Source organism: Buteo buteo, chromosome 8, assembly GCF_964188355.1.
Source record: "Buteo buteo chromosome 8, bButBut1.hap1.1, whole genome shotgun sequence".
Classification (NCBI taxonomy): Eukaryota; Metazoa; Chordata; class Aves; order Accipitriformes; family Accipitridae; genus Buteo; species Buteo buteo.
Genome location: NC_134178.1, coordinates 6965032 through 7037120, shown reverse-complemented (window position 1 = coordinate 7037120; position 72089 = coordinate 6965032).

Genomic DNA, 72089 nt, shown 5'->3' with positions numbered 1-72089 from the left:
TGAACACTGAATTTCTTTGTTCTGTAACTTTTATTTTTAAATCCAGACTTCTTCAGGAGCACTGCAGTCTCCGTTGTACTCGGTATACACATAACCAAGGCTGCTGATAGTATTGATTAGTTTTCCAGTTCATCAGCCAGATCAGAACACTGAGGGGGGGGGAAAAGTCTTCAGACGAAACTATTTTTTCATTCCCTTAATTTGATGATGAAACTTTTAATGTAAAATGAACTATGTTATTTTCAGGCATGCTCAAAAGGCAGTAGAAGTCAGGGGCTGGATAGTCAAGCACTGCCAATGATAGAGCTAAATCATGTTCCTATATCAAGTGGCTTAAGAACGAGGAGACCGTGATTATGGCAGCTGACTTTCCTTCTTCACCTAATGTATGGGCTACATGCTGTCCCACACTGCTGCCCATCTGCCGGAAGGAGGTGACTGTAGTCATTCGGCAACCTCTTGAAAGGACTTGAAAGAAGGAGAAAGGTGAGGAGAAAAACCCTTAAGAGGTATATGACCTCAGTCTTCAGTATGGTTGCTGAGAGCTGGGAACCAAGAGATATTTAGGGCAAAAGCCATCATACTTTGTGGGTGAGACTGTACCTAAAATCCACAACTACTGCCTTTAAAGTAAAAAACAGTGTAGACACAACTAAAACAACAGCTTTAGCAAATTTATTTACATATATGAAAACAACGTATTATTACATAATTGTGTAGTGTATATATAATACATATTACATAATATGATATATTGTATTATCGCATAATTGTTATATATTATAATTATATACTAACATATTTCTATAATATAATTTATAGAACATTGTATGATCATATAATATAATTATATATTATTATACATACATGAAGAAAAAACAAAGCAAAGATAGTCCTTTTTTGTAAGTTTAGATTACCCTGAAACCAGCTGGAGAAGAGTTCAGCTTTTACAAATCCCTTCAGATGAAGGAGTATGGAAGAGGTAGCGATGCCAAATCAATTCTATTACTGGTTTCTGGAAGTTTTGTCCTAGTCAGTTTCCACACTTCGACCTGTTATTTTAATCCTGAAACATGTTAGGGTAGTATAAGTCCTGTCAGCTTTCCTTAGTCTTCAGAAAGAAAATTTCTCTCTTGTGGGGCATCAAGTCTTCTAAAAATCCTAATAATGAGGGGAAAAACCTCTCTTCCCAAGAGTCTGTGGCAAAAGAAAGTCAGTGAACATCCATCTAAGGACTCTGTGAGAAGTAAAGGTATCCTCCAACCTTCCTCATTATTTTCACCTTCTGTTGCCTGCTGCTGCCTCCCTGCACCCCTCAAAGAGCCCCTGAGAGCGCAGAGAATTTATTGTGCAAAACAGGTTTCAAACCCAACAGATCAGGTTATACCATTTAGATACGGTACACTTAAAGTACAGCTTTCAGAAATAAGAAAAAAAGTTTCTCAGTGTCGTGGACTTTCCAAATGCTGATTCTCTTACCAATGCTACTTGACGCTGACAATTTTCTTCAAACTCACAGCGGTTTGGACTGCTTACAGCCAGTTTCCTACATGTGAAACACCTACTAGTTCCTCAAGACTTAGGAGATTGTGCGGGACGTAGCTGAAAGTCAGCGTGGAGCTAAATCTTTCCCCTGCAGGCAGCTAATCAAAGGAGACCACTGGAGAACCTTCAAGGGAAGCAGGTCGTGTTTTCCCCCTGTTCTCCTGTCAGGAGAGCGACTGGTGAAGCGAGGGGCACTGGAGCGGGGTGCAGGTCGCGGGTCCCCGGGGACTACGGGTCCTCCTCACATCACTACCAGCTCCTCCACGTTCTCTCCTTACCCTGCAGGTCCCTGGCAGTCCCTGCTGTCTTCAGCACGGCGACCCTGCCAGCATGTAGTGTCTTTTTTTCTGGAGGTGCATAGAAACCTTGGAGCCCAGTTAATTCTGTTTCAAAAAATATTTGTGAGGGTAGAGAGGAGACAGCTCTCCCCACGCCACAGAAAGTATTTACTGCTCACTTTACGCAGGTTTCTATTTCCTTGCTTACAAGAAGTGGAAGTGAGATAAATTAAGACAGCTCATAAACTCATTCTGACCTGAAGTCAACAGGGAAAGGATTGGCCTTTCAATGCCTGGTCTGAACTTCAGTGATTTTTTTTTTTTTTTTTTTTTTTTGAGGTGAATGTAATCTGATTTTAACGTGCCCTTCTTCATTATAATGCCAGATGGTGCTTAGGTGTAGCAGATGAAGTCAGATTACCCATGTCACCCTTCCATTTTAGCTTGGCATGAATATATCGAACACCAGTTCTTGATAATGCTCAGCTGCTGGATTAAAGATGCCTTTGACATTTACTTTCTCTCAGCAGCCTGAAGAGCCAGCAAAATCATGCCAGACAAATAACTGACAGTTATTCACCATATCATCAGTTGAGTCATTTTTGTGCCATGACTCCTTCTGACCTCATACAGTAAGTGAAGCTGGTATTTGTATTACTTGAAGAGAAGCTTCTAGGGAACACCTTGAATGTTCCCAGACTGGCACAATTTAGTACATCGCTGTTGTTATCAGCCCATTCCATGACTGTGCTTTGGAGATCAATGTTCCTGAGCTACCCAGGAGGTATAAAATCAAGTTTATATGGAGCTAGTCTGCAACTAGCCACAAGTAAGAAATAATATCTTCAGGAGTAGGTCAAAATTTTTAGAGGGTGTAGAGGATTAAACACAGTCAGGATCCCAAGGGAATGCAAGGATCTATAAAATATCAGATTCTTAAAGGGTTTCATCCACTGCCATCTGCAGTAAAAAAAAACACATCTCCAACTTGCATCACTTTCTTTTCTGTTAAAAAAAAAGGAAAAAAAGACTAATTTTCAACCCCTTCTTGGGGGACCAAGGTCCATCTTGCCCTGGTATTGCCACACTTCTCTAGCTGCATCAGCAAACTGCGCAACCCAGTAAGATTGGATTTATAGAACCAAACCTAGCGGGTTTACTTTCAGAGTGAGGGGTTTACTTCAGAGTCGCTCTGGTGTCCTCCCATGGACTGAAACCATATTACCAGTTGGACCACATTAGGTACACCTTCAGGGGACAATTTCTGGTTTAGTGCCATCCAAAAGGAACCCCGGCAGCGGGCTCTGACACCCCTGCCCACTGAAACCAACCTGCAGTAGGTGGGGATGACGCACTTTAAAAGTCCTCTCCGGATCCAAAAAAGGTGACAGCAGATGCCAACACGGAGAAGGACCACAGCAGAGTCACCTTCTTCGGTCACGCACGGGGTGGGTGGTGGTGCTGGTCCCTCCTTTCACCCCCAGGGACCCACAGTCAGGGCAGGTGGGGTCTTTTGCAGTCTGTCTATCTGATCTCTCATGTGCTTGCTTTGAAGGATCCCGAGGCACTTAAAAATGAAAGGCTGTAAGTCGCTGATTTTTTTGTCCAGTGATGAGTCTATACTCTGTCCAAATAATTTTGCCCTAAAGTTGTAACTGGAGTACAATGTTCTTGCCTTCTTATCTTTGGTTGCTGCACAGCACTGCAGTGAAATGTAAACACTTGCTGCATTTTTTTACCAAGCGCAAAACAAATTTTACCAAGACTGTTTTTAAATGTGGAAAGTACTTTAGGGGTTTTCAGGGGAGACGCAGTCAGGCCACGCTATGATGCCTTAGTTGAGCAATACATGGCTTGACTGTTGAATCCAGATCTCTTGCTATATTTATGTTTTCTGTGGAGACTATTTTTTGCTACACATATGTTCCGTGCCATGATGTTGCATTCTGAAATAATTATTTAGTAGAAAGTTAAAAATATACCCGCATAGTATAATGATTTAGGAGGGGTTGAACACTATAAATCTTCCTACGGAAGCTTCTGGGGCAACCCAAAGATTGCCTTTGAGACCATATTTCCTTCCAGATTGCAAACCTGTCCTAGACCTGCCTAGAGAGTAACACTAAAAGCTGCTTCCACTCCCCACCTCCAGATGTATCTGAAGCCAGGGAGCAAAGTAAGAGCAATTAAAGCAAATGTTTTCTCTCAAAACATATGCTAATGTAAGATTACCCAGGAAATTGGATGATCTTGGCAGAGGGTCAAGTATTGTTTTGGGCAAAGCAGTGTGAGACGCCTGAGGCTGAGAAAAACTGGAGGAAAATTGGCCCTGAAAGAAGTCTAAAGAAGGGGCTTTGGGGTCACAACAGGGACTAGGAGACAGAGCTGCGAGAATCACCTAAACTGGCACAAGGTGCTTAGTTTGAAAGGGCCAGTCTACTGTCACTATAATGGTAAGCTATAAACTCAGTTAATATGATCAGTTTTCTGTCAGAATTATAAAATTCCTCTAACTAGTCAAAGTCATAGTTTTTTAACTTAGGAGTGACACTTTTCTTACTATATTGCACTGCTTCCTACTACAGATAACAAATCATTTTGTTGAATGGCGTTTTGTGGAAAAAAACAAGTATCTTTCCAATTTTCATTCCCAGATTTTTGTGGATAAACTGTAACCCAAACCATTTGTTATAAAATCCCTGTGATTTACACAAGACTCATTTGTTACTTTGACTAAGGTGAAGCTGTCTTATGATTTTCATTTAGAATTTTAATCTGACTTCATTTGAACAAATTTTTAAGGTACCACATTAAAGATTTTAATACAAAACATACCTGCATATATATCAGAAATCAAGTTATGTAATTTGCAATCTATTAGGCAATCCAATGTTATCAATATCTGCACGTATTTATGTATATGCATTCACCTATATATAGGAGTAATTACTAAAAAATAAGGGGAGGGTATATATTATCAGCATCATTTTATGGAAAATAACTTAGAGTTACATTGAAGGAATATTTAGTTGTTACCTTCCTTTTATGGTTGATAACATTATAACATGAAAGGGAACCTAAGATCTCTTTCAAAGTAACATTACAAGCAATAACACTGCATGACAATACTGGTGGTTTTAGCAGTAAATCTGTATGAAAACACAACTTTTTACTGCCCTGTTACAGATACTCTACCTAAGCTCCTCTCCAACAACCCCTGATAAGCCAACAAATTATATCACTATTTTATCACATAAATTCTTATTCGGCTCATCTACCCAATACTTTATATTACATTGTGCTTGCCAGTAGTGCATTAAGTGATGTGTTTCCAGGTTTCCCACACACTGCTCACATTTTCATCATCCTATTTCTCATGTCTCCTCAGACTATGCAAAGAATACCTTGTTTTTGTAAGTAGGTACTTTTCAGTGTACTTGATGCTCTCTTTATATATATGTCAAGCAATATCACAAACCTTTACTCACCACTACTTTGATTTTACAGTTCCTGCAGGAATCCATTTGGCAGTCTCAGACTCTACTCCCCACCTTAAGATCAACTCTGGCATATTATTTAATAATAAAATGTTCAGCTGTGCCAGTATAAGGCTATTAAAGGGACTGTACATCTTGGACTTTTGGATGTATCCTAGACCCCTGTATATTTAAAGACTAGCTAGTCCTAGTTAATGAGTAGCTAATTAGGACAGGTTTTGTATATTCATGTTCATGCAATTTCTTAATGCACTCATGGTCAAGTTTATCATTGAAAAGTGATAATGAAATGCATGAATAAAGCCAATTGTGTTTGTTAGGATAGCAAGGTGCTTTGTAACCGCACCAGCATTTGGTATTAGTGAGAAATCTTACATAATTTTTCTAACTGCAGAAAAAATTGACTAAATGTGGCATGTATTTTCAAACAAGAAGCCCTATGGATTCTCTACAGTGTTTCCCTTGAGCTATCAATCTTTTTCCTTGTGTCCAGCCTCGGCAACCTGGTTTTCATTCATGAACTCATCATACAGAGAAATAGGTCTTCTTGGTAACAGTGGGATGATTTTACACAGTGATGCATTTTTTCTAACTAGGCTCCCACAGTGGCATCAGTTCTTCCCCTTTCCAGAGGAAATACTTTTATACCCCATACAGTAAGGCTAGCACTGGAGGCATGGCTGGCTGTGACTGCTGCTTTTGTATATTCCTGAAAAAACATTCCGATAAGTTACGCCTCAATTTTTTTCTCTATATCAGATAACACTAGGTGACCCTGAAATAGTGTTTTTAAATGTTGCAGAAATGTCCAACAGTATAAAAAATATCCACTGCTATTCAGGAAATTATCTACATCATTACTTTTGCTTTCCAAAGCTAAGTCTGAACACAAGCTGCTCTCAGCCTAAAAGAATCAGAGGAACTTAAAGTTGGCCTTGCAAATATGTTCATCAGTATTATTTCACCTAAAAATTGTAGCTGGATATTGTTGTTGGCTAGAACTGACATAATTCGGGTAAGTAGAGCAAGTATTGCTGCATATTTGTGAAGAACTAGCGGGTATGACTTCCTCGATGTGAATGTGCAGTGCTCATGGGTCTCTTTGCCAATCCAGAAGACCGAGTTGCGCCCTTGAATCTTTTCCTTTTGAAATGGCCAGAAAGTTTTGATACCTGAGCTCCAGGAGGGCAGATGAGCTATTATTGAGTAGCTCTGGGTAAGATGTGTGCATGGTGTTTGGTATGGCCCATACCATGGGTGTGGGGGAGTGTGTTTCACCCTTCTTCTCGCTAGGTTTCACTCTCTACCATATTGCTTTCTCTTTATTTTTTCATTTGGTATTGGAAGCCAAGGAGAGTTGTGTGGGTAATGAGGAAGAAGAAGCTGTTGGTAGGATAGTCGGTTGGGCTGTTCAAAGGCAGGCGTCAGTAATAACGGCTCATTTTTAGGAGTGATAAAATGCTTCATTTCAGCCTTTTGTAAAAACACTTTTTACTGTTGGTTTTTAATAGCTTATTCTGTTTACCTTTTAACAGTTAACTTCTACGGGTTATACAACTCCAAAACAAATGTTTTCTTTCTTTTCTAGGTTATTGAACTATTTTGATGAGCAAATACTTTTCAAAGATTTTAAATATTCTTCTTAATTTGTAAGAAAAAAAAATTGAGAAAGTGTGTTATGACTGGCCTTGAATTATCTTTTAAACTATTTACATGGTGGTTTCACTTCCCTATTTGCTTAGCTTATTTTTTAATAAATCGAGTTAAATGACTGATTTTTAGCACATGTGGCTTGAATCTGAAGCTAATCACTTGACCTTCTATGCAGGAATTATAATTTAATTATTCTTTCAATTCTTTTTTAATTTATTGTCTGCATTTACACTACAGCTTTTTACAGATGTTATTGCCTTGAATTAGAATAACTAAAGCTGCCGCCTCTGATCTGCCAGCCTGGGTGAGAATAAGAATGCACTAGTTTGCTAAATGCATTTTCATCTCACCCGTTCATGCATAGTTTAGAATCCATCATAAAGCTACACTCATTTAAATTCCTTACAATCCAGAAAATGTATTTCCTCCTCTATCAGGGTTATGAAGAGAGGTGTAATCTATAAATCAACTTCGGGGGTTTTTTTGTATTTGAGGATTTTCTGGTCTCTCCCTCTGAGGATTAAAAATCATGTCTCAAGGCAGGCCATTAAGTATCATCTATCTATCTGAGAGATTTGTAGGTGCAAGAAAAATGGTGGTTAGACTTGATCAAGGAAAGAACTACAGAAAGAAGAAACTCAAATTCTCTATTATTTCAGCTCTGCTGGAAGTTAGGCACTGCTGTAGTTTGCATTTAAACTTCAATACGTTGCATTTCACTATATGAATCATAACATCTAGTATATTTTTTATGATAAATTGGGAAGAAGAGCATGACATTGTGCTTTCACAATTTGCAAATTGTTTCTCTCTCTTTTTTGACTGGCTTAAAGTAGAAGATGGGAAGCAAAGCTTCTCTAGGTTAGCAGGGTTTTGTTGGCAAGGCAGACCTAATAATAGAATTAAGGTTGTCAAAACTAGCATTTGTAGTTGTTAACAAGAAGTACTTGATGTGAGAACTAATAGTACCTAAGCAAACACTTTCTAAACTTCAGTAGGGGTGAATAGGAAATGATAAACTCAGGGGAAGATAACAACATAGAAAGACAAATTAGGATTTGGTTTTTGTCAATAAAGTCTCAGTGATTTATCAGAATTATTAAATATTTATCTCCACTCTTTGTTATATACCTGAGAATAAAAGACAACAATGGGACTTCTGTTTTCTACTGCACAATCTTTGGAAGCAGGGATGATGGAAAGTAAAAGACTGGATCCAGAATCTATGCAGTCAAAGTGACAACTCAGAGTCACAGCTGACGCAGAAATGCAAGTAGGTTTTGAAAATTGTTTTTATTTAACAAACTAAAGGCAGACACAGTGCATGAAACAAGTAGTATACATAGTGAATTATTATTTTACAAAATTCTGCTTTATTAAGGTGCACATACAGTTAATATTAAGTCTCCATATTAAAAGGAATTCTCACAGCACTGCTAAATACCAGCAGTACTATCAGGAATTGTGGTTGTGTACCAAGTGTCGTTATGAAGTCAATATTAGCTCCTTTCCTGATACCCAAAATAGCTGACAGCTTCTGACATTCTAGTCTCTGCAGAATAACAAATATGGGGGTTTCCATATACAACGATCTTAGTACTGTCCTAATTGCATTTTAGCCATATCAACATAAAAAGTATGATTTTATTATGAGTTCACTGTGCAGCTTTTTAGAGTCATGGATAATGAGCTGAAGAACCAGCCTCTGGGCACAAAGTGAGGCTTAGTGGTCTGTTTGACATGAGAATTTGGAGAAGCTGTCAGAGCCAGAGTACTGCTGAGTTGGACCCTTGGTCTTCTCTGGCAAGCCTGTTTCTACGCAGGGCACCGTGCAGAGCCGGCTGTGGCTCTGAGACCTGCAACAACTCCCCAGGCTTCAGTTGAGTGGGCATCCCCAGAATGTGGGAAGAAGAGAGAAGCTGCCGTGGGGACATCTGGATGTGGGGAGCAGATATGTCTTAGACATAGGCTCTGTGACTCCTTCCACTCTTAAGTTAGCTTTCAGCAGCTCCAACCTGTGCTGGCCCGCAAGCAAGCAGAGTGATGACAGTGTGCGCTTCGGACAACAGCGCGATACTTTGCCCTTCTTGGAAGGCACTAAATCACCAAGTATCTTCCAAAGGACATGCAAGTGGTGAGCTGCCAACTGGCTGGGAACCACTGCTGCAGGAAAGGAAACATTACAAGGAAGTGTGCTTTCTTGCTTTATATTAATTGAAAAATTGAGGGCTAATTTAGTTTCAAGGAAACCGTCTCCTTAACAAATCAAATTTGGATTTCCCTTTACTAGGGAGATAGAAGAAGAATTTGCCTATTGCATACTGCCCTCTCAGTATAGTGCCAGGTTATCCCTCTTGGGTTCTTTCAGAAACAATAATCAGCAAGATCAGACTTTGGGTGGAAAAAGAAATACAGGTCTTCCTGGAAGGCACGGTAAGAAGTGCTTAAGTAGCCACATGGCACATGGAACTGACTTCTTTCTGTCTTTTTCTTTCCTTCACAGATGTACAGCAGAGTATGGAAAGCAAACAAATAATTAAACTGCATTGATTCTGTGAACTTCTGCCTGTTAGTGTGTCTGTTTATTGGCTCAGTTCATTAAACCGCAGGCTTAATATCATCTAGATTAGAATCAGAATTAGGCATGACACCTCTTAAAGTTAACAAAAAGTTTCATATCCGTTCTTGTTATATGATTCACAATCAGAGGTAGTTATCTACTAACACATACTTTGTCCTGACATATGTCAGCTTGGGTGTTTTTAATTATGTTTATTTTGCTGTCATCATTTTTGGAATAGATTAGGTTGCAGACTTATTACGTTGACATACAATAACTTGTATGAATATATTAATTTGATACTGCTCCAATTTTGCTTTGTCGTTCTTTCTTAATAATAGAGGAAATTCATTATAATGAAGAATTTTAATGTTTATGTCAGTCCCTGATCATCATTTATGTATTCAAACTCTTAATAGGCCAGCTTGGAGTTTGATGCTTAGGGTGTAGAGGGAGAAGAGGTTTCCAGTCCAGAGTCATCAGAACTACGTAAGATTGCTAACACCACAGTTTCTTATGTTGACTAATATTATCCAACTTGTATTTGCTAGTAGGACTTGTAGACTTACTCTGCCTTAATCCGTTAACTCTTGCAATGTCTTGGGGAAAGAGAGTGCCTTTTTGTTCTAGGACTGTACAGTGGTTTAGTGCAATGAGGTCCTGATCTATGAGAAGGTCTGCTAGGCACAGAGGAGCAGCAATGGGCAGAAATACTGTTCTTCAGCCTACGAATCGTGTATTAGGGACAGGGAGAGACTGCATGAGGGACCAACCATGAGAAGCACTTTGTCCTATAAGGAGTTACTCTAGGACTATCTAGTCAATCCTTTCCGCTGTACAATCTGCCTTTCCTCTCCTGTTTCTGAATAGCACATTTCCAGTCTCACTTTCAGTCTTGCACTTGTGCTTAGCCTTGGATGTCCCTCCGCCTAGATGGCTAGAGCATGCAAACAAGCCATTTACACTTGCAGACAGGCCCAGAAGCAGTGCTACCTGTGAGTCACATTTATGAGTCTGTCAGAGTCTCGCTGTTAGAGAAATCCTTTTCTCAGCTTGGCCTCCTTTTTATATGAATTTAAATGAAGGCAGAGAAGTTGCTAGGATGCTAACTCTTCTGTTATACTGTGCTGTAGGAGTATCATATAACGCAAGGCAATAGTCAGATTTTCCTTTATTAGATATGACTGACCAGACCCATTAAAACTTAATGGGAATCAGATTGTTGGATAGTCTTATCCAGGATGTGCAATGGTTCTCCAGAGCATTATAAATTACTTTAAATCCTGGATTCTTCCAAGTTCAGCAGTCTTTCTGCAGGACACCATAATGATTGAAATCGATGGAGGTGCTCATCCTAATGGCTTCCTAATCAAATTGGAAAAGACTATTTTCAAGGATGGAAGATCATCTCTGAAACTTGCTTCCTTCCCTTTGGACAATCACTGTCAAAAATAGTTGGCTTTCTGGTTGCTCAGCAAATTTCATTTGTTGTCCCAAACTTCTTTAATGCCAATGGAATTGGTGAATTGATTGGAGTGAATATCTTATGATTAGTGTACCAGGATTATTTAATATCATATATATATATATTTACATTTATGTATGTGTGTGTGTATTTGTCCTCCTCTCAGTAGGTTTTATAAAAATGTATACCTTGATTTTACGTCTCAGGAGCCTTTGGTTAGATATATCTTTACCTCACCTGGAATTAAGAAAAATAAATCTTCTCTGGATAAACTGTACTTCTGAAGCTGAGATTATATTGCTACTTGAAAAATGTTATTTTTCATAGAAGAACAACTGAAGAGGCTTATTAGAACTTGAAGTCAGTTAATAAAAGACAGAAAATGTTAGACTTGCCTTCCTGTTTTGATTGCTTTCTCAAGTCAGTGAGTCTGCTCTTTCTCAGCATTGCAGTAATGCCCTTCAGCTAATCCCACCACAGTCATTAGGTAGTTTTTTGACTCTCCTGTGCTTCAGTCTCTCTCTTCAACACCTATGCTGTGGGACCAAAAGAATTGCCACAGGTTTGGGCGACAAGATATATAGTACTGCTGGCACGGCAGTCTTCCTAAACCTGTTGTTGCTTTACAACAGGGAAGTAGAAGCAAAGTGACAGCGCCCAGCCACTGCAGCCAGCACGGCCGAGCAGTTAGAGATGATAGAACCCTGTGTCCCTGACTCACCAGTGATGACCAGTGATGGACTGTAGAGACCCAGGAGGTCCTCCCTTCCTTCACCAGCTCTGAACGGGGAGCACGCTCGCTCAGCGCTGAGTTAGAAGTAGGATTTCATAAGAAAGTAGAACAGACTGTAGCCATCAAGCATAGTGCTCTGAAAAATGAACTGATCGGCTGCCTGCTTGCATGTGACTGGACCCTTTTACCCTCCCTCTTCTTCTTGTTCCTATGCTTGTTCCTTCCTGAACTGCCTTGATCCTAATCATTCCTTGCTGTGCGAAAAAATTGGTGTTTTCTGTTCTTCACTGGTCTGATTGCTTGGGTTCCTCCACCTGTCAATGATCCTCTGCCCACTGCTGATTAGCACTTTGATTGGCCTTTAATCAGATAAACCAACAGAGTTAGCCTCCAACCATGAAGGATTTTCTCTGTCTATGGCTATTCCCTGGAATAACTTATTTGAGAGGCTAGAAAAACAATGAAACTGCACAAAAAGGCCTGGAGTGAGGCACAAGGTCTAGACACACTTAAACAAAGAACTGGGCAAATGTGTTTGTGCGTAGAGGAACACATGTGGATGGAGGAGTACCTATTCCAGAGAAAATACTTTCACTTCAGGGACATGTAATGTGAGAGGGGCTGTGGCTTGTCCTTACATAATTCTGAGTGATTAGCAAGTGAAAACTCATTCTCAGACACCCACAAAGGGCTTGATATAGCTTTTCCCTCATCCTTGACATTGGATCAAGGATGCACAAGCATCTTACTGAACTCAGAAAGGAGCAAAACTTCAGTGGTGAACAAAGATTGCACTTGCTGGAGATAGGTAAACTGCCAAAAGACTGCAGTCCCAAATGCTGATCTTAAAAGAGAGAGAAGAGTCTGCACTTCAGAAAGGTGGGACTGTACCCTGTTGACATTTGGGAAGAAAAGTATGTAGGTTCCCAAACCATAACCATTTGCAAGATGTTTTCTTTTCAGCATTATTTGTATTACCATTTTCAAATACGATTTTGGATGGCACGAAGAGGAAAGGAAGATACAAAGCTAGGAAGACAGTGGCTAGGCAGAAAAGCAGTGCATGTGCAATAGCCTGGGAAGTATACATGTTTTCTTGGCTGTCTGGTTTCTAACAGATTGGTGGTTTGCTCTTGGCTTCTATTTTTTTACTGCACTGTAAATCTGCTAAACTACTATGTGTTGCAGAAGTTTAAGCACCTATGAATTTGCACAATTTGGAATGGAATTTGAAATGCGGGGGGGGGATGGGTTCATGTATAAAAGGCAGTCGTTTATTTATGGAGACCCGTAATAATGCACTGTAGGTTACTGACGTACAGTAGGATGAACAACAGTAATAATAATGATAACATAAACTTCTAAATTGCTGTTAGGGAGTAAGGCTTGGGGAGGCTGGTAGCAAAGGTACAAGCATTTTCCTGTAATTGCTCTATAGTTGTGTAAGTTAGAGTCTTTTCTTCTTTTTTTCTCGTTGGGTTTGTTTGGGGTTTTTTTGTTCTTAGTGAGTAATCCCAGTTCATGGAAGGCAGCTCTCCTGGTAGGTAACATTCCTGTTGCTTATGCAACAAATTTGAAAAATGTTTTGTGTCTGTGTGTGTGTGTACATACATATACACACGTGCATAGTTTTAGCTGCTCTTATTTGGAAAAACCTAAAAAGCCTTTTTTGTGTTGAGAAAATTGAACATAAGACTTAAAATGCATGCAAGCTTGTACTGTCACTACATAGACTTCCTTGTTTATGAAATGGGATTGTCAGAACTCAGGAAAAACTTGTGCTTCTCCCTGATGCTGTGAATCAAGCAAACTGAATCAAGGAAATGCTGGATTTCTTCAAGCATCTTGTAAATAAGAATTGCTGGCAATAAAAAGCTCAGCATTTTGTAAGCGTCTCACCTATGCACCTACCCTCCTAGTACACCTTGACCATTTACCTCATGGCTCTTTTGTTGCTCCTTCTTTTTCTCCTCTTTCCCTAGATCGCTTTCGTTTGTCTCTTTTGTGTACAGTTGGCATTATTTTCTCTTCCAATCTGTGCTCTGTGCCAGCTCTGTCTTCCCAGGAGACCTCTCAGAGGGCGATTGCCTGTTCTGCTCATGACGATGTTTGCTGAGGTGGATGGAGATGTGGATGAGCTGATAGTTCTGCATCTGGAAAATATATGCAAGGCCACGAACAGTCCACATATCCCTCTCCACGAGTCAGCAACAGAAATGGCTGTATGAATCACATATTACTCAATAGCCTCTTAAGCATTAGAGAAGGCATAATCTCCTACTAGTTTCCAGGGAACTGTACTGAAGAGCATTTCATTGTACCCTGAAGGGTCAACTGAGAAACAGTTTGTAAAATTATGTAGCGTGCCAGGCCTTTAATCTCTGTGCGGCTGACCTATATGTTCGCATACCACTATTCAATTTATCCTTGTCAATTGCCTGGTGCTAAGACTAATTTCCCAGATCACTATTTCTTCAAATTTACTAACATTTTTAATACTAAATATTTTAAATATCCAGAGCTTAGCACAATACTGACTTTTCCCTTTCCATACTTAGTGCATCTTAATGCATTACCTGACTTCTGAGATGTCCAAAATTGACAGAGTTTAAATGCAAGAAAAATGCAGTAAAAACTACTGCAAATAATTTTTACAGGCACATATAATTCAGGGGGCTTCTGCTTATTATAATATCCTTTTTCAATCAAAACTACAGCTTTTCTATATGTGGTAAACCACTGTGTAGTGTGGATAACCTTGACAAATTATTGGAATATTAAGGTGAGTTCTAAAGAGTTTACATTCCTAATTGTTCAGACTGTAAAAATGTACAGTGAAATATTTTGTGCTTCGATAAAAATGCCCCGGTGCTATTCCTTTCTTTCAGTGGATGCATTTTCTGCTGCTGTGCCTCAAACCCGTGTTCTCAGGTGATTCTCTAGTTAATGCAGAACAAAGGCTCTGTCTCATTGTCTGTCGCTGCAGAGCCTCCTGATGACTCTTTGGAGGTCCGATTTGGCAGACGTCCCTGGCGTATCGCTGCAGGTCACAGCCGGGGTGCCAGGCTGGCGTGACAGCAAGCACAGGGTGCTGGGTGCCAGGGTGCACAGCCAACATGGGTGCCACCTCCCCCCTCAACCCCTGGGCTCTGCTTCCAGGTATCCCTGCCAGCCTGTGGGGCCAGCCCAGACCATTGCCACCTCCAACACGTCTTGACTGTGGCGTATCTCACGTGCCTTTTAAAAATGTCCACAGCTGCAGCCCCTGCGGGACCGGGATCAAGAAGCACCCGCCTTTATACCAGTGGCCGTGCAGTCAAGCTGTGGGTCTATCAACCTGGCACCCGCAACGCTGAGAGGTCTCACTGCAAGGACGCGAGATGCACAGCTTGTATACAAGTACGTGTACATGTATAGCCCCCGAGCAGTGCTCCTTGAAGCCTTCCAGCTCCTTGCTGCTGCAGCTGATCTATGCCCCCCATGCAGTGAGACGTGAGCCGATGGACTAGCGGTCCATGTCAGACAGCACCGGTGCTGCTGACGTGAGGAGATCATGGAGTACAAACAAGCACCCGAGTTAGATGAAGCTCCGAGGGTGCTTCCTGGGCTAATGTCAAACTCCAGCAGAGATGCTACGAAACAGAACAGAGGTCTAGAAACCCTTTCAAAAGTCTCTGAAAAGCATCTGTGAAATAGTGATCACTGTGACAAATCAGTGTTATGTTGTTGCCCCCATGAGGACTAGGATTTTACCCACAGAAGAGACAAATTTTTAGAATACTAAATATTTGGAGGCTTGTAACAAGCTATGGTAAAGCAATGAGAACTATGAATATGCCATACCTACACTGAAGACAGCTTCATTAACAAGTAGAAGGCCAGCAAGCCAGATAAGTTAAGGTGAATTAAAGAAAGAATGTTAATGGAATGGCAAATTATTTTAAAGCACGTAATGATTTCATATAACAATACACAGGATAAAATACCCCTTTACCATAGATAAATATCCAAAGACCTTACGGAAAGCTGCCATTTATTGTCTCTGGTTTTCTACTTCTTAGTTGTGCATAGGCACAGGTAATATCTAGTCAGCTGAATTAGAACTTGTGAAAACTGGGTGTATCTCATTGGCATCTGAAAAGCTGCAGCATATGCTATTATTAGCCCTGATACCATAAGCCCTGATCCCAGCCCAGTATAATACAGAGAACTAGAAGAGATAGTTCAAGTTGCCAAAAGCTGATGCTCTAAGGATAGTAAGAACTGTAATATATGTGCAGAGTGTTACTGTGCAACTGCCAGTGTGAATTCTGTATTTTTAAATTGTGATGGGAAGAAGGAAAAAACAGTGATTTAGCTGTAACCAAAAAAACCCAAACAAAGAAGGAAAGAGAGAGGATAAAGGAGAAAAGAATATGAAGAGATTGATGGAGGAAATGTGTTAGGGCTGACATGAGAAAACAGAAGGAATGGCTGGAGCTAGCAGCTAAGTGGAAAAACAAACAGCATTCAGAGTAAATACTACAGAAAACAGCTTTGTATCATCATCAGTGTTGAAGGTCAAAGCCTAAAATGTTTCTGCAGCTGTTCTTGCCAATATAAGTCTCTGACTGCCTCTATTCAAAATAAATCCCAGATACTATTTAAGTGATAGCTGGCATATACATTTTGGAATTTGGGGAATGCTAAGCTTTCTTCGGACATCATCTACTGAGGTGATTTATCACAGAAGTGAGCTTTCAGTGACTCACCTGGTGGGAATATAATCTTATTTTTCTGTAGTAGTAATGGCAGAATGATTAAATAACAACTAGATTAAAGTAATGCTTATGTTTCCTTATTACATTTCCTACGTGTATTTTTATTTATTATTTCTATTTTGTTGTGATGCTCTCCAAAAAAGAAAAATACTTATGAACATTCTAAAGACTCATTTTTCGAAGGGAGTAGGCAGTAAGGAGCCTCTGTCCAACAAGCCTTCAGCTGGGGGGTCTGACAGACATATGGCAGCAAGTTGTGTCTGTTAAAGTAAATCTAATTTAGCAAATGTCCACATTGCAGTCACTTCCCCTCTGCTCTCAGTGCCTGGGCTTGACGGTTTAAAGCAAAATCATATATGCATAAATGAGTTGTCATCTCCATGCCCATAGGACAGACAGTAACTACCGACTGAGATCGTCAAACCAGATGGCTGGAGAATCCCTCAGCTGACAGGCGAGAAGAAGCACTGATTGTGTCTTGACGTTCAGACAATGTGTCTTGGCCAGCTTCACGGTCTGCAGTAATTCAGTGTCGAGCCTTGCAATAGAAATGGCATGCTGGCGGCATTGCACAGTACCATTGGTTTGTCATGCCATGATCCTGTGGTCCAATGATGATCTCCAAGACCTTCCTTTCCTCTCCCCTACCTACAGAAAAGCTCAGAAATGGGAAAGGAAGAATCTTATCTGCTTTGTACTTTCCTTCCTCATACTATGGAAATCAGGACTGAGTCTTCCGTTCCTGCTTGACCCTATGGAAAACCTCCATGAAGGCATCCATGTGCTCAGCCCTTTCCCCGCAGTCTTGAGAAAGCCCAACCGCGCACAAAGCATTACTCTGCAGGCACTTTCAGCATCTCCCTTCAGCTCTTAGATGTCATCAGCAAATCTCAGCTGGGAGCCAGACTGCCCGAAGGCAGCAGGCAGGCAGGCCCTGCAGGATTGGCAAACCTGCAGCAGGACTCACCATGATTTAGAGACGCAACTTGAGGAAACCTACTTGCGTACTTACTGCATGCGGCTGAGAGCATCTCTCGAGTCTCCTGAAGGCAGGGAGGGAGACTATCTCATGCAGGGACTATTTCAGCAAAGCCATTTTTATCATACCGTCATATTTCCTGTCTCACTGGAATTATAAAATTGCTGCAGATCCAGAAACTTGGGAGCCCTACTGACGGGCTTTTCTTTGCTGACTGATACATAGGAAGAGCTCCTTTACTCTGCTTTACTCTGTTCTCACTTGTTTCCAAACAACTGTGAAAACTTTGCAGCTTCCAACCTTTCAGAGGGATTTTTTTGTGTGCAACTTTTGCTTCATTGATGGGGAAAAGCAGGAAAAAGAAAAGTCTTTTAACAATCAGAAAAAGCTTTTCGAACAAAGCCATTCTCACAAGCCTGTGAGTTGGCAAGGTCTTATTTATCTTACCTTGAGACAGGAGATGCAGGCTGTTCAATTTAAAACAGGAGAAAAGCAATCAGCCACTCCTATAAATTCCTGTAAATAAACAGCTTCACAAATTTAATTTCAAAAAGTCAAATTCTTATAGCTTCATCCTCCTTCAGTTTTGCTCCAGTACTAACCTTTACAGAGCAAAGCAAACAATTGGACTCCACTGACCGTAGCTCATTAGTTTCAAGCAAGGCCTAGTAGGGCTGTGGTTTATGTAGTACGTCTGTGGTTTATGTTCTGGACCTACAGGTCGTCTATGGATTTATTCTCGGCTGCTGAGGTTGTGTCCTAACAACTCCTGCTTCAGAGACACTTTCTCAGATATCTGTTCTTAGTTGGTCTGTTTTCTTTTCAATTGGTGTGTAGCTTCACTTGGTCTAGAGATGAAAATACTCAGTTTATCACCTCCAATGCCATATGCTTTTTTTCACATATAAGAATAAATACAAAATGCCTGCCCTAACAGAAAGGTAACATAGAGCATCTTAATTACAGGGAGAATTGCTAGATGATGAAGAAAGTTTTTTTACTTTTTGCTTGCTGGTGGATGCAGAACTTGCAAAACCATTCTGTTCCAGCAAGGTGAGAGTCAACCCTGCCCCCCTTTTTTTTTTCGTATTTGATTGAGTGATAGATAAAATATTTGAGGTCTTTTGACTTTCATACAAACCACCTGCTTTGACTGTGATTGTCCCTCAAGTGCAGAACTTAGGGAGGTCCAGAGACTCCGGCAATCATTTAACAAGTCATTGAGTATCCCCAGCTACAAATACGACTCTTTTGCTTCATTGCTCTTCGCTAAAGTGTGTGTATTCATATTCAGTTTACAACAGTCACTCAGATATCATAATGGCAGATAAGCTAGCTGTCAAAATAACAGAATTTGTAAAGTATAAATTAGAATCAGACACATAACTTTTTGCCTGTGTGTTGTATGAAATCTCTGACCACGTCATTTAAGAGGAGCAGAGAAAATGAGTTTCTTAGAATCCTTTAAGAAACACAACCTAGAAAAGCTGAAGGTCCCCTTAGAAGACTGCTCAAGAAAATGAGCTACCAATTTGCTTGCAGGTGATCCTAACAGCAGATCTGACAATGTGTTTGTTTGGCTGCTGTGACATATGTTAAGCTTCAGTGCATCCCCCTAAAGGTTAGAACATGAATGACTTTAAATAAGGGAGGTGCATTATGCTTTGACTACTTACCCCCGCAGCCTGCATAGGCAAAGAGGAGAAAGAAAGGCAGAGCTTTGAGAAGGAGCTATCATCTGGTGAAAAGGGAGACTTTAATGTGGAGTGGTTATTATTCAGCTATGGTTTTCTAATCAATAACTGTGGCACATTTCCTTGCACTCAATTATGTGATTAGGTTACTGTCATTTAAAAAACAGATAAAATCTTTTGTATGTAAAAGGCCATCGAAAAATACGCATCTAATACTGTTAAATACTTCTTAAATGTGTACAGTACAATTTTACAGGATATATTTCATAGGGGTTTCTAAGAATATTTTTTCAGCTCTTTCTCTGAAGTGGAGAACCTTGAAGCTGAATCAGATTATTTTCTCTCCCTGTACTAAGGAAAGTAAAACATTTTTTCTTCCCACTGTACGAATGTAATTCAGGAATCTTGCTACTGTTCCTACCTATTACTAGGATTAACTAGCATTTACGTAGTGCTCAGAACAGAGAGAGGCAAAGAAATTATTTTGCCAAAGCTACTGAGCAAGATCAGGAGGAGACTTTACATTTCCTGACTCAGTGTCATGCTGCTTACATTAAATCTCACTGTTTCTCAACAGCCTGTCACCTTTGCATTTGTTATACAGAATGTTGAGAGCTGATAAAATAACTGACTACCATCTCATGTTACATTTAGAGAAAACTCATGAAGTTTTTCTTTATTTTTTGAGGCAGAAGCTTTGAAAAGAAGCACAGACATTAATCCGAATAACCCAGATCTGATTATGCCCATGGCAAGGAAGTTTCTTCATCCGTCCTTTTGCAATGCACCTCGATTTGGCTCTAAACATCTCTCAACGTACCTGTGCACTCTCCTTACTCAGGTGCCTTGTAGGTTTCAGCAGTTTGTAAACCATTCCCAAAACTGCTTCCAAATTCTTAAAACTTTGAGATATAAAATATGGGCCTCACATTTTGCACTTTGCTTACTGTACAATAACAAGTGAAACAGTATTTGGTATTTCTGAGATTTCTGTAATTTCTATATGACTTTGGTCCTTAGGATAATTTTTTTTTGAAAGAAGCAAGTCCTCTACAAAGCATAGTGGGTAGCTGGCCAAAAATAACCATAAATGCTTTCCTAGCAGTGTGAAACGTCTGAAATGAAAGACAGATGTGGTATAGTGCCCAGGAAAGGAAAAGAGTCTTGACATGACGGCTCCTGCAGAAATACAGCAGACATATAAATCATTGGAGTAATGCACTGCGCGGCTATAAAGTTTACAGGAAGGCAGATTAAGCCATAGAGATATAGGGTTAGCTTAGAAAATTTGATGAAGACGGTTGCCAGAAGCTAAGGTGGACACATCTAAGGTGGAAAGGACTAGGAAGTAAAATCTGCATCAGTACAACTCAAGCTGCAGAAGTATTTGTGGTGTTATACTTCATGATCTGGAAAAGGGGCTGAGTGAAAAATGTTGATAGAGAGTAGAGGCTAACAAAGGAAAAATACAAGTCATATTTATGTGGCCAAGATTTACAGAATAATTTAATTGAAGTTTTAAAGCATCACTGCTGAATCACTGGTTTCAATGGGATGGCAAAACTTCTATTTGTTGAAGATTGAAAAATTGTCAACTTTTGCTTTTGGTTAATAGCAAACTTATCAACTAACCAGGGGTGGCACGTTAGATTACAGCCTCTATAAATTATTTGTGAACAGAAGCAAGTAACATATTCTTACACCTGAGCTAGTCACTATTAACATCTGTGAAATTTAGTTCCTCAGTTCATATCATCTCACCAATTCAAACATGAAGTGAAATTAGAAATAAAAAGACAGGCTTTTATCATTCAGGCATTTATCTTTTGAAAACATACACAATAATGATGTTAATGGGGGTTGCAGTACTTTAATGTTTAAAAGCCTCATGTACTGACACTGGAAATGTTCTGTACATAAAAGGAACACCCAGAAAAATCCAATTTACTGCGTCAAGACATGTCCATTTTTCTCTTATTTTGTATTACCAATAGGCTTATACAGAAAAGGGTTTTGGTTCACTGTTGCATTGAAAAGTTTCTGTGCTCAGTTTTGTCATTCTCATTTAAGCTTGCAATATGGGAACAATAGCAAAATTCATATTAATACTTTCCTAAACCACCCTCCCCCCCTTTCTTTTGGTAATAAAACACTTCAGTTAATGTAAATTTCTGGGTCTGGATAACCTATGCTTTCTCATCGCAGAAGTTCAGTTTTTCAATGGAAAGGAAAAACAGTAATTTTTTTTTACATTGACTCTACATAACTGACAAGAAATGAGTCAAAGAATGGATGAAAACTAATCAGGCTTATACCTCAGAATAATCCTGGCTGAGAAAAGTCTTCTTCATTAATTATACCTGGTCTTGCTTCTGTGAAGTTTTAATGAAAAGAAAAAGGTGGCTAAAACTCTGAAGGTTTTTGTTTAAATCTGAATCTCTGTTATTTTCATTTTATTTATGCTTCTGGCCTTAATAGGGAAGCCACTGATGATCTGAAAGCAAATATACGACTATGCCTACATTAGCAAGCAGGTTAGCTCAGTAGGAGCATAGCATTAGATCAAAGCAGTTGATGCTGGAGCCCCAAGATTATATGCAATTTGCACATTTTACTTTAGGCTACATTTAGCCTGGTCTGCAGAATTGAATGTCCTCACCGTGTATGTGATTTGAAACTGCCCTGAGCTCATATCACTGGTTAAAACCCATTAGGGTTTGTAGTGCATTAGATCTGCACCTGAATCAGGGATTCCTGTTTAATTTCATCTGAAAGAAATCTAGTTCTCATGTGTCAAAATTGCTCTGCAAAATGGTCCAAAATGCTAATGCAGACAGCCTGTGCCAGCCAACAATATGTATACTTTTTTCCTATCTTTCTGCAAGTATCATGTTAACTGGAAAACTTCACAAGCTTCTAGTTTAAAATTACAAAACCAAAGATATTTCAAATTATGTCCTTTTCTGAATACATCTTGAACTAGCAGTATTATGCATAGATATTCTATGCATAAATCATAGACCAAAATCATATTGCCTCAATATCATAACTGAAGAGTGGATTCATTTAGTACATAACAACACATAGTGCAGGGGCTGGTATTAACAATCAGTGCAATAGAGCTCCAGAAATTCACTTTAAATGCACATAGAGCAAGTTATTTAAGGAGTGACTGAGAGAATTTTGAATGCAGTGTGAGACTGCATATTGTAATTTTCCATAGAAGTGATTCAGTTCTTGATATTATAGCAGTCTAAATATTTTCGTTATTGTGCTGACTTTTTTTTGTTCAAATAGTGGATATTCTTTTACATCTCTAAAAAGATTTAGCAGACCATAGTAAGAGGTGACCACTTCTATTTGTGTGCCTATTTCTGCTAATATATTCCTAAATTCTCCAGGCCTGGCATCATCAGTATCAACCTTTTAAATCTGTGTCATGTATGCTTGTGCCTTTAAATATGTCTTCCTTCACTGAAGGCTGATACGTATTTTTACAAAAACAGCACAGATACATGCTACGTAACTAAACAGCCATTTTCTATTTTATGTGAAGAAGACAGATACACTGCAAGGTTTTGCGTCGCATCAGTTCTCATTTAAGTAAACAGGAGTTACAGGCTTCAGCATTTCACAGAATCAAGGCAACCCTTTTAGAAAGTGCTTCCCTTAATGGTTTATGTAGTTCCTAGTTTCACACTATGGTGTCTATTTTTTGGCATATTTAAGCCAAACACATGTAAGCATCTGCAGGTGTCCCTTATTTTTTGAGTCAAGCTCTTTCTGTACACCCTGAAGGATATCATGAAGCCTGTTGTTTTGCATTTCCATTTTAAGTGCTTATTTAAAAAAAAAAAACAAACGCTAATCTAGTGACCACATAAATGACCCCTGTGATAAGAACTGTTTACCAAATTAAAACATAGTTCACTTCTGTTAGGACATGCTATGCATTTCAAAAAAGTAGTATTCACTTAAGAAATACCAGCACAGTTTAGGGTATAGGATGCATCCGTGTTGCCTGTAAGATGTAGCAATTGAACTGGGACACAAAGCACATGTGCCCAGCAAGGGTTATTTTTAATAGATAAAGCTTGTCTTTTCAAATCAATAGACACTTCTGCAGGTTTTCATTCTAGACTACAGCTTTTTCCATATGCCGTTAACTGTAACCAATAAATCTAAACATATATTTACTCTACATGCTCTACCACAGTGTTTTTAGGAGAACACATGAGTTCTAACAGGTATACGAATAGGCAATAAACCAGGACCCTTTTGGAAACAAATCATTTTTCCTTTTCTTAAAAAATACTACATGCTGCCAAGATACATGAAGAAATAGGGGATCAATATAAGGTATTAATCTTTTCAGAATTACAATTATACACCATCCTTTAAGCACATGTCTAGAGCTAGTGAATTATTGTATTTGAAGTCAAACTGCAGATTAAACTCGGAGAATGCAGAGGGAGGCAGCCAAAGAGGGGGAGAGAAATGAATCTGTATAAGGGGGAGGGGAGTGACATTTTGATTTGACACATTAGCGTCTTTATATTACTGTTCTGCCAGTAAAGAGCCTCTCTGGAGGTGTATGAAAGATTTTGCACTTAAAACTAAACTGGCAAAATAATCTTCTTTGCTGTGTAGATTAATGTTAGGAAATTTTGCTTTGCTTGTCTAGGGCAGTTCTGATTCTCTCTGCATACATTTAAAACATCTTTTTATTTTTCCCATCTTCCCCAGGTTTGGGTTCCTAAAATGTGCTAGTCACTATGGGAGGGAGAAAAACAGTCACAGCTTTGTACCTCATTTTTTCTCTAATTGAAGTACCATCCACACTTGTCACAACCTCAGAACAGAAGGCGCGGGGAGGTAGAGGAGCCTTCAGGTGGCAAGCAGGCACATGAAAATGAAATAAATCAAAGTTCCAAAGACACAAGTGAGAACGAACTATTATTTAAAAGACTTGTTTTCTCACAGCTGTATTCCTATCCAGCCCCAGACTCACCTTCTTCTCCCAATCTATATATCTACTTATCATTATCTTGGCAACATTTTCATCATACATTACACCATGACTTGGGTCTTTTCCTGCCATAATTTGCTCTTTCATTGCCCCTCAGATCCTGTGTCTAAACATCCCAGCTTTCATTGGGCACTGGCTCCTGCCTTAGAGTATTTTATGATTATCCATTGAACTCTAGACCCAGATCCCGTTGGTGATATTCCTATTTCTTCAGAGATCAAATTTAAAATCAATCTTCCTTCCACTCCCCGCTTGCTCAGTTTCCCAGTTGTGGTTGCAATTGTGATGGCAAGTGTTGGTTGTCCTTCAGTCCAACAGTGAAAAAGGCATAAGAATGGAGGTCTATCTTAACACTCTGCACTCTTTTGACTTTGCCACTTCCTCCTCTACAATTTGAACATATGATTCTGAGGAACCAGAAGAGAAGCTGAAAAAAAATCAGATTGCAGAAAGTATTTTCTGGATCAAGAAACACCAGTCTGTTTGCACAACTAGTTACTGCTGTGAAGAATATAAAACCCTACTACAGGCAGATTTACTACTTTAAAGACAAGTGCAAGTCAACACAAGGTTAAATCCCTTTCATGTCTTTGCTTCCCTTTTCTTAGAATTAGACACTAGAATTCTCTACGAGGGTTATTTTCTTAATTTGTTTGTGTAAAATGCAAGTCAGAACCTCTTTAATCTTGATAAATTCTCAGCCTTGATGACTTGCAGCAGCAATGAGTTCCATAGTCTGTTGAAAAATACCCTGAGCAGAAATTTCCACTTATCAATTTATAATCTGCCATTTCTCATTTTCCTTGCATTTGCATCCTTCCACCCTGAAGCAGGAATAAAGTTAATTTAAAATTGTTTAAAGTATATGAAGAATCTAAATTTTTTTTTCCCCAGTGTATATATTCTGTTCTTCAACAGTATTGAGTCTAATAATGGCCTCTGTGAGCTCAGTGTCTGGTCTCCCTGAAGTTCCTCACAGTCCTCTCTGCAATTCTGTAACCTACATAACTTCTACAACCCGCTTACTTTGCTACTCCAAATCACGACTATGCCAGAAAACATTGATCTCAGGATAGGATTTTGAGGCTCTCTGTGTTTTCCCAAAGCAGAAACTGACAGTTTAATTCTAGTCTTTCTCTTCCCTTAGACAATTTTGATCGCCAGTAATGCTTTAGTTCACAAATATTTACTTGCCTTACTAATTTCCTGTGCGGGACCTTGTCAGGGGACTGAATAAACTGCCTGCTATCTATTACTTCAGTGACACTCGCTGACTTTTAGCACATCAGTGAGACTCTTCCGAAAACTTGGCAGGCTAGGCTTTATCGCATCCTGGTCTTTCAGGTGTTTATTGTTTTACTTTCCTGATACAAATGCAATGTTTATTCATCTGTAACTTCTTGCATCACTTCTGGAGCCTTTTTAATTAGAGACATAAAATTTGCCACCCTCTAAGTTACTGATATACTAGGCATTTTTAATTAAAGCCTGTGCATTTTGCTAGCTGCTCTGTCCCCTCAAACTTAAGCTTCTTCTGAATTCTGTGGTGTCTATCATTTAGGCCTGTTGACTTGAAGCTTTTCAATTATCAGTTTCTTTCAACATCTTTTCTTATGATAACTCAATCATTAAGAACTCCTCATCATTGACAGGCAAAGCAAGCCCGACACAGAAAATGCCACTCATTCTCTACAGCAGAGACTGATGCAAAGGAAGAACTCTGTTAGAACTATATCTGCATCGTCTTTAATTGCTCTTTTTATTTCCGAGGACCTGTGCTTAACCGAACCAGCAACTGTGAATTTGCAGTTTCACACATGTCCATATACTGAAACTGGGCCTATAAAGTCCATTCACCTTGGGTCTTTTCTCTAGTGATGCCCATGCAAAAAATATATTGGTTAGCATAGTCCCCTCTCAACCTCTTGAGTCTGTCAGTTTTTAACCTCAGGTTTTCCTCCCAGATGAGCTACAAAACTAGCAGTGATGCATGAATTGCCACAATCTCTGATGCATTCTTTGAGAAAAACTATACATATTTAACTAAACTGTGATTGCTCTTATATGTTATATTATAAACATAACAGAAAAATGTGGCATGAATATAAAACATGTTTTAAACATATTTCAGGGAAAGGGAAAGCATATTGGTAATACTATGCATGAAAAACAAATGTTAATCTTTACTGAATTAAAATTCTACCACCCATAAATAATTTTTTTTTTCTAATGAGAGAATGACAGAATTTTCTAGTCTCATGAATGTAACTTAATAGCTGGCCAAAGGGGAACTGAGCTCTCTCTCTCTCAAAAAAAAAAAAAAAATTCCACTGCCAGAGTTTTGAATTCCAGACCCTTAATACAGAGTCTGATTTCTAATTTTAGGACCAAGAGCTCCCACTAAACTCTTCCTAGGATTGGCCTAATGTTAATATTTACAGGAAAGGAAAAGGCCTATTAGTACATTGTCTAGTAATGTGCAGCAGAAACTCTTGATGGAATGTCACCATCTGTGTCTGTGCCTAAAATGGAGCTTACATTTGAAGACGTGATTTAAATTATTCTTTTACCGATTAAAGTACCAGAGTGCCAAAGTGATGACAAGCTTTTCCCTGTCATCTTCTTAAAATTATGACAGAGTCTTTTTCATTTTTTTTCCATGCTCTTTCTAGAAGTTCATAGGAAGTAAATTTTCAAAGTAGTGACATTAATGGGACTCATGCAGTTAAATCCCTGTGCATCACTTTGAAAATTTACTTGCTAGGGTACTAATGAAAATTTAGGTCCTTGAATATTTATGATCCTCTATGGTATATCATCAATGTAGCTCTTATTTAAAAAAAATACGTGGAAAATCTGCCATATATGCATAGTTTGCTGGCATTCATGTAACTGCAATCAAACTGTACTGTCCAATAATATCAGATTAATTTCCATTGTTCCATTCATTTGCTGTTTGACACACACACACACACCCCCTTGATAATTGCAGATTTTCAGCTGTATTTCACTTCCACTGTTTAATCTCCCACTTAGAAGGACTGTGAGATAAAGACCAAGAGCATGGAGAATGAAAGCACTTTAATTGGAAAAGTGTATTTGAAATGCTGGAAGTTGTTGGTTTTCCTGGGAGCTGCATAGCTACTACCTTCTTCAGTTGGCTTTGAAAATTTCCATCAGCTACTTGCTGGCAGGGGACCTCCTAGATGGGTGTTGAGAGTGGGAAGGGAGGGACAGGGATGGGTGGTGTGAAACTCTGGTGAAAGATTGTTTTCACCCTGAAATATGCCACAGACAGCTACAAATCTGTGATTACTTCTGGACCTACCTAACATTCGTAGCTCTGGATGGGCCCTAATAAATACTCAGATTCTCCAGAAGGACTATTACAGTGTCTTCCTGCTGCTGACTATTAATCAAACACTATTAGAAAAGAAAATTCAGATTCACTTGGACATGAATTATCCACACTGTCCTTGGCTGCCCTTTCCATGTGCCACATCTCTGCAAACAACCTCAGGCTCTTGCCTCGTGGTTTTCGTCTGCTGGGACAGGGGTCCTGCCCCATCCATACGTGACAGAGGAAGATGCTCTAAGGGCTGGTTTCTGGGATTATCTCCCCAACACTCCTCCACAGGAGACTGTTAGTTTGTGTCTCAGGTTCCTGCTCTTTCTTCTGTGCACTTCTCAAAGCACAATGCGAAGTTTCTGTGTTTTGCTAAACCAACTCCTGCTGCCCTAGAAATCACAAGTCAGGGTACTTCTACATCAATGTCATCGTGTAGGCAGTTAAAAGTTGCCGTGTCTTCTTGTTGACCTAATTAGTTATTTATTGCTTCTGTGTCTGAAAGACTTTTAGGGCAATCTAGTCCTTGGAAAATGAAATGTTTTTATAAAATGATACCAGCTGAATAGCGGCACCAAAATAAAGTAATGACAGAGCATTTGTTAATCTAAGGATTCAGTGGAGGAAGGACCAGGAGAATAGCGAGCTATGGCAGCCTGACAGCTTGAATTGTGCCCGTAGCACACTTTAAGTCTTCATTGTCTTTATCCTTTGAGAATATAATTAGATCTACCTATTAAAATGATATCTAATAAAATTGGGGTTTTAATACTAATTATATAAAAGAATGAAGAAATAGGATGTGACTAAGCAACATTGATTTCTGTCTTGTTACTGAATGACTTATCTCCCTGGAAAAGCATAGTTTTAACAATGCTGAAATTCATTACTACTGATATAGAAAGGACCTGAGAGGGACAAGAGTAAGTTTAAAAAGGGGGGGAGGGAAGGAGAGAGAAAGAGAATCCAAGGAGCACAGTTAGTAAGTCCTTTTTTAAAACATTAAGCTAAGACCTGCCTATTTTTAAAATTACCAGAGCACTTTTTCTTTTCTAAAAAAGAAACCCAAATCAAGACTGCAACCCTTGATCCATTCCATTGATGTTTGTCCGATTTATACAACTGCAGTGTACAATAGTCCTTGTTCTTTTAAAGACTAGATATCTCTTTCTCAAGATATGCATGTGTGTATGTATATCTGATTTTATCCAAAGTTTGTTTTCTTCTTGCTTTTGTTAGAAAATGGCATATTTCAGCTATCTTTTACTGCCTCAAGATTGTTGAAGAAGTTTGTATGTCAAAAGTATAGTAGTTCTTGTAATAATTTCCTGTTACTCCTGAAAACATAATAATCTGATTTCATGCTTTGCTTTAAAGATCCAACATATATCTATTATGTGCTAGCTAAAAGGGAGCAAATATTTTGTGTATGTGTGCATGTAAGAAAAAGATAAACAGAAAGAAAAAACTCTGGTATGTGTTGCAGTTCCTTGTCATGAAAGCAAAAATGGCAAAAATAGGAGCATTGTTGCTACGCATCTCATGGTCCTTGCTCATGTCCCCATGGTAACTAGTGGAAGTCATTCGCATTCTGCAGAAGCATCAGGCAGATGCACGCGTGCAGCAGTTCAGAGGGCTAGATGGTCCAAAGGAGATGGTAAATATGGCCAGTTTCGAAAGGACTCTAAAAGGTCACACTCAGGAAGTTAATAGAAGTCCTATTAATATGTAAACCATGCCAAAACAACATTTTTATTTTAAGGATAGTTTGAACCCGCAGTAAGGGGCAAAGCTCGGAAGGTTTGTGGTGGTGTAACATACAGTTCATGACACAGGTCCTCAAATGCTACCGATAAGTAAAACTCCTGTGAAAGCAGAGATGCTGATTTTATTCAACTTCAGGTTTGGTCCTCATTTTTACTGCATAAAACTGCATTAAAAAGTTTAATGCTTTTGCTCACTATTGCATGCCTGCTCTCTTCCTCCCCTAAATGTCCTCCTCTCTGTCTTAAAGATTTACAAGATTTATAGATATATTTATTTATAAAAGGCCTGCTTTCGCAGGAAATGTCACTAGTCACTTTTATCTATATGTGCAATGGTATCTCTTAACAGTCCCACATGGAAAAAAATTACAATGAAACACAAAGAAAATGAAACAAAGCAAATAATAAAAAAGTACTAAGACGAAATTAACAATTCTGCGTTTTGAGGAATTCTGACCTACATTCCACATGCTTTATATGCAGTAGCTTAGATGAGTCCTGAGAAAAGACTGAACGTTTTATATTTCTTTTTTTTCTTCATTCTACTTTCTCTTCTCTTGCCTATTCTTAATGCTGAAATTCCAATTTCTTTTCTCTTTAAGGTCTTTGGCTCCAACTTCCTATTAGCCTTTAATGATGTTTCTCTCAGAAAATCCCACAGGAGTCTCTATCTCTGCTAGTTTTAAAAGGCTGAATTTTTGAATCTAGCATGCTCCAGAGTACTTCAGTCAATCTTCACTGTGGAGTATCTGTTAGCATTGAATTATTGGGTTTTTTAAGTGTGTGTGTATGTGTATGTATGTATATAAATATATGTGTATATAAAGATATATAACTATACACCTCACGTACTTGCATGCACAGCCTCACACAGAGGTGCACATGCATTCCCACAGCTGGGGCAAACTTTACTTCTGCCAGTGGCGTGACACTGTGAGGGGACAAGGCAGTGGGGGGGTCCTCTAGGCTGGGGCAGTGGCCTTTAGTCAGCCTTCACCCTCTGCCAGAGGCAACAAGAGTGGTGACTGCTGCTGGTGATTCATCGCAGGTGATCATGTGAATTATCATTATAGACAACCTTCTCCATAAAAGTAACTCAGATGAGAAAGGGGTAAAGCCCATGCTGCAGCGCTTTCATATGAGGAATTAACCTATACTCTCATAGCCCAGAAATACCTATATGTTTGGCTAATAAAGCCTGAGGCCACATGCACATAACTCAAGATATGACTATACGACAAATACAGCAAACACAGCAGCTCTTTTCAATATAGTAATATTTGATCATCTGAAATACTCATATAATAGGGATTAAGAAAGAGAGAAATAATTTTTGTAGTCTTTCTCAGGATTAACCATGCCTTAGCATACTGAGCTACCTAAATTCTGCAAAGCAAACTTATTATTCAAGCCCACTTCCCTGGCTTTAAGTTTGCTACAAAAACCAAGTTCACTGAACTACACATAGAAACTTTGCAGAACTGGGCTGTATCCCGAGAGCTTTCTTGCAGAGTTTGGAACTTTGATTTGAAGCATTTGTCCACTTTCACACCTGAGTTCACACTCTATGAGATCAGCTCAACTTAGGCTAATATATTTAGTGCCTTACCTGCTTGTAGTTGATTTATCTATGACCTATCAAGTGAAGCACATTGTTCTGTATAGTCATGTGGAATATTTGCACAACACTGACATTATAAAAACAGTGCATTTGATTTATGACCCTACATTTCTGATTTTGCATGTATTGGGGTGAAAAAAGAAAAGAATGCATTTTTAATTTGTTGACAGTTAAGGCATTCTTAATATGTACTTGAAGTAGACTAAAAACCACCATAGGGTAAAGGAATTGATCACGGGCTAGAAAATAAGGGTTCCAGCGCCGTGCATGTCTTGGAGTGTGTCCTTGGACAAGAAAACACATCTTCATTTTCCTATCTGCCATGTAAGAGAAATAGAGGTTGCCTTGCAGAGATACTATGAGATTTCTTTAGCTAATGTTTACACAGCGCTTTGAACTAATGAAGCATTACAGTGCAAAGCATAACTTTCAGCCACAGTACTTCAAGGATGTAGAAAGGATCAAATATCCTTTTCACTTACACACATTGAAGAGGAGGCCTGATTTTGTTTTGAAGTTCTAACATCCTTTTGGCTTTTTATTTCACTTCAAGGTTGCTTCTTACCTTTTATTGACTACCTACTTTAAATTCCTTTTTCTGTGTCCTCTCCTTTGTTATCAAAATTGATTCGAGGTTTGTGTGCAGCTGCTTAACTGGATGCTTGGCAGAAGGGGTAATACATCCTGAAAAAGAAGGTTCCTTATTTCAAGAATATGGCATACTGCAACAATATCCATGTCCAGTGTTCAGCTCCTATTACTAGAGTGGCATAGGCTTGGTCAGCATTATCTTGAGTCTACTATGTCATAGTACAGTAAATTCAAAAGGATTTATATCTTAGGTAACATACAGTGATATGTAGGCAGCTTTACATCATTTACTGCTTCTAATGAGTAAATCAATGTTTGTTTTAAAAAGGAGCCTGCAAATGTGACTTGTATGCCATTTGTTTTCAAAGTCTGTATTTTAATAATTAGATTTTTTTCCTTTTGAAAACAAATAGCAAAATTTATGAGAGGCAGAGGGTTTTTTATTTCCCAAATGATCCTCCGCTCTCATCAAAGAGTGCGTTCTAGCAGCAGTAATTTGTGCAAGATGAAAGGATGAAGTTTCACCACATTGTGCAGAATGGGCATAGTGACTTCTACTTGCTGCAAGAATAAGATTTGGTTTTGTTGCTTTTAATGATTTCTATTTATTCAAAGGTTACTATTGAAGGGTTAAAAAAATTGAAACCTTGTGCAACAACTTTGTTTGCTGATGGTCCAGGGATGTTTTGTGCAGATATTTTCAGGGGTTTGAATGATGCCTAAAACAAGTTTCACGCATAGCATAAAGTCAGCGGGATCGTGAGCTTTTTTCCAAATTGGTCGTGAATAATTCGATACAGCTATGAACAGTTTAAGCAGATTTCCATGAAGAAAAGTTACTTGCTACTACTACTATGGTATTGGTGTCCTGGCATTACTTCAAGAAATGCTGAGGACAGATGACACATGATGCATTTCAAATCAGCACATATACCCACTAAAAGGAAGGAGATAGATACAAACTCCCATGGCTGAAAAGCGGGGAAATCATGGGATCTCTGGAAGTCATTACAATGGTCTGGAAGAAAATATAGGGGCAGAAAATGCAAGCACAACTCTTATGGATGTACAGGATGCTGGAGGGCTGAAATGAAACAACAGCAAAAAAAAATCAGATAATCAGGATACACAAAGCCAGAAAAGGTACAGGTTTTCTTTTATCCCTTTCTAAGCAAGGAGCTGTGAGTGCAAGGAACATCAGCAGCCATGCCACTGACTACTTCTTGGGCAGAGGCAATGTTGCTCAGAGCAATAACAGCAACACAGCTGAAGCGTACCCCTGTGACTGCCTTTTTCCTGGAGTGCTGGCAGCAGCCACCTTTTTAACCACATCAAGTTCAGTTACACAGAACTTCCTTTAGGGAAAAAGGCTGCTGTAAGAAGTCCAGCCTGAGATTAAAGAAGTTTATTCTGTAACAAGAAGGACAACCCATCTATGACAACCTGTATTACTTCAGAGAAAGTTTGGACCATTGTGTAGAACCAACTAGACTTGTATTTCTCCTGCCCCAATGATACATTTGATAACAGTGCTTAAGAATGAAATCTCTGTCACTTTTTGCAGAATACGCACTCTCAACTTCTAGGAAATATTTCTTACCTTTGCTGTGGCACATTAACTATTTTGGTAGAAAGCAGTGCCGTGATTTTGGGAGTTATACAGCAGAAGTATCCTCTAAGATTAGATTGGGCGTTAATAGACCAATTTCTTCTACTTTCTGCATTGTTTTGATAGTTCCTAAAGCAACAGCTGGTTCTATGTGCTCACATGTTATTTTTGTGTTGGTAAACTGCTTCTCCTAGAGTACTTCTTACTGCAGAACATGGAGTTCACACCTGCCCTTCTGCTGTGCATAGCAGAACCAATTTGGCAGTGTAGTAACTAAAGACCGTACTTATTCTCATTTCATGTGAGGTGTGACTATGAAACTTCATCCACTTAAACATTGACAATAACCTCATGGAAGATTTGCTTTTGAAACATAAAAGGTAGCAGGAGGAAGAAAAAGGAACTTTCTGAAACATCTCACCAAGTTTCTGTGTGGTATGCTGGGAAATATCACTGGGCTTCACAACTGTTTCAAAAGTATTACCATATTTAGGTGTCTAACACTCTTGAAAATCCATTTCAGAAAATAAAAATGTGAAACACGGCACTCTCAGACTTCTTGAAAAGATGGTAAATGTGGACTTTGGAAATTTTTTCTTTGTCATGTTTGACTGGGTCTCGGCTCACCTGGATGTGAAGACAGGGAAGTCCTTTCCCAAAGATAACAGCAGGAAGTCATCCTTACTCTACCCAGAGATGTAAGTCTTCACAAAGAGCAGGTAAGTCCTGTGAGTTCATAGATCTGAAGGTTGAAGAAAAGCACGAAAAAAAAACATTTGTACCATCTGAAGATTCACGACTTTTAAAGCTGCGTACAGGAAATTAAGCCACGTACAGGAGTTTCCCATTCATAATCAGAGGCTTCTGGTCTCAGCTGCGGAACAGTTGTATCAGCACTGTGTATTCAACAATTTCTTTCCATAACTAAAATTTTAATTGTAAATATTAGTCCTGTGCAGTTTGATTATCAAAGCCAGTGAGAGATTTCTTGAAGGTCCTATTTAATTGAATTCTGCCTTTAAGAGACATCTTACAGAGCCAGGACGTATTCCTGCAATGCCACATGCCTTCTCTTCTCTTCATCTTGTCTTCTTCCTTCCCTCCTTGGTCAGGGCACAACTTTGTGGATTCTGGGATGGGAAACCATGTTGACCAGTGCTTTACATCTATACAGCTGGCTGCTTTCATTAGCTATTCAATGTTATATTCTTATAACTTATGGGGTATTTCAAAAGAAGTGATATTTTTTCTTTTACAGAAGAATGTTACACCTGGCTAAGTCAGCTTCCCACTATCCTATCAATAATGCAAAGGCATAGGTGTAGAAACCTAATGACTGAAAATCTGTAAAATTTCAGTCCATTCTTAACAATGTTAAAGTTATTTTCTTTAGGTATATTTGATTAAATTTATTATTGCTGAAACCTTGGAAGAAAGTGTGGGGTAACTAACTGTTAACACTGTGGAATTCACTCTTCCATATAATACTTTTCCATTGGTATATTAAATATATTTAGTGCTTTACTGATCCTTGTATGCTTTTCTTTTGTTCACACAATACAATAAACATATTGTTAATGAAAACTTTTCAGAATCCTTAATGGCAGTGACTTACTGCAGTACTTTTCATTGCCATTATCTACATGACTGACTGCTTTTGTAAAGGAACAAATGAAAGTTACCAACTTATGCTGGGAAATGATTGTAAGCATCAGGTTTAGACACAATGCAAAGGGAAAGGTCTTCTAAAAGAAGCAATTTTTCATTTCAAGAAATGAGAATCTTTTGAAAATGTATTTTAAGCACTTAGGTATGCAAGAAGTAATTTCTCGAAAATGTTAAAACAAGTTAAAATACATTGCAGCTATTAATGAGGCAAAATTTAACAAGTAAAATGGTGGAAATCTATAACCTGCTTTTCAAATATTTCTGTGAAATAAGTATTAAGATCTGTTAATTATTGATTAGGTTGCCATATGTTTGACCATAGGTTTTCTTCCCTTAAAAAATAAAATAAAATGTTTGGATCCCTAAAAAGTTTCTAGTGGTAAATTTAAAATAATAAAAAAAAAATATATATTTGCTTTTCTCCTTAGTTACCTTTCAAAGCCTTTAAAACTAGTCCACTGATCCCCAATGTTCTTTGTCAGCAGGCTGAAAACCAACAGGTAATCTTTCTAAACTCAATTTTAGTCTGATGTTTAGCCACCAGAGGCTCCTACTAGAAATGCGTGACTTATATGTTTGACAAATATATCACCAACAAAAAACAAAAAACCTATAGGTAGGCAACCAAACAATGCTAACAGCAAAGAATAAACACACTGAATTTAAAGAACTAATTAATTGCTTGTACTGTGTATTCAGCAAATTCTCATGAATAACAAATATTGATTCATGGATGATTTGTTATCCAAAAAAAACGGGAGCTACATAATGCATATTTTTAACAATGAAAAGCTTAGACTCTTAAGTCACAGTACTTCACAGCACTGTGCACTTTTGGCATCTCTCTTCTAGCAAATCTAATTCTATCTGTTCTGAAGCATCTCAGTATTCCTGCTACCATGACTTCCAGAATTCAGTGGGCAAATTCTGCCTTTTAAATTGGCAATAGGTCTGATTCTATCCAAAGTAAAAAGTGAATCGCGTATTTCTTATATTTTGGGCAACAAGTGAAGTTTCGTGAGTGTCTTGAAACAAAATAAATTGATTCTGTAGATTAATCATTCTATACAGTTACGGAAGATTTAAACAAATCCCAGGGGCAACTTACTTTTGGCTTCATATGTTTATACTAGGCAATATTAGATCTACTATTTATCTCTTTTAGTAAAACAAAAGAATTTAATTAAATCTTTGCCATCTAGCAACTATACACATAGTATATTGATGCGAGGGAGGAAAGACAAATCCATTTGACACAGAAGTAAAATGAGGCTGTAAGCAGTTCAGGCAGTGTTTGACCCTATTTATTTTTCTATGTAACCGGTTCGTTTCAATGAAGATGTAATAAAGGGAAGAATTGAGGGGTTTTTTCTCCAATTACTTTTTAAATTTGGATTTGCATAATATATGGCAAGCTTACTAGGTGGAGAATACGTTATCCAAGCTGACACAAAGAAGTGTTCTGAGTCATGATGAAGTTTGAAAAACTTTGTGTGTTCTGCTTCCTATAGCATTCTCAAAGCTGAAACAGAATAGCTATGTACAGAATTAGCTATGTAGTACGTAGCTACACTGTGTACTGAAGCCTAAAATGAAATTGAAGTCTATGTTTCTAAGCACAACAGTTTCCTTTTGCCTATTAGGTAACAGTTCCACTTACAGGGATTTCTCCAAAGTTTTCATCTTGTTAACAATTCTTATATACATTAATCTGCAGATATCCACCAAAGCAGCAGTGAACAACTGGGAACCCCTGGCTTTAAATCTTCTTTGTGTTTAATGTCTGCACTGTTTCAGGGACTAGTACCACACTCAAATTTTAGATTCAAGGTTTAAGAAAAAGATGCTTCAGTCTGTCTTTTGCACTAAGCAGACGGTAAATGCTCTGATGTAGAATGTGGATGAGTACCTGTCTGTTAATCTCATCCGTACCCATTTGTTAATGGTCAGACAAGTTCCTGTTTGATAATGGTTGGTGCAAGAGGCAGGATAAGGGAGTAGGGGACAGTTTCTGTCAGCTGAAGCAAAAACAAGGCTGCACACACGGCAGTGTTGGGGGGGGTATGGGCTGAACCCCTCCGTAAGCCTCCGTCCCCAGGACAGCCCCAGCTGAGCTCCCAAAGCTGGAGGTGGCCTCTCGCCTTCCAGCGTGGCTTCCACTACAGCTGCCATTGGAGAACAGTGCCCAGACTCAAAAATGCAACTTATCCCCAAAAGGTATAGATGTCCAAAGAAAGAGGTCACCTCTAGATACAATACTACCTCTTGGTCCTCCACCTCCAATCCTGTTGCGATTTTTTGTATTTGCATGTATATTTGCGTGTATTTTATGTGGACTGATCCGCAAGCTCTGCCAGACAGCGCAACCTGTATCCAAACAGAGATGCGCTGCGTCGACTAGGAAAGGGGTCGTGACTGAGAAGGAAGAAACCCTTCAGAAACACTAGGAAGGAAGGCTATAAATTAATGTAGCTACAAATTAATGTAAGGTAAAGCTGTGGAGTCCCTCAGAATTAATTTGGAGACAGAGAGGAGTCTATGAAGAAAAATAAAATTACATAGTTAATTAGTTTTATTTAAAAAAGAAAAGCTATCTACATCCTAAGTAGATGGAAAGGCAACTATTTCTTTATTCACCTGGATTTCATATCAATTATACTTGACCTTAATAATAACATATTTATAGTAGTGTTGGTCTGTGCTCATTTGGTTTCAAATATCTTATACCAAATTGCCATGATAGATTAGTTTGCCCTTTGAGCTTCTAATTTTCAATTTAATGGCAATGTAACAAATCATGAAAAACAAATATGGCATTGCAGGTTGTTGGGAAAGATTTCCAAAGGAATTTGTCAGCATAATTTCAAGTTTGCTATACACATGACCCTGAGTTCTGAGGAAAACAAAGCAGTTGACATTTAGGATATTGTAATTGGCTTTCATAGCTTAATTTTATGTATCTTTTGGTTCCAATGTATACAGCAATTGACACTGATTCCAACAGGACCATGGCTACTTATTAAAATCTGAGGAAATTTTCCAAACGTTCAGAGTGCAAATAACAATGCCTGCATTACGGTGGCCTTCCCTCCTTTCTAAATCTGTATTTTTGTGTTCCTGCTAGGAATCACCATATTTTACCTTTAGCGATCACTCTCCGAGGAACACTTTCTTATCTGTGTGCTCTGACCTGTTCATGAAGAAGAGAAAAAGAAGATGACTTACAAAATGCGCGTGAAATCAGCAATGAAAGAAATGAACGACATAAAAAAAGCCATTGAATTCTATTGTGTAGATTCCTTATTTCCCAATATGACAGCTTTTTAGTAGCACAAGGATTCACAATAGCAGCTTCCCAGATACTTCTGTTGGAACGTAAGTTTATCTAGCTCACATCTGCTATGTTTCTGGGATTTTTCCCCAAGAGTTAAGAATGGCACAGATTTTTTTATTACATGAAAGTTGCTGCATAAATAAAAAGCTTGCATGACTTGGTTTAAGATAACTGTTTTCATTTATACCGCATTTTATTCACAATTTACTCAATCTATTCTGTCTTTCCAATGGAATAATTTCTCACTAAAAGGAGGGAAAAAAAAGTGAAGTGAATTTCATTATTGTACCAAAGAAACATTTCATGAATATATTCAATCTGTGCTAATGGATTTTAACACATTTTTACTATTCTGCAATGAACTGCTCATAAAGTTTTTAATTACCAAAGCAGTATCCAAAAATATACTGCAGAGAGGTGCAGTGTTGTAACAAAGATTATTTCTTTATGCATTTAATCTTGGCTCACTAATGCATGTACACAACAGGTATCTGTGTTTAAATAATATAATACCTGATCCTATAAATATATATAATTCAGCTAAATTGCTGTTCCCAAAACAAGTTGCTCACATTATTTTTCAGTTTAAAAAAAACTGAGAAATAGCATATAGCTCATATATTCCTGATATTCATCACCCGGTGCTGTGGGGTATAGTCAGAGATCTGCACATTGTAACTGCTTGAGATCAAATACTAACTGGAGAATCGAAAGATAAATTCCTTCACCCTTCCCTCGGTGGTGTGCTGTTTGCCCCACAGTGGGCTGTGATTGCACTATATGACAGAGGACATTCACTGAAGTTTATGAGTCATGTGGCATTCATTTATTGAAATATATTTTCTGTTTATATCATGCAGGCTTCAAGCCATGCCACTTCCAAAGGAATTGGTGATATTCCCATTCCGTTTATACTGTAATACCCAAGTTAAAATACTCACTAAATGATGGGAGGAATCCAGGTCTTATTTTCTCTGAGCCATCCAAGAGGAGTTCAAACATCACCCTCTACCATCTCTGATATGGGTATTTGGGGGTGCTGGTCGACAGCCGGCTGAATGCGACCCAGCAGTGTGCCCAGGTGGCCAAGAAGGCCAACGGCATCCGGGCCTGTATCAGAACTAGTGTGGCCAGCAGGAGCAGGGAGGTGACCGTCCCCCTGTACTGGGCACTGGTGAGGCCGCACCTCGAGTGCTGTGTTCAGTTTTGGGCCCCTCACTGCAGGAAAGACATGGAGGGGCTGGAGCGTGTCCAGAGAAGGGCAACAAAGCTGGTGAGGGGCCTGGAGCACAAGTCTTGTGAGGAGCGGCTGAGGGAACTGGGGCTGTTCAGCCTGGAGAAAAGGAGGCTGAGGGGAGACCTGATCGCTCTCTACAACTGCCTGAAAGGAGGGGGTAACCAGGTGGGGGTTGGTCTCTTCTGTCAGGTGGCTGGAGATAGGATGAGAGGAAATGGCCTCGAGTTGCACCAGGGGAGGTGTAGATTGGATGTTAGGAAAAATCTCTTCACCAAAAGGGTTGTTAAGCATTGGAACAGGCTGCTCAGGGAAGTGGTTGAGTCACCATCCCTGGAGGTATTTAAAAGACATGTAGATGTTGTCTCCTTCCCCAGTCCTCATTCAGGAAGGCCCCATATCCCTGTTGCTCCTTGTGTGGGACCATATTTCTGTCATGGGATTATACTTGGATGGTTCCCTGCCTGTGGCCAGGGTGTTTGTTTGTGTTGGGCCTGGCCAGAAGTGGAATTGTACCTTCCAGGTAAGGTGACACGAATTATCCCTGAACAGAGGTTGCTCGCAGTTTGGCCGAGCCATGGAGTGCACATGAGATGATGTGAACTGGTTTCCTCTGTACCACAGACTATTACAGTTCATCCACTTTCTTCTCCGTTAAACCTAATTACTCATATTTGAGAAAGCATTTCTTACAAAAAAAAAAAGGGGGGTATTATGTATCTAAACACATCAAGAGACCTAGAATTACTCTTTTAAGTAAAACCTTCACAAGCCTCTAGAAAGATGATGCTGGCTGATGGTCTCAAACATAAGCCAGACAGAATCAAGCTAATGTTATTTTAGCTCTTTAGTTAGCTAATGTGTCCTCCACACCTTTGACATTTTACTTGTTCTGTCTGGAATAATATTTAATAATCTGAGAATGAAAATCAGGGATACAGCTTCTGGGGAAATGTGGATTTTTATTTAATGCTTATAAATGGAATGTCATACGTGTTTGGACATACAACACAGAGCTCCCCACCTCGGTGTAAAGCAGCAAACCTAGGACACCTCTTCCACAGGCAGAAACAGAGCAGATGCTGAAGAAGGAAGGAGGCTCCTTAGAAAAAACAACAGCATCTTGAGAGAAAAGACAGATGAGCTTCTTGCTCCCTTGGGGGGAAGATGGAATTGTTTTCCCATTGTATAAGCCTCAATTTTTAACTGATTCTCCAAAGCAGATGCCTATCTCTAGGAAACTGAGACTCAGCACTAATGTTTTTCTTTTCTCCAGTATCTGCAATGAGTCACATGTAGTTTGGCTCTCCCAGCTTGAAGTAGAGATGCAGCAACTTGAAGGCTGTCCCCAAGCAGTACACTCAATATTGCAGTTCTCTATATGAAGGAAAATGTCTTCAGGTCCTTCTGTTTCAACAAAATATGGAAACTGTTTTCTTGAGATGATGACAGAAGTCTGCAATACCCAAAACCTGAAAATGCAGCTAGGTGCACTTTTTGTATTTAAGGTGATAGCAGTCTAGAGATGATTTTGGAACGTGTTTTGTGTGTATGTATGTGAATAAAACATCAACAGCAAACCTTTGTTCTGGTGTGACTCCTTTTTATTTGCTATTGCTGATCTCACCTTTAGTTTACGATTACTTGTGCAAGTCAGTGTGCAGGACCAGACTCTGCATCCCCTGACGAGACAGCGGCAGTAACTGCCAGCTGCATTCGATGCCCAGGAAAGGGTAGGGTTTATCTGTGTTCAGCTGATGCACAGTAGCAGAGCGGGGCTTTTTTGCTCGGATGTCTGGGATATTTTCTTCATATCTGTAAAACGTGATACTGCTAAACACACCCTGCGCTTGGTTGATTCAGTGCTGTAGCAGAGGCAGGCGTGCAGCACATGCGGATGACTGGAAGGGAGATGCCATGCGACCATATGGAGACGGCACATACCCAGCATGTTAGGGGTGCAGCTGAAGTCAGATGCCGTGAACGTATCCGATATCAGCTGGCAGCTCTACTGAGTCACAGGATACAGGGAGCCACTGCGTTAGACACCGAGGAGAGGCCGAAGGCTACCTCCGCCCTCATCAGCTGCACACAAGGACAGCAGGCGGCTGCATTGCTGCGCTGCAGGGACGTGAAGTGCTGGTGCAGGGTTTGGGAACTGTGAGACAGCAGCCAGGTTGTCAATGTTAAATTCTTACCTTTTCAGATGAGAGTCCCCCAGGAAGTTTGGAAACAGGAATTCCAAAATGTAAAGACTTTGAAAACACTGACCCAGCCTTTCCTCCCAAAAGATGCACCAATGGTTTTTGCAAGTTTTATGCCTGCAGCACCTGACCAGTTGACTGGATCACAACAGTAAATGATCCTCCTAGTCTTCAGGAGGGTTAAATGACAAATACGACAGCCAGCTGAAACAGCAAAAGGTCAAAACTGCGCTAACGATAATCATCTAAATGGGAATTTGAATGGAGCTCTGATGTTAATGCTCCTACACTTTTAATAAGTGCCATAGGATTTCTAATTGCCACAGGAGCGCCACTTGTTCTTTTACAATGGTAATGACTACAGCAAAACTGTTCCTATTAGCACTATGCCAAGGCAGATGCTCAAAAGTTAATCACAGGCACCTCAACACCTAAGTCCTCTATTGTGGTCTACTCTTTAAACATGGCCAAGTTCAGTTTTGTTAGTTTCTTTCATCACAGCTTAGAAGTAAAACTCGTCTAGTGCGTATTCATTCTATAAAAAATATACCCAACTTGTACTGATTTCAACTCTTGTTCAGTGACACCGCATTAAGAAGCTCCCTGACTTCCATTGTTTTGATGTGATCTTGTACTACAGGGTGAATCTGAAATGTGTAAGGGTTTAGGCCCCTTTGACATAAGCAGCAAAATAGAAAGAGGCTCTTTTTAGTTTAGGTTTTGTAGTTGTTGCTGTAGTTGCTTGGGTTGTTTTAAGGCTGCCATTGCTGAGGTCTGTCTTAGCAAAGACTTGTGGCACTCTGGGTTTCCATGGGAGATATGTTTTATTTTGGTACAATAAGAATGAGCAGCACTAGTACAATGCAGGTAACAATAATCCGTGGTTTTAAAGAAGATGGCTTGTTCCCAAAAGGTTTGATTTGGGGGCAGCATTACCATTAAGCGAGGGATTGTTTCTCTTGTTAATTACAGAATTGTCTGCAGCCTAACGTTTTGCCTATATGTAAAGTTGTCTAAATGCAGTTTTTGTTTACCTTTACTGAATCTTTGTCGTGCTAGCTGTTTCCAGTATTCTGTAATTTCATGCTGTTAATGTTTTTATGTAAGCTTTGCTATTTTGGGAGTATGAAAGCGGTGCAATTCCGGCTCTGTAATTAAGGGGCTTCAGTGACCTCTTTTCTCTCAGCTGCTGCACATGAGACTGAGAAAGGAAGGACACGAGCCACAGACAATACAGAACAAAGCTTCTATTTATCACAAACACCAGTCCTCAGGGTTATTTGAATGATAAAGCTGCAGTGTCTCTACAAAGCCTGGTGCATCTGAAGGAGAACCTGTGGAGTTTTCCACGGTCCCTCTTGGTAAACTGTGGCAAGAGTTGCAAATATAATTTGGCAGCTCATCTTCCTAGCACTTCCAAGTGAATAGGGTGCCCGTTACAGAAGAATGTGGGAAACAATGAAAAATGTGGTGCTGATACTGTTGACATAATATGGTGCGTAATGTCTGTGAGCCAGCACTTCTGCTGCAATGGATTTATTTACATACATTTGCCAACATTGAGCTTGTTTGCTGCGTAGCCCAGATAAATCTGAATTCCACTGTAACAAATGTCCATGAGTGCATGCTAACTCCTCATTGATCTGCTTCACAAGATTAATCAATATCTCTCTGTTACTGCAGGTGCACTTCATGGGTTTGCCATTTTATTTTCCAGAATATCTAAAGTAGTCTGAAAGATGAAAGTGGCTAAGTTTGTGGATATTTTCAATTAAGAAAGGGGAAACATGAAAGTAGTCAGTACCTCTGATGTATAGTTTTTGCCTAAAATTCAAAATGTCATTTCCTAAACCAGGATTTCAGTGTTTTTACAGTATGGTAAAGTATATATTCAAGGGAAAGTAGATGGTACGACTGATAGCAAGGATTAAATAAGAAATCAGGCCCTATTACCTGCGTCTTTTGAAGTTTTCTCGTTTTGATTAGAAAACCTCTACAAAGTCTTTATAAATTGTAAAAGACTGCAAAAATTGGATAGCAGATACATAAATTGGACAGCATATGATAAGAACACATAAAAAGAGAAGAGTAGGCAAGATCTGATAAAGAAACCAACACTCACCTTATCCAGTTTGAGGGGGGGAAATGGTGACAATTCTGAAGGGGAAGACAAAAGTTGAATTGGTATCAAAGTATTTGTCAGTATTTAGTGTAGAAATAGAAAGACTATAGCTGAATTAAAAGCTAAGTTAATGCTTTCCAATTAATAGCTTATCAGTTTGCAGGAGATGAAACTGAGGAATAGGTAGAAGAAGAAAGCTGATTAGGATACACACGTGCACGTGCACACAGACACACACACACAAACCAGGGAGAGAATGAGGCAGCAAGTTCAGCGTAATGTAATATGGGTTGAAAACTTGCCTGCTACCTAGTAAAATACGGACTTGGGAAAAGATTATTATAATGAGGATTTCAAATGCACGTGCCTTCAATTAATTTCCAGTTTATGTTTAAATAAAAATATTGCTTTCTGTTGATACTAAGCACTTAAGAAAATCTGTCCATGGTATGCTAAGTGCAAGCTGAAAACCCTGGTTTCAGGACCTTTGCTAATTGTTATTATGGGATGTTATTTTACTTTGTGTCCAGCTGCTCTTCTAGTTTCTTTTATAAAAATAAGATATAAAGGGAGATTTAGGTTAGACATTAGGAAAAAAATTCTTTACTGAGAGGGTTGTCAGACATTGGAATAGGCTGCCCAGGGAAGTGGTTGAGTCATCATCCCTGGAGATATCCAAAAAGCATGTAGACGGGGTACTGCCTGACATGGTTTAGTGGGCATGGATAATGGTTGGCCTCGATGATCTTGAAGGACTTTTCCAACCGAAATGATTCTATGATTCCATAAATTTTATTACTTCAGGTTGTTTTTTTAGGTCCATCATTTACTATGATCTGCAATATTTATTAATACAGCACTTATCCATCTCCTAAATGATTAATAAAAAGATATTGTACTTCTATTGTTAACTTGGACCGTAAGCCTCTTTTGTAGCTATTAGCATCTGTGAAATCAGTGAGTCACCAAATGTTTTCAGTGAGGGAACCCTGAAACAGCAAACTTGACTTGTCAGTGAAGAGCAATTTGAGGCGATCAAGTAAAGATCATGTCTAATAACTCTATAATAACATACTTACACAATGGCTGTAATGATTCTAGAGAGGGCATTAAGAATCATTGAGGAAATTGCATGTGTTTTTAAAGTTTGTAATTTTAATCACCTTGTTCTGTAATAGACTGCAGTGTCTGCAAGCCAGCCATCATGTAGTTTCCATGATTAGAAAGTATATGGAACATTTTGGTAACTGCAAATCCAGGTTTATTTATTTTAGTACTGAAAAATGAAAAAAAAATGCTGAAAAAGAGAATAAATGGAGCTATAATGTTTAGACTAACACTATTTTCTTAACTAACATCCTTGTGAATGAACATAGTAAATTTGAACAGTACGTGTTTTCACCATCTGTGCTCCAATAATGATAGCAGGCACCAAGGGAGAATAGGGTACTTAAGTATAGCAGGAAACATCAGTCTGCTGCTTTTAGCATGAGCAGAATTTTTGGCTTTTAGGTGCCTTGGTCTTAATTTATGGTCTATTCCTAATTAAATTGTCTTGCTGACATGATTCTGAAACCTAGCTTCCTGTGCCTCAGCCTTAATTTCTTCACACTTGATTGATAATGAATGTGCTTTACCGTCATATATTGTTTGGGTCTTGTGAAAGACAAACCACATTACTACAGACTGCTACAGTCTGATTGGACAGATGAGCCGTATTGACTATAAAGAAATTTTCAGTTAGCATTACCAACTATTATGTCATGCTAGACTTTTATTCCATTCTAAAGAAGATTTTCATTAGCTCTCCTTTTAACCAACCAACATCTATCTAAAATTAAAGGTAGCTAACTGAGTAGTGAAAAAATAATCTATAATCATTCATCAGTGGCGAAAAATGGCACCAAACACCATGAAATTATACTTCTAAAATGAGAAATAAAATGTATTTAATTTTGTGTGCAAGTAATTACTTTTCAGTTCTTGCCACTCTTGAGGTAAGTTTCATTTTTGTCACTGCTGATATCAAAGAACAAGAAAACAGCAGGCTGCTCCAGATGCCATTGAACATTTTGGAAAAGGTTAGGGTGAGCAACAGAGGTGCAGGGAGAGCTAAATGCTATCTTTTTGTCAGTGGGGGGAGAAGAAGTCATGCATGAGGAAAGATTATGAGAAGGTAGACTTAAAGTACAGTGTGTATCCTGCAAGACAGGTAGGTTTGCTACTTAAAAAATATTTGTTCAGCACATGGCAGCTCAGGAATTACCTGTTTCAGACATGTTGTAGAGCTTCTAATGAGTTGATACGAGGGTCTGGTCAACACATATGCCTAAACAGCAACATTTACCCTGATTATATTTGCTTATTATTATCAGCAGAATATGCTGACATTATTGACATCGTCATATCCAAAATATGCTGTAACATGGAAGTGGTTTGTAATTTTCTCCAGCTCTCATGCCTTAGTGCAAAAAGATATGCTGTTAAAGCCAATCTTTAATATCTTGATGACTCCAAAATACAAAAAAAACCAAATACAACTGAAAAGAACCTTAAAAATTGTGCAGTTGGGAAATAAAAAATTCAAAGTATTTTTTCAATATAATTCACAACTTACAAGCAGTTTTATCAAAAGAATTTGATGCTGCAGTTGCTTTGCTAATACATGCTATATTACCAAAGAAAAATGTAAATGATGAGGACTGTAATGGCAAAGTATTCTTTGTGCATATGTGTCTGAAAGAAGACTGCCCATGAAACTTTAATTCTGCTCCCTTATGACTACCTCAACATTATGATATAACCTTTAGTTTTATGATTGCACACTATTTATTGCTGTACATGATGTTTACATGTAAAAAGTGTGAATGAATTTTCTACAATAGCATTCATTCTAGCATTTCCTCGCTTTTTAGTTTAAGCCCTTGCAATAACAATAATTTTCTTTGGACTCATTTGAGTGTGTCTGTGTATGTTTGTGTATGTACGTGCATTATTTACTAAGTCTGGTAAAAAGAAGCAAACAAAAACTCCATCATGACATTTTCTTGTCATTCACACAGGTCGTGCAAATATAAAGCCCATACCATCCAAGCTAGCCAAATAATAACTTTAAGAATTTTTCATTCCCTGTGTGGCACAGAACTGGAGAAGCTACAGTGCTTTTGGTTTTCTCAGTTATCTGTTATCAGGAGAGATGAGATTGAAGGGTTTGGAGGTTGGCTTTGGGCAAGGATGGATGCTTGTCCTAGTCACTGCTGATTTCTGCCTTATATTTGCCCAGCTCAGTATATTCTTACTTGCCTTCCATTTCTGGATTCCTAATCCAGGCCCATTTTCTTTGCCGATCCATGTCAAAATTCAACACCTCTAGCATCTCAGCAGAATTACGTGAACTTCCTTCACCTCACTCACTTAAGGCAATTTACCTTACAACCCCATGGTGTTAGGGTATTTGAGCCTTTAGCTCAGCTCCTATATCTTTAGCTGGAAATGCAGGTCCTGCTGCTGGCAGCATTCATCTGCACAGTTTTATTTCACAAAAGTATAAGAAGCAGGTATTGCTGAAGGACAGTAACTCCGTGTTTGGAGTTACTCCATGGGACACATGTAAAAGGCAACACATAGAAGTCCCAGGGTGGGGGTCGTGTTGCTACCACTGCTACCAGGTCTCCACTTGTCCTACCTTCAAGGGTACTATGAATGTTCAAAACAGTGTGGTTGGGAAACCTCTGGCTTAGATTAACCGTATGGTTGAAGACGGATCTGCTTATGTTTGCTGGAGATGTGCTAGAATAGAAGCTGTTTTCTTCTTAATGGAGAATTGCCCAGGACATTTTATGATCTTGTCCTGGATTTCAACATGGTCTCCGACGTTTCTTCATTTCATCCATTTTATAGCAAGGAAGAATACAGTCAATGCAGTTGAGACCACTTTCACAGGCCAACTTGTGCTATGACTCACCAGATTAGGAAATGACAACATTTCTTCCAACAAAAATGTTGGTGAGAGCATAGGTGTCTAAATGAGTAAGCAAGAAAAAAAATAAACAACAAACTACCCCCCAAAACCCGGTGCTTAAACAAAACGATGACATGTTATGCCTAGAAAGAATAAGGCAGCTGTAAAGCAGTCAGAGAAGAGAGGATCTGCTCAATGCCTTGGCCTGCTCTGTAAACTTGGCAAAATTATCATCTTTGTTGCTTTTGTTATCTATTTAAATGAGAAAGTATTTAAGCTGTTCTGTCAGCTTTGTTGTCTGCACAAAGCCTGTCACAGTAAACGAATGAATTTAGAAGGGCCCCTCTAGAAATAGTGAGGTAGAATAAACGTCATCAGAGTTCAGTAAATTCTGCTTCGTAACAGCAAGTTTCTTCACAGCTTTCAGACGTTGCTTCCTTTGCCCCCTGCAGGCATAACTAGTTTTCTTCTTTTGCAGCCTCCTAGATACTCAGGCAATTCTTAGTGTCATAGACCACCCCCTAAATGCTAGTGGTAAGCAGGAACCACAGTTTTCTTGGTAATTCTCACATTTCTTTTCCAAATGAGTTACTGGAATCGCGCAGGCATGCTCTAGTACTGTATTCAGTTTGAAGCAACTAGTGTTTCAGGAAACACATTAAAACCAGATAAAAATATCCTATATTTTTGTATAATTAGGATTTGCAGCCATGCAAACTTTGAGAGTTGTACTTTTTTCAAAAATAGTAGAATTTGGCTACTGATGAATATAATCTTTTTTTTTTCTTTTTTTGTAAGAGCTTTAAATGTTTATTTCAGTTCAGACTACACTATAACTATAACGTAAGCTTCTAGACTGCTTTCCATTTTGTTTTTATTGTAAGTCTTGGAAAAAATAGTCAAGAACAGCTTTTTTTTTTTTTTTTTTTGCATGCTAGGATGCTGAGCAAGCCAAGATTAAACTGTTTAAGAGCAGCAAGTATTTCAAACCGCCATCAGAATAATGAAAGAGGATTGAGAAAAAAATTGTTCCTGCTACTAAGTTAAGAAAAAAAAATGTCCTCCACATAGTTTCTAAATGAACTTGTAGCTGCTGCTAATTTCCCTCTTAGCTGTGAAGTCCATCATTGCTGAAGAGGGGAAGAAAACTATAACAGACAGTGTTTAGCCAGAGCAAGTAAAACACAAGTAGTTATGCATATATAACAAGTAGACAGAGAATGATGGTCTAAAGTATATTTCTGAATCTTCTGAAGTTATATGAAAAACTACATATTCTCTATGTGGAACAAATTTTAAAATAACTCTGTCTTGCCTATAAAACTTGAGATGTTGCCTCTAATTGAAAATGTTCCGTTTGGCTACAGATTACACTCCCAGTATCAATACGGAAAGAGCTTTCCTATGTGCCTTAGGAATTCAGAGAATAAACAGTACTAAAAAGTGACAAATCTGCTGCCATTACAGCTCAAGAGACACTAGAAGCCCAGTCAGCATCTTAACTATGTCTACTGCTCTGCTGTTAACAAGTTTTCAGCATGATACTTCTGCCTTGTGTTCTGTGACCAGCCTTTTCCAGGGTGAAAGGGCTCTTCACAGGATTTCCAAGTAGAGATGAATGATTCTGAAAGGAGGCTCCTACCTTGTGAGAACAGGAACAACCCTCTTCAAAACACAAAGATTCTCCAAAAGTGAGCTTGGAAGCAACCATGGAGTTGGGCATGGCTATGACACTGTTTATAAAATGAGGAAAGCAGAGCTACCTTTCTTCACAAGACAGGGTAAAAAATCTTGTATAAAACCCTATCAGTAAATATCAGAGAGGACGTTATGAGCAATTCTTACTCTCGTTGTTCAAGGATAACTTTTTTTAAAGGTTGTAAGGTGTGCTTCTGTTTTTTAATTATTTCTTTAAAGAGTAATGTAAAGAATAAAAACAATTTGGCAAGATCAAAGAATCCCAGATGCTACTATTGTAAAAAGCACAGCAACAGATCAAAGAGTACGCCAATGAATTCAAATACAGATTAGAGGCAAAATGAGAACAAGAACGAACCACTCTTCTATTTTATTGTTAGCTTTTAGTGTAGTTTAGATAATTACAGAAACTGATACAAGAACATCACAAAAGCTGCTACATTCTGTCCATAAAAACTAATTGAACTCAGTAAAATTTTGTTGTGTTTAACCCCAACAGCAGAGGTGTGAGTTCTGTAATGAAGCATTTGCTAACATTTTCCATTTGACATAAAATTCTATAAAATAAGCAATAATGTCACCTAACATGAAGTGGCTTTAATTAGTGAACATGACTATTCCTGAACTTAATTATAATCTAAAAAAAATATGTACATAAGAAAAATTATATAGGAGTGTAAAGTTTAATTGAAAATAATAAAAATATAACTTAATTTAAATTGCAATGTAAGGTTGTTATTTTCTTATCTAAAAAATGAACAGTTTGATTGTCTGAAAAATTAAAGTTTGCTATGCCATCATAGTCAGGGATCTGAATAAAGGTTTGCTTAGAATTTTCCATTAGTAATATCTTCTCACAAAAAATCCCACTTCTGATAATTAAAAAACATGTTGAAAAATTCACTTTTACTGATCAAAAGAAATAGTATCAGGAAAGTAAGAAAAAGTTTATACCTCATTAATTGAATCTTTTGCTTTATTCCACATGGAAAAAAAAAAGAAGTATGTATTTTACATTGCTTTAAAAAAATACATTAATCTCCTTTCTTAGGACTTTGCCTCTGATGAGTTTCAATATAGATTTTTTGGACTGGCATCTCTGTGGAAATACGTACTGCATAATATGCTGAATATTGTAACACCCCATCAAACCTCCCCCAGATAAGTGACCAAGTCTGTTTACTTGGAAATAAACTTGTTCATTCATAATCTAATTTTTTTAATTCCTTAACATATTTTTATAATGCCATCCTCTTTAGCAGTATGAATTTTGTCTGGAATTATTTTTATTAGTTTATACACGACAAAATTTATGCAGATAATAATCCACAAAAAAAAAAATTGGATTTGGTCTCATTGTTTTCACAGTCTAGATGGGATGGGCTACATGGAAATGAAGTAACACTGCTAATCACGATGTGTAATGACACATCTCTTATTATAGGCGGTACTAGCCAACTGCTTCCTTTCTATGATTTGGTTTTCAGCTGTTTGTAATTGAGGTGGGTTGACCCCAGATGACAGCTAAGGTCCCACCCAGTCACTCATTCGCTGCCCTCTCTCAGTGGGATGGGGGAGACAATCAGAAGGGTAAAAGCAAGAATAAACTCATGGGTCGAGTTAAAGACAATTTAATAAATCAAGGGAAAAAACAAAAACAAATAAAACAAGTGATGCAAAGGAAATCACTCACCACCTCCCACTAGCAGACTGATGCCCAACCAGCCTCCGAGCAACAGCTACCTCGGAAAACCTTCCCCCACCAGACAAGGTCTTGATGCTGTGCGAGCACTGTTCAGCAATAGCTAAAGCATTGGTGTTATCAGCAGTTTTGGTCACAGATGTAAAACACATCACCATATGGGCTGCTATGAAGAAAATTAACTCCATCTCAACCAGACCCAGTACAATCTTCACCCCTTTTTCTTCTATGCCATTTGCATCATGCTTACATCTTAAAATATTCAAGGAATTCTCATCAATGACCACCACATCCTTCCCTGTCCTTTGACATATACACAGATAATGTTCCCTCAGTCTACTGGCCATCCTCATTCAAATGTCCATTCAGGTCATTTAGTCCATGACTTGGGCTCCATCTGTTGCAATGATCATTCACGACAAGAGGTACAGTGTGTTGTGTTGGATTGTTGGGTTTCAGAATACACCATTATGAGCATTCTGAGATGTTCAAGAAACTGAATAGCCATTGTAACATGGCAGAAGATATCTACACCAGAGGAGAAGGAGGAGGTGCCATTCCTCATTTCCCCACAAAGTGGTTCCTGGAGGAAAAGAGAAGAAAGGTGTAATTGTTAATTGTCTCCACGAGATGGTTCTTGGAGTACTGGGACAGCAGCAATGCAGGGTCCAAATACCGGATTAGGCTCAAGGCCAATGTTTTTATCCTAGCTCTCCCAGGCAAAACAAAACAAAATGATAAACAGCATAGCAAGCTGCACAAGCCATTAACAAGCCCTGAAGTTTGATGTACAACAAGAAAGGGAGCACACCACAAAGCAGGTGAGGGAACAAACAAACCAGTATCAAAACCAAAGTCAACACTGCAACCAGCAACTGCAAGTAACCACTTGCCAAGTAACAGCTGAACAGGTATAACAAATTTACACTCAGTCTAGCACACCCTGATCAAATCTATTCTTATCATGAACCCCTTGTGCCCCACCCTGGGTGCCAAAAAGGACTGTGGTGGGTTGACCCCAGCCAGCAGCTAAGCCCCACACGGTCATTTGTTCACTCCATCACAGCAAGATGGGGGAGAGAATCAGAAGGGCAAAAAGAAGAAAAACTCATGGATCAATATAAAGACAGTTTAATGAGTCAGGGGAAGGAGAAAAAACAAAACCCAAAACCTCAAGTGATGCAAAGGCAATCGCTCACCACCTCCCACTTGCAGACCAATGCCAGTCTCTAAGCAACAGCTACCTTGGAAAAACTACACTTCCCTCCACCCAGTTTTATTGCTGAGCATGACATCATTTGGTATGGGATATTCCTTTAGACAGTTTGGGTCAGCTTTCCCAGCTGTGTCCCCTCCCAGCTTCTCATGCACCCCCAGCCTACTCGCTGGTGGGGCAGTGTGAGAAATAGAAAAGACTTTGACACTGTGCAAGCACTGTTCACCAATAGCTAAAACATCCCTGTGTTATCAACACTGTTTTGGTCACAAATCTAAAACACTGCAACATACAGGCTGCTATGAGGAAAATTAACTCCCTGCCAACCAGACTCAATAAAGTAACATTACCTGAAATGCTCTGTTAATCACCCCCTGTCTAAAAGTGGATTTTTTTCTTCAGAATTCAGAAAAATCTTTATAAATATATAAGTCTTTGATGAAAGTAAGTCTTTCAGTGAAAACAAAATAAAGTAGATGCTGTTTTTCCCCCAAATAACAAGTGTCTTGTAGAAAATTTCTCTGCATTGAAGACAGGAGATCAAATTTGGTTTACCAGAGATGGGATTGTGACATACCAGGGAGAAAAGAAACTCTGAAGAACTGCTAAAAAATGATACAATTAAATTACAATTGCAGCTGCCAAAGAACAGCAAATGAGTGTAGGATCATATATTCCATGTCAACAAAACAGTTAGAGAGAGAATTTGGACAAGGCAGAAGAATAATCAAGGACAGCAAACATAAAAGAGAGAATTAATGGACATGAGAATAACGTTATTGGGGGTAGGGAGGCAAAGTTTGTGAAAAGCAGACTTGCAAAGCATCCAGAACAGCAAGTTCAGGAAAGCAAACTGGCAATGTATTCAATATATTTCATGATGGAAAAGGGGATGAAGAGCAAGAAGAAGCAGGGTAATTGCATAATATTTTTTTTTAACAAGAAAACAGTGATATATTAAGAGGCAGAGGAACAGAAGCCAAATTATTAGGGAAAATTTTAAAGCAGAATAAAAACAGGGTAATAATTTGAACCAGAGAAGGGAAAAGATAGGAGTAGGTAGGATCACAGGTCCATCTTGACGAATTAAAGGACTATTTGATTGGGAATGTCTCAAATTAAATGTACATCTGAAATTAAAAAGGTGATAAAAAAAATGAAGAAGGATGTACCAGCTGTTAATCTGGGTTTTCTTTTTGCATATTGCTGTCCTGGGTTTTGTCAGGGCTAGATGCCAGGAAGCTCAATGATGGACAACAGTTGATGTTTCTCAACATGGTTTTCACACTGTTTTTGAATATACCAGCAACTGTAATGCACATTTTTCTTTATTTTTTTTAAGCACACAGATAGGCATTGTATAGTTTCAAGAGTAATGAATTGCCTCATATGCGTTTGTATTTCAGTACCTTTTAAGGAATGATCAAAAGTAACTGAGATCACATCCTTCCACTTTTATTTTTATGAAAGATGTTTCATACACATCAGTCCAGGTAGGAAAATGTCTAAAAGTCCATTAAGAAAGCATAAATGACTTCTGAGAACTTATTATCCAGTCAGAAGTTTGTCCTGATGCTCTTCATTATGGCCCAGTGTTTGATCCCTGTTCCTCTATCTGAGTAGCTACTTCAATAAGTAATTCCATTCATCTGGCTGGAATCCCATTTAACTGTGCTCCTGACTCACTTGTGAGCCTAACTGCTTACTACTGATAGCAGAGGATTTAGCGTTTGAGCTCACATGTCAAATAGACATTTGACTGCTTAACTTTTGTCTTCTTACACATTGTGAAATAACTCCCAGAAGAAAAAGTTTCACGTGGTAAAGACATCAGGCAAGAAAAGAAGTCAAGAACACAAGATCAATTAAAGAATTCAAGTACTCTCAAAATTAGTATTTGTTTTAAAAATAAACTGAGCAATAATGAAATTGACCTTCAATAAATCAATAAAATTGTATTCAAGCAGCTTAGCTAGAAAGATATCAACAGACTAGTACGCTAATTCTAACCTGTAAGGAAAATCATAGGGAAAGGAACTGTGACAGTCTTGGGTAAAATGTCCTTTTTTTCATTTTTTATTAACTAAAGCTAGCAAAACAAATTTCCACCTAAACTAGGTCTTGAGAAAAAGTCATCTTAAAAAAAAATCTGAAAAAGTGAAGAAAAAAAAAGTTTAAAAACTGAATAAGTAAAAGCAAATACTCAACTACTCCTGTATGGAAAAAAAACAGTATGGCAGCCTAAGTTGTAGTCTGAGTACCTACAAGTCCCAGTTGTCCTTCCCAGAATGACTTCAGATGTACTATGGCTCTAAGTCTTCCCTGATAGCTCACAAGACGATCTCCAGGTGTGATGCCAGCAATATATCCAGGATTCATTCATCCCTCATAGAAACTCACTGATTAAATCAACTTTTGTGGTTGTTAACACCACCAAACCAGAGGACTAGTTTGATATGCCAAGACAATCCAACACAGAAGTTAAAAACATTTCCTTGGCTTGGTATGGTTTGCAGAAGATGCTCTCAGATAATGTCTACAAATCCAGTCCTACTTTTCTGTTCCCAAGTTCCTAATGATGAAAGAAAGCTGATGCTGCCTCAGGCAGAGAAAAAGAATCTTTCTTCTTATCAGTACTTACTGCTCTGACCCATGCAGCTGCTACTGCTTGGATGTCTAACACGTATCCTCCAGGGACTCCTGTTTGGAAGATGTTACCTTTCCCAGCTCTCTGTCCTTTTTTCCATGCATGGAAACTTCCCACCTCCAGAGCAGCCTGTTACAAGGTGTGTTTATCATCTCACTTGCCCTGGCTTCTGGGAAAAGCCCCAGTGTGTAATAGTAGCTAGGCCCCAAGCTGGCTTGTGAAATGGCTACCAGGGAGGCGAGAAAACAGTTTTGGTTAAAACCACACATCATCTGAGTTGTCGAATAAGTTACAGCTCCTTCGTGTTTTAGCAACAGGCACAGAGATCACAGACAAGAAAACCATGAGGTAATTCTAACCGGTAAGCAGGGTAGAAAGGTAGAGTGAAGCCAATACATGATTGTCCTTTGGAAATTTTCCTTTCTTATTTTGCAGATATATTGTTTATATTTCACTTAGGTGTACCCTTCAGAACAGTTACCGAGTTGGTAAACCTCATTACAGACTCCTCCTGAAATTCCATTACTTTTTCCTTTCCAACTTAGCGAGCCCCCAGAAGAACTGACTTTCTTCAGTATCTCAAAGTTGGACAGATGTGTTCCTGGGGATGCTGATTAGAATATATTATGGTCATTAGTAATTGAAGCTTCTTAATGTTCATTTTATTGTACTTGCTTTTTGCTTTCTAAGGAAAAAAGGTAAGGAAGATTTAATGAGACTGAAGACAATACTAATAGAAATAATAAAAAGTAATCCTCCAGTATATTATGTCTATTAATTCTCACAAAATATTATAGATTATGTGGTTTCTCCATATGAAAAACATAAATTGAACATTTATTTTACTAGCAAATAATCCCTTTTATTAGTCAACAACCTTAAATTTGAAAAAGAAAGTATACATCATGCTTGTGGGCACAAATCACCCTCAAAAAAGGGTAAAGAAGGGCTACAAGTACATTAATAATAGTTCCCTTTGCCACTCTTGCCATTTGGCATTCGTCTGAAATATATATATAGTGGCCTCTCTGAAAGTCAAATTTAGACCTGATGAGCCACTGATGAGGTAACTGCTATGTCCCATTTCTGCTTCCCTTCGATGATGCTTCAAATGGGAAATGTAGCATTTTGGGGAGTTTTTTTGCTCCAAATGAGATGTTGGCTGTCCAGTGGAAAGATAAAGATTCCATTACATGTATTTTAAAAGCCATAAAAGATAACTTTCATTTCCCAGCTTACATTTATTTGCTCTCACACAATGTCTCCCATTTCCAAGGCTGAGCGTGAGCAATTGCCAAATACATAATTGAAGAAGAGCGATGCAATGAGTAAGTGTCAGGTCTAGAACTAGTGAATTCACAGACAGTGTGCTGTCTACAGAGGGGAAAAAAAAAAGAATAGTAAAAAAGTTGAATCCTGAAGTATGGAGCTGTCAAATGAAGCTGAGGCTTTAAGATTACATACCGGTAATTTTCTTACTGTCTTCAACAGTTGCTATGAACTTTCTACAAGGTGCCACAAAAATGCCATCTTTCAAGTGAAAGTTTGCAACTGTTAAACTGAACTTTAAAAAGTGTTGCTATTATCAAACATTGATTGGCTGGAAGCTGCAGCTTTCTCATTTTATCCATGTGCAAAATACAGCACGGCAGAAGCAACAGAATCTTTAGCAAACTACCTTCTACCATATATGTCTGTGGCCCGTTAAGAACCTCCTCTAATAGTGATGTGAAAGGCAGAAGGGATTTTTCTTTAAGAAAAAAAATGGTTAAGCTGAGGTCTGCTTTAGATTCAGGTTTTAGATGCCACAAGCAAATACCTATCAGATCCATAAGGAGTCCTGGTCCTCTCAATTCAGACAACCAACCTTGAGATATGAATAGCTGTACTATCTTTGATCGTCAATAAAATGCAAAGAATTGGAAAAAGTTACTTGGCTTCAAAGTATATTTTCTAGACTCAAATATTGTCTTTGAGTTGTACACAGCCAGCCATACTTTCTGTGTTTAATTATGTAGTAACAGTGGTAATAATAAGTATGCATTCAGATTTGGCCTTTAGTTATTATTTTGATCATCTCATGAAGAGTCCTCAAATGCTCAGCAATAATGACTACCAGTAATTATACTTAGTGGATTTTTCTGACTGTGTGGCTTGAAGCCGGGAGCTTCTATATTCTATTTGATTCCCTGAGCTCTCATCTTCATCCTCTGAAGAAAACTTCTGAAAAGCAGAAGCTATTAAATATTGAATACTACTAAACTATAATAGAGCAGAGCTCCTGTTAGGTGCCTTGTGTCCTTCCAAATTATTCTATGCAATTAATTCAAAATTAAGGCAAGTTCTGTGAAACATGAATTACAATAAATTTGGGGAAGGTCAGAGCCATAACTTAATAACAAGTGGAAGCAAAAGAAACAGAATACCTGTTTCCTTATTTTTTTAACTGAAGGGCTGTATCTCAGGAATAAGCCCATAGTTGCATCTCAGGCTCTGTTCTATACCTCCCCAAGCAACAGAAAATTTCACACCACCACAAATAAAAATAGAAGAATTCTTGAATTGTCATAGTTTAAACAGTAAGAGACTTTTTAGAGTTCCCCTTACATCACTTGCTGTTTCTTTTCACCATCTCTCTCCTTTTTCCATGTTCATCAAGGTCATTGTGAGGGGTTTTTTCCTTTGGTTTTAATTTGGTCTCAGTTTGCACATTCATTTTAATGTAAATTTCAGGAGAGGTGATTGTATCTTCATTTCTCCAACCATCTGGCACATTGGGAAATACAGCAGCATTCAGCCCCTAATGATATAAATAAGAAAAGAGATAGGGGATTTCAGAAGAGGGGAAGGAAAAAAAAAAAAAAAGCTGTGATTATTAATGATAGAACCTTGCAAACATTTTTATGAACATTTGGTGTGAGTTCCTGTTATTAAAAATTTCTGAAATACTTATTCAGTAAGAGATCCCTTTCATGCCACTAGTATGCTTTTTCTGTTGTAAAATTAAGAAGTAGAAATATCTTACTTTGTGTTCCCTTTGATGAAGTTAGGTGCATCATTGTTCATGACTGAAAACAAAAACACAAGAAGAAAAAGGAGTGATAAGCCGTAAAAAATTACCACAAAAAAGCCCCAGCTTTTATGGTATTTTACATTCATTGCATTCAATTGAAAGAAATTGTAGTAGCCAAGAAATTACATTAGTTTTCAGCTAATAAAATAAATGAGGCCAAAAACAAAGTCACAGTCAGAAATATGTTTCTTTTCAAGTTGATCTATGAATTTGTTTTAAACAGGTCTTTAATAACTTTTGCATAACATTTTCTGATAATAGACTTCCATAACTACATCACCTCATGAAGGTACTATTACATTTCTTCTTGTTATTTGAAAATTATAATTCTATAGTAATAACCCTATATTTAAATGAATATACAAAATGCCTTGTTTTTCTAAATGAGGCAATTTTAAATGATTTAGAACTGGAAGAACCATAATACCACATATGCACTTGCAAATCGCAGCTGGCTTCAATTTGTGCTGGAGTAGAGCAGCATCATATCCAGGCACTGCTACTATTATTTTGAGCTTTTATATTAATGGCATACAATCTAATGCTAATAAATGCAAGGCTAGTGTAATTCTTTGTGGGTGAGACTCAGTCAAAAGGCTTTGGCAAAAACAGTGTTATACAAAATACAGACACATACACACAAATGCAGCTTGGAAATACCTTTTCTGAAGCCATTAGTGAAGCTATTGTTCTGTAATCAATTAGAGCTTCTCAATCACTATAGAACTTGAAAGTGTCTAGAGGGAAAATTAATTTTCTTACCAGGATCTGACACTGCAACATTCAGGTGTTAGTCAAAATCTCAAGCTGTTTGACTATAGAATAAGAAGAACCTGTTTTAGCTCAAGTTTAGACTTTCTTCAGTAACAGTAGCATACTGGATTGTTTCACAGACATATTTTCCACTTCTTGCCTGGGAAAATGCCTCTGTTTCATATTGGATTTCTTCCTCTAAAAATCATTTAAAGCCATCTATTAAAACAAAGCTTTCAGAAAAAAATCCTCAAAATAAAATTTAAAATCTACCCAATTTTCTCATTAGAAATATAAAAAGTGTCTAACAGGGTAAGTGGAGAATATAGGGCACAAGAAACAAGATATGATAATTGAGACCATCTGTCTCACTAAATATAAAGTGCATTTGCCTGTGGTTTACTGTCTCTCTGATCTCACTGTGGTTACAAAACCTGACCATTCAAGTAGAGGAAAAATTGTCTGATGCATGACAAGAAAAATTTAGATGAACTCATTCCAAGAAGAGTAGAACATGTTCTTAAATTCCTTCAGAGCATGTGGAGAAGCAGAAGAGCAGAGACAAGTGTGAGAATAACTGATCCTTTTTGGCTCCCTCTGATGGTTGACTATCCCAACACCTTACACAGCAGCAGCTGACCTGGCAGTAATTCTGGTGACAACCTAGCCTATGGGCTAGAATTATTTTCTTGAAGCATTCGTTACTGTCATTGCTGCTTTCATATCCATTAAGAGAACTATAGGTCTGACACAGGCAATCACAGCTCACCGTTCTGGTGCCATCAGAGTGCCATTAGATAAAGCACCGTAAGGAACTAAATTCAAGAGCAGCGTCTTGAATGTTTTTCTCTTCTTCCTAGCATTTAATTTGCTGTCAATTGATGATATTGTCAGTAACTCCCATATAAATCACAACATTCAAATACTATGTACACATTATAATCAGTGTGTTTCCCTAAATATATGACCACCTTCACAATGCCATCATTTACAGCGCTATTGCTTTGCAAGTGCAAAGCCGCGCACAAAATTCCAAATTGGAGTTACTCGGTAGCTCTTGACAGTGGGTATGGGTTTACCGCTGGTGTTTTTGCTGTTGGGTTTGGTTTGACTCAGTGTGGTTGCTTCTATCTCTTCCTAGTCTCAGGAAAAGAAGGAAACACCAATGGTTATTCAAGTGGAATGTGTATAAATGCAAACAGTATATATATTGTGTAGATACTAAATAACATGTGTATGTACTAAATAACACACTAGTGTATATATACTATATATACAGTATGTACTATATGTATAGATACATACTATATGCATACTGTAGTATATATACTCTACTATAGATGCACGCTATATATAGTATAATAGATATAGTATGCACCTCTACATATACTATATATGGGATATATATCTGCTATATAACATCCATACAATATTAATTTTGACTACATGATAGTATAGATGATTCTTGATTGTTTTTCTGTGAGAAAACATGATTTATGTGCAATATATACATAACAATATCTACTTGAATATATTATCAAGGATAATATTAAACATTAAAATAATAACAACAATCTGCAACCTTGAGTTGCTAGTGGGTATGTAACCATTGCAAAAATTTATTTACTCTAGTGAAAATGAACATGCTGGGTTCTCAGCAGAACTATGAAAGTCAATTTTAAGACTTCTCTGGTAAGAAACAGCATTTTTATTCAGAAACATTTTGTGGTATGACAGTTCAGTGAACAGCTCAGTGTTCTGCCAGCCATTTGGGAAGTTTCTTTTGCAATGGAATACAGAAGATCTTGAAAAACAAAGTAAAAGAAATATTAACTTAATGGAAACTGGGACTTTCAGAGCTAGCAAATATATACTTGGAATTCTTGCTTGAACTATTTGCTTGTACTGGGTTAATTAAGTCAAACTCTGAGAGTCTTCTTCTTGCATTGCAAAAAAATCAAAGAAAGCTGATGGAGAAAATAGGAACCAAAAGCTAGATTAGTCTTAATACTGAAGGCACATTGAAAATAACATTGCACTGGAAACTCAGGAAAAATGAGTTGCAATACCCATACTGATCCAAAACTGTTACTAAGGAATCAGGACCTACTAGCTTGTATACAAAGAGAATGAACTGAAAGGGTTGTTTTAGACTAACTCTTCAACAATTGTTGAACTACAGTTTTTCTTTTAAAGAAACAATGGTATCTCTCATTTCAGTTTTCTAATGAAAATGAAAAGAGAGTATAATAACTAGGGCTGGTCTAATGAATCTCTACAAGAAATTCAACATAAAAATGTGTAATCGTTGCCACATTAAAATTGATAATTACCTTTTTTAATAAAATTAGCTTCATAATGATACTAAGATATTCCTTTGCTCTGAACACATTAAAATATGCAACAGCATGGTGAAGGAGCAGCAGAAACTCAAAAAATTCTGAGCTATTACAAAAACAGGTTATTTGATTGACAGAGCATTTTAACATAATTTTATGTGATATGCTTTCTCTGACAAGAACAAGTATTGGCTACAAACCTAATTCTGGCATACACAATTTTGCAGCTTTTACCAAAAATTATGTCAGAAGTTACATTAACTCAAAGCAGGACCTGCAGACTATATGTGGCTGATGTTGCTATCCTGGCAGGAGAGCCCAAAAGTTATGATTTATGCTCTCTGCCACAGGTTAGGCAGACAGGAGGCTGATATACTAGATACGACTGCTATTGTAAATTTACTTGGCATTTCATTTTTCAGTCACACTGATGGTTATTTTCATACATCTTCAATCCATCATTTGCTGCTAAATCCAATTAGTTTGATTGGCAGATTTAGCTTCCCAGTGGGTCTTTGTCAATATTGCGTAGCAGTAAATACCTTGAGAGTCTTTTTTTTTTCAAAAACTTTCCTTGGTTATTTTCTTTTTCCTCACCCAGCTAACTATCGATTAGCTGCTTTCCTTACAGCTCTTGCCCATCTGTAGGTGCAATTGGGCTGCCTGAGGTACGTGGCGATCAAAATCACCCGTGTGCTGACAAAACCTTCCTGCATCCCTGGCTGGGAGAGGTGTCCGGGGAGGCCCCATGGCTCTGCCCAAGGGTCCCGGGGCTGTGTCAGGCCTCAGTCACTGTCCTCGGCCCGGCTCGGCTCGAAACCTCCGGACGGGCCTGCTGGGGGAGGCCCCGGCCCTTGCTGCGGCCTGGTCGGTGGTGGTTTAAGCTGCTCTCCCATGGCCCAAAAGGGATGGTAGCACGACACTTCCAGGCCTCACCGCTCAGGCAGAAGGACACGGAGCTGATTTTGGTCTGAAATTAAAACACGGGTGGTTTAAAACCTGTAACCTCCCATGGAGAGGCACCGCCAGGCGCTGTCTGTGTCATGCAGGCCGACACAGACGCGACACCTGGGAGCGCAGTCGCGACAGTGGGAGCCGCCGGCTGCCCGGCTCCTTCTGTGCAGCTCAGAGCTGTACACGCTTGTTCTGCATTTGACATCCATTTCCAGTTCCTCTGCACCCCTTCCCTGCCTGCCCTCCGAGATGTACGCTGCATTACGTCTCTCTTGCCCTCTCCTTCTCCTCACACTCCCTGAAGGAGACCTCTGGTCCTCGCTTTCCGCTGTGTCCTCTGCGTTGGGTGGTTCAACTGTCCCAAGAAGTTTCTGAAACTAAATGGTTAAGACTGGCGGTCAGATTTTGCTTTTTGTTAATTGTTGTAAGCAATGTCCTGCATTTGCAATGGGATAAAGAACCCTTGGGCAGTGCTGACCTCTCACAAAAAGGCCTTTTCCCAAATTTGATTTCCAAGAAACTGTACCCTGGCAGCCCCTTGGAAAAGGGCAGTTCTGTTCATAAAACTCTTTACTGAAATGTTCCTTAGGTTGTCCTTGAAGCAAACTGATAGTCAAAGGAGATTAAGAAGAGAAAGGAGGGGAGAGGAGAGGAGAGGAGAGGAGAGGAGAGGAGAGGAGAGGAGAGGAGAGGAGAGGAGAGGAGAGGAGAGGAGAGGAGAGGAGAGGAGAGGAGAAGAGAGGAGAAAAGAAAAGAAAAGAAAAGAAAAGAAAAGAAAAGAAAAGAAAAGAAAAGAAAAGAAAAGAAAAGAAAAGAAAAGAAAAGAAAAGAAAAGAAAAGAAAAAAAAGAAAAGAAAAGAAAAGAAAAACCTGCTTTAAAATAATTCCTGTGTGATTTTGGTGGACTTAAGAAGAAGTGCTGAAGGATCTGTCCTGTGATGCTGATACAAAGGGAAAAGTACAGCAGGTGTTGAATTTCTTAAAGGCAATACTTTTAATTATTTTTACTCATAAACTAATTAACAGATTTACATACAAATGATCAGGAATTTCATTTTGCAGTCAGCAATACACATGCTGTCTTTTTCACACATAACAATGAGGCTAAACCCTTGATTCAGTCTTAATTAGAAAGCTACAGCTAGTTCTTGTATAGTATTTTGGTTTCTGGACAAAGTGGGCAGAAAGACCTATAATAATTAATGCTGCAGTACTGTGAAAGATAATCAATTTATAGAAAAGGACAATGAAGTGAGTCAAAGAAAGGATTAAGTAGTAACAGAAATGAGCTTACATTTATGAAAACTCAGGAAAACTAGGAGCTAGCGTAAGATGGAGGACTCCACCAGAAAAACATAAATTTGCATTTGCTTGTTACATAGATCGGTAGCTGGGGCAGGGTTGGTTGGCATGTTTCTCTCCTGAACTGGTAAAATATTATGTTCATAGATCAGCTGTGTGGATTCTGAGTAACATAGTCAACAGGGACACAAGTTTAGGTTTGTAGTAAGGCTTGCTGGTAAAATAGATTAATATATTACTTCTTCTTTAAAGACTGAACTCCAGATTTTCATTAAAGCACAAGAAAAATCCATTAGAGGGCCTCAAACATGGGTCTGTGGTGATTTGTCTCCCTCAACTTGTGAGAAGCCAGGAAGAGGAATAATATGAGACATGATTAAAGGTAAAGTACAATAACAGATCTACGAGGGGGAACTTTATTAGCCCATGTTCCTGCTATAACTAAGCCTCTCATTTTTTCAGTGCCACTTTCTTGGGATTGATTACTGTAAGAGCAATAATAATGATTTGTGAATTTTTGCAAGGATTCAGGTTATGATATGTCATATCTTAATAAAGAATATAGGAAAATACTGATTTTTTTTTTTTCCAAAAGCCTTTTTTTATCTTGTCTCGTTTGTGACTGTGCAGGTAACAAATTGACCATCATGTTTCAAATTTATGAGGTACTGCAAAAATAAAATTGGAATAGTGTCATTTTTAGAGTGCTTTTTGGTATGGGCTCTAGTCCTCAAACTCTGAGTTGGAGTGGAAGATTTTATTTTGTTTTTTACATGTGTTGTTTATGTATAATCCAAACATTAATTACCACCATCACCACCACCTTCCCCCCAGAATTGGGCATGTAAACATACTTACTAAACTTGGGACAACATTATCCAGACACAGCAGTGTTTATATGCATTTCCAAGTCATGGAGAAAATGCTTCTCTTCAGTTACAAGAAAAGGTTATGAATAGTATTTGGGGAAAAAAGCTTTTGATACAGAGTTAATGACACCTGGAGTGGATAACTGAAGGTTGTGTTAAAAAGAACTATTGGTCTGGAAGATGGACACTAATGAAATTCTTTAAGCAGCAGTTATAGGTCTGATCATACTTAATCTTTTGATTGATAAAGGCAAAAAAATATTGTTTACTAACAAAACATTCTAGTGATGGAAAATGAGAAAGCCATGGTAATGCAGAGGAGGGCTGGAAAATTAAAAGAGATAATCTGGAATACCTTGCACACTAGATTAATAGAAAAGGAATAGTGTTCTATCTAAATTCAAGGTCATACGCTGGATTATTAATGACCAGAAATCCTTCTACAACTTGCTAGTTGGTTATGACATAACCGGAGGACACATTTAATGAATTAGCCCAGCATGCCTATTGAGAGCTGTCATGCTGCCATTAGAAGAACAAACATAATCTTAAGTACTTATCAAAGACATATGGCAAATCTCATGCTATTGCTTCATGTACTTTATTTGGCATACTAAACTCAAAAAAGGTCTCTTGTGTTAAATCAGATTCAGTGAGACAGATCCAAAGAAGAGCTGTTAGCATCATGTCTAGACTGGGCAACCTGACAGCACTTCTTAAGTCTTTTGCAGGAGGACAGAAGGTCAGCTTGCGTACCCTTCAAACAAGCCTGGAGTCAAGATTAACATTTGTAGCTTGTAAAGTTTGAGAAGCAGAACATATTGTTTCAAAGTTGGGGCTGCAGCAAACTGGCTACCCAGCTTGTGCTTGGCTTGGAGCTCAGGCAGGACAGGCTCATGTCTGATTCTGAGCCGAACTTGCTAGTGTATTGTTGGTCTCCAAACTTACAAGATAAGCTTCACTCCTCCTGATAGGAATATACAAGCTTTTCAGACAGATTAATGACAAATGACAAGCACTCTTGTTAGCAGATGACTGTTCTTTTGTGCATGTAAATATGGATATTCACAGAGAGAGCAGCCATATGTATAATTTATTTCTGTGCTTCTGTGATGGATCACATTTTAATGTGTGGAGTTTCTTTAGAACAGAAAAAGCAAATGTGTTTGCCAAGCTTATGCAGACATAATTATTTTTGTGTGCTCGTTTTTAGTTCAAACCCTATCCTCCTACCCCAAATCTTATTTACCCTTCTTGCTTTGTTTAAAGGCACAATGTTGCACAGATGAAACACAGAATTTTCAAAACTGGACAGGAGGAATGAATTTTTTTTCTTTAATACCAATATTGTAGATGAATTTTGTGCCCATATGTATTTGGGTATTTGTGTACATGATCTGTACCTATGTTAAGAACAGTTGTATGTATGGGTGAGGGAGCACATCTCCACAATGCACATTTCAAGTACAAAGAACAATGACTCCTTCTATCACTGTCTTTCTAACATTTTCCTAATTGTGTTTCTTCTGGGTATATTTACTGCTCTCAACCAATTTTAATTTATTCTGAAAAAATAGGTTTCTGAATTGAAGACTCTAGAGCAAAAAAAAACCCATTCTGAATTGAGTGGACAGAATTATCCTAAGATTTTTGCTGGTTTATGGTTGCTTAGACCATTAAATCTAAAATTTATCATTTTTCCTATTGAAGACTGATATACAGACTGCAAATTGCAATGAAGCCTAGATGTTATTCCAGGGATGCATCAGGCCTTGTCAAGGCCACGAAGTAGTTCTGTACCTATGTGAAAGGAAGGAGAAAAGATTATCCTTTATGCCACTGAAACCATTCATGGTTCCTTGAGCAAAAGGTTTATGTTCCCAGTGGACTCCCTGAAGCAAAGAAAGGCTCATACTATTTACTTGTGCCTTCCAGAGAGTGCTCCAGGCATGTTTTTGAAACAAGAGGCCCAATGGATGGGAGCCCAATGGTTGGAACAGGGATACAATAGACCGTGAAGCATGCAGGTAAAACCAGTCTGTATTTAAAAGCCTTTGCTACAATGTCTGTTTGCGTCCTTAGGGGCCAAGGAAAATGGTGACAAAGAAGCAACCATTTTCAGATGGAATATCCAAACATGCCATCTGTAATCCCTGAGGTGTAGTTTTAGTTTGGGAATTGGTATTCATTTTCCCTCATTTGGTATTCATTTTCCCTCATTAAGTATTCATTTCGGAAAGGTGGGTTCCTTTAGTAGAATGATGGTTTGATAATGCAAAAAAATGAATATATGTGAATAAATGTTACAGGAAATCATCTAGTAACCTCTTAATAGTTAAAGATTAAGAACCCACTCTGACTTTTGTGACTTTGAGCCTCATTTATGACTGGCAGATATTATTATTACTACTTTTCTTAAAAGAGTAATTTCCACTTCAATTTTTGCTTGCTAGATTTGTGGTTAGAGAGTAATTATTATTATTATTGCCTAAAATGGAGATAATTCAGATAGTGCTGTTGAGCTGCAGAACTTTAATCTAAGTATTAATTATGTTTTCAATCCCTCCCATCCCCCAATCATATAATGATGTATCTCTCCTAGAAAGAATAAGTGTCTAACAAAATAAAATGTGAATTTCCTGAAAGATCAATGAGATCTATTGCAAAGGAGCAATTTGAAAGCAAATAATGGGACACTTGGAAGATATCCATTGACAATTTTGAAATTTTAGAAGAGCTCATTTGGCTCCAGCAAATTTATAGGCATATCAAAGAAGTGGACTCCAAGTCTATCTTTTAGAGATTTTTTTGAAGTGTTCTCCCCTCATAATATCCTTACTAGTTGTGATGTTGCTCAATGGTCACAACATCAGACTACCACATTCAGATGACTTATTCTCACAACCAAAACCTATAATCTAGTATTCTCTATCTTCCAGCAGGAAAGTAAACTTTTTTCTTCATCTGGTCATCCAGAAGAGCCAGCAGAAGAAACTGGTTTTGGCTCTTCCCAAGGTTTCTGAGCAGCCTGATGTGGAGTGCAACTTTGAATGGAAATCCAAAGAATAGGAAAGCTTGGGAATACTAGGGAACTAAATGACGGAAACATTAAAATTTTAGGATGCTCAAGGGAATTCTCTTTTGCCTCCTCATCTTTCAGTTGTTTTCTTAATATCTGACTCCCACTTGCACATTCATCTCATGTGAACATTCGAAACTGAATGTTTGGAAAAAAAGGCTTTTAAAAGTAAACAGTAAGATTGTGATTGATACTAGCACACATAAACTATCTTTAATTATATATGAAAGAAGAAAAAAATTAAACCCCTCAAAATCTATATTTTGAGACTGAACCCAAAACTACACAGCAACTGTAAGAGAAGAGCTTTCCAAATACATGGCAGTGTACAAAGTTATTATTCCCTGTGGCCCAGAAGACTACTCACAAGAAACTACAGATGTCCCTTTTCAATCATCAAAGAACATCTACAAAACCTAAAGGACAGTGGGACTTCTCAAAGACAAGTAAATGAGGAAGAGTCTTTAGAGGGAGGTGCATTCTAAGGAAATGCAGGCAGACATTCTGGCAGAAGTCAAAGCATGTCTTAAATTTTGGTAGAAAAAAAATGGTTTAATTCTCTCCAACAAAACAGGTTTAGAGGTAAGCAAAGTTTTCTCAGCCCTTAATTGCTAATGTAGATAACTAGAGTTTTGTGCAAATTACTTGTGGGGGGTTTTTTTGTGGGTTTTGGGGTTTTTTTTGAGGGAGTAGGTAATTCTTTAAAAAAGAAAGCTATATTGGCTGTAAAAGAGACTACTGTGCAAATTGCTTATATAACCTGAATGCTGTAAAATATTGCATTTTGTTTTGTTTGGGGGGAGGAGGAATGAGGAAGAGATGTGCATTTTAGCAGTGTTTTTTGCATATATAGGAAGTGAAATGGAAGGGCCCAGAAATATCCAGAACTAAAAGAGGGTTGTCATTGGAAAAATCTCAGAAGCTGTGTGAAGATACAGGGGAAATTCCCTTTGTGAGCAAGCCATCTGGCGGGTCATGCTGAGTTATGCCAAAAAGCTGAAGCAATCACAGCACAGTGGGAGGAAAACTTATAAGCATGGGAGTTAAATCAGCTTTATGTTCATAGCAGTTGACTAATAAAACCTACTGAGAGAGCCAGGTCCCTATACCACTAACACTCTGGAGACGGACTATGCAGGACACTATCAGGGAACAGAAAGGCACTGTGGTCTCTATTTTCTTAGGAAACCATGGTAAAACTAATGGCTCAAATCTAAAACTACCCACTGTCTTTTCAAAGAAAAAAAAGAATAATCAATTTCTTAGCAACCAAGCAGACTAGTTGGCTGTTAACCTGAGGTGGGCACAGTATCTGAGCTGTGAACCTCGCTGCTCACTGATGGAGGTCCTTTGACTGGTGGTAAGATCTGGAGGGTCCAGGTGATGGGGTGCAAAATGGATCAGGACTGGGCTGCGCATCTCCAGGTCTGCTAGGTAAGGAAAGGCGGTACGCAGAATTCTTTTTGTGTATGTGTGTGCACACGTGTGTACATTCTGGCTATTTTTACCTTTGGTACGTAAAAAGTGAGTGTCATCTAGACTTGAGGCCAACATACATTTGTATTTGCTAATGTATTTCCCAAGGAAAGAAACTCACAGAATCACTCTGTTAGCTTTGTCTTAGTAGTTGAATGCATCAGCCATTTGCTACCAAATCTGGTGAGGTAAGTCTCAGATACATTAAGTTTTAGAAGTTTTGAGAGAATATGTGCCCAGATGGAGGAGAAAGTATGTATTAGTGTCACTGACACATGGAAAACCAGCAGTATGGGTTACTAAGCAGATTTTAAACAGAGAGTGCCTGGGGAAACCAGGCACATAAAAATGTGCTGCTCACGGAACTGCCTTTATACCTTTTCACTGAAGAAATTACTCCACAGAAAGAGGCAAAAGAAGGCATTGCAAGTAAGGAAAAACAGAAGGAATTCTGAATCTTGCTTATTCACATGTAAAAGGAGAGAAGAAATAGTTAATGTTTTGATAGTGTGTCCTGCTCAAGCCTGCATGATTAAAACAAAAAAAATGGAGGGTGAGTGAAATGTGTTACTCATAGCTCAGTCTAATACAGAGTTATGCTAGATTAGAGCATGAAACAAAAATATTCATGCCCTAATGATAATGTTGGAAGATGCCAGGAATATGTGCAGTAATCGAAACCCTGAAATATATTTGAAAATCAAACATGAGTCTTTTGAAAGATTGCAATTTGGAAGGGCAGTTCCACCACAGTGACCATATCAGCAGACATGCTGGAACTTACTGCCTTCTGCTTTACTCGGGATTATATTTAGCCTTGAGCGTGTTAGTCCTTGATCTGGAATCTCTTATTTTGCTGCCAATTTTGACAGCATGTTGTGAAGTCTGCCTGGCTTTCTGGCCTTCAGAAGAAAGTAGAGAAAGGACATGAAAACAGATATCAACCTCACCAAGAAAAAAAAAAGGGGAAACTGCATGATCAGTTTTGGAGTTAATGAGTAATTAGTATATGCAGGCATCATGGTGGAGAAAATCAAAATCACAATAGCAGTATTTGTTGAGAACCAACAAAAGTCAGTCTTTATAAGAAGCTGCGACTGGATCATTCGCATAATGTAAATACATAGAGTATATGAATCTGGTGAGACATTTAAACAGGTTAAAAATGGTCTAGGACATTAGTAAATTAAATAGAAATTAAAAATCCATTTTAACTGATCTGAGACATGCAAGTGGGCTTTTAGGTAACTACAGTTAAGATACTGTCTTCCACACAATTTATGAATTATGGTTTTGTTTGGTCTAGAGACAGAAACTTTAAAAGAGAGATCACAGGTCAAGTATAGAAATGAAACAGGAGCTATAAAACATCAGTCATAAGAAGGATCGGCCATCTCTCTTTCTTTAATTTTTTGTGTCTGCCTTTATGTACTATATATCTCAGTCTTCACTAGTGCCCAGATTGAAGAGCTGGAAGGTACTATTTACTGTTAATGTGTTTCTGTGATGCATGGGCCAATGCTACTGACCAAAGGATTTATCTACTAACAAGAAGATCAAAAGACTGACACATGGAAAACAAACAATAGCTTTTACTTGAACAATGGATTTTATCTTAGTCCCTGAAACAACCTAGGGCTGATTCTGTCTAGATTTGAACTCTAAAAATCTGGAGACCCTAACTCCTCAGTTAGTGTTACCTGATTATAGTTTCATTGTCTCTAAACAGATAGTACTTTTAACAGTGTCAGAGATTGGGTTTCACAGTGCTTTTCATTTATAAAATTACCTATTTTGCAGTTACTGGACTGTAAACTTTCTACACAGTTTACAAGTGAGGTCTCGGGCATCAAGTTGCACTGTTTAAGTAAGTTCAGGTATTCCAAGTTTACTCAATTATGGGACCCCTGCTCACATGTTCACTAGTTTCTGTTTAGTAAAGCACACTTAAGACTCCTTGAAAGCTGGTTCACAAACTTGATTGCATAAAATGGTAGAGATACTGCTGTAGAAATAATTTGTATATGTTTACACGTGCCATGTTCGTGTGAGAGATGTTTCAGCTGTGTTGTTTGAGTACTGGTTTTCTTGAGGGCTTTTTTGCACTTAGAAAGTTCTAGAATGACAAAAGGAGGGAGGTGCTCATATAATACAGTCTAACCTGATCTTGTCTACTGTTCTGCTCTAGGGATAATGGTCTTCTAAGAAGTCAGGTCTAAAAGAAATTAGTCTTTTGTACTTTTTAAATGCAACCTGGTTATTTCTTTAAGTGTTCTAATGTTCAATCACTATTTATTACTATTATAGTTATTATCATCATCACTGATAATCTACATTCAGTTTTGCAGTATCCTCTAGGAGGCCCCACTCAGGATCTGAAACCCAATTTGTGAGTCTTGTACAAACACAAAATGAAAACACAGGTCCTCTCCCAAAGAGTTCTCGGTTAGTGAGAGAAATTAGGCAAACCAGAGGCATGTATAGACGGGTTCCATTAGAGTGATTTCATGTAACAGTAACTTTAGTAAGACTAATTCAGAACTGCAAAAAATTAGATATGCTTTCTTTCCCTCTCCTGTGTTATTGCCTTGACTTTTGCTGACAGTCTTCTAGGTTATAGTCCACTTCCCTGGGCTATACCCCTCAGCAGTTTCTACTAAAAGATATTCCAATGTGCAGAATATTTCTGCATAAATCTCTAAGGTCCTCTGCAAAACTGTCTGATATTCTAAGACAGAGTTTACCTAAGTCTTACCTACTGAAAAGTGCATATATTGGATGAGGTTTGCCAACAAGTTTCTCCAGTATGGTTTGTAGTCCAATTAGTAGAAACGCAAGACAAACTGTGACATCTAGAATAGGTTCTATTTCCTGGGGTAACTGTTCAAAAAAAACCCACAGCACTGACATGTGAGCAACAGTCTAAGTGAAGACCCTTAGTCCCTTTTTTTAATTACTTGATTTGAATGCCTGCTGATTTCTGTGGAGTTAACAGGAAAGGAATATGATTTATTCACATTAAGTAAGGTAATAATGGTTTTGTGATTGTAATTCACCTCAGTATGAAAAAAAAAAAAAAAAGAAAAAAAACCCCCTCAGCAATTTCATTAGTAATTTCCATACCCACCCATACTCAATAGATAGTGAATTTACCAACTAATGGCTTTGAAACACTTTTTATAGATGCTCTTTCAGCCTCTCTTCCTTCTTACCTCTTTCTTTTTTGCTCATTCTCCTTGCTGACATTTCTGCTCTTACTTTCATTGCCATTGACAACATTTGCAATATGTGCTACTTCAGGATCATACTATTCAGGTTCATTTCCACAATCA